Source organism: Hyaena hyaena, unplaced genomic scaffold, assembly GCF_003009895.1.
Source record: "Hyaena hyaena isolate Hyena2069 unplaced genomic scaffold, ASM300989v1 scaffold_43, whole genome shotgun sequence".
Lineage (NCBI taxonomy): Eukaryota > Metazoa > Chordata > Mammalia > Carnivora > Hyaenidae > Hyaena > Hyaena hyaena.
This window is the reverse complement of record NW_024080675.1, coordinates 1568096-1639602: the sequence shown is the minus strand read 5'-3', so window position 1 is coordinate 1639602 and position 71507 is coordinate 1568096. Positions and strand designations below refer to the sequence as shown.

General features: G+C 43.5%; 2 protein-coding genes across 10 annotated transcripts in view; both read left to right on the top strand.

Annotated features, from left to right (window-relative positions):
• Nucleotides 1–3966, top strand: part of RCOR3 (REST corepressor 3) — a 57293-nt gene extending 53327 nt beyond the window's left edge. For 3 of the 4 annotated variants that reach the window (XM_039230082.1, XM_039230081.1, XM_039230085.1), the window contains 2 exons: nt 646–887; nt 1351–3966. In XM_039230082.1, coding sequence (XP_039086013.1) covers nt 646–887; nt 1351–1695 — 587 coding nt within the window. In that variant the 3' untranslated portion in view covers nt 1696–3966. The remainder of the gene's footprint in view (nt 1–645; nt 888–1350) is intronic. The other variant, XM_039230083.1, reaches the window with a different exon arrangement.
• Nucleotides 3967–15624: 11658 nt separating this feature from the next.
• TRAF5 (TNF receptor associated factor 5) lies at nt 15625–64980 on the top strand. 6 transcript variants are annotated; one of them, XM_039230151.1, is made up of 13 exons: nt 15625–15738; nt 32242–32368; nt 32514–32663; nt 44313–44531; nt 46092–46149; nt 48932–49033; nt 51555–51719; nt 52431–52508; nt 52821–52895; nt 56375–56467; nt 60278–60418; nt 63035–63203; nt 63862–64980. In XM_039230151.1, the coding sequence occupies exons 4-13, from the start codon at nt 44314–44316 to the stop codon at nt 64437–64439; spliced, it is 1677 nt and encodes a 558-aa protein (XP_039086082.1). In that variant the 5' UTR covers nt 15625–15738; nt 32242–32368; nt 32514–32663; nt 44313; the 3' UTR covers nt 64440–64980. The 6 variants fall into 6 exon arrangements, with proteins under 6 accessions (XP_039086082.1, XP_039086083.1, XP_039086081.1 ...); XM_039230153.1 differs by lacking the exon at nt 15625–15738 and adding an exon at nt 24810–24918; XM_039230152.1 differs by lacking the exon at nt 32514–32663.
• The last annotated feature ends 6527 nt before the right edge of the window (nt 64981–71507 follow it).

Below are 71507 nucleotides of genomic sequence, written 5' to 3'. Positions count from 1 at the left end.
ACAGGAGTTTGAAATCCAGCTACCTCCCCAAAATAGCTTCCCTTGTTTTTGTCTGTCACATTGTGATGATTCCCTTTTTTATGTTTAAATTCTTATTTCTGTGCATTGGTACCCTGGTGAGATTAGGCAAGTAATCATACTGAAGCTGCTATTAAGGCCAGATTATAACGCTTTTCTTAATGGGGGAACTCTAAGACTACTCACTCAGTCCATTGAGGGGATAAAAGAGATGGTTCATTCCCATCCAGTTTTGTTTACAAACGGTGTTGCTCAAATTTAGGTGACTGGCTACTAGGGAAATAAATGAATGTGGAATTGAGGATGGAACAAAGAATTCAATGCTTTACAATAAATGGACTGTATTTGAGAGTTCAAGAGAGGATTGGAGAAAATAACTGAGTATGTAAAAAATGGTAAGTTTCTGATTGTTCAGTTGAAGGCAAGTGGCTGGCTCGATGAAATGACATAATTGATAGTTTTCATCTGTGACCCTGATATCTTAGTCTCTATCTCAGAATTGAGAAATGAGCAGAGTTTATGAGAAAGGATTTTCATTGCTGGTATCTTTTGTGTGTGCATGATGTGTAGTACACACAGCTCTCCTTGTTGATCCTTCACAGGTGTATTATTTACTTTGCCTTCCAGGTGTCCGCAAATATGGTAAAGATTTTCAAGCTATTGCAGATGTAATTGGCAACAAGACTGTTGGCCAAGTGAAGAACTTCTTTGTAAACTACAGGCGTCGGTTTAACTTAGAGGAGGTATTGCAGGAGTGGGAAGCAGAACAAGGAACCCAGGCTTCTAATGGTGATGCTTCTGCTTTAGGGGAGGAGACAAAAAGTGCTTCTAATGTGCCATCAGGGAAGAGCACTGATGAAGAAGAGGAGGTGTGTTTGTGTATGGAATTTGAGCTCATATGAGTTGAGGAATCATTTTGTGTGGTGTTCTGTAAGGTTAATTTGTCAGAGGACGAGCTAAATGAGCATGAAAGGTTGACAATACACTTAATCAATGGTGCCTCTCGTGACTTTTAAGTCCTAATGACATGCTAAGTTCTGATCCCAGAAGAATGGAGAGTGTATTGTTCTTTCATAGTCTTATTTTATTTCCAGTGTTAAGTTGTTTACTAATAAAGATGCCTGTTTGGTACCTTCGTTGCTTTTTCGGTTTTTGGTTTTTGTTTTGTTTTGTTTAAAATAAAAGAAGCTTGTGCTTCCAAAAAAACACTGGCGTTATGTTTTTGTTTTGTTTTGATTTGTTTTGTTTTTCCTGTGACAGCCCAAACTATATTGTACTAAGTTCATTAGGAACTATCATCTCATACATGTATTTTTGTTTCCTCACCTCTAGGCACAGACCCCACAGGCTCCTCGGACTCTGGGTCCATCACCTCCTGCCCCATCATCCACTCCAACACCAACAGCCCCCATTGCCACTCTGAACCAGCCTCCACCACTTCTTCGTCCAACATTGCCTGCTGCCCCCGCTCTTCACCGGCAGCCTCCTCCACTCCAGCAGCAGGCTCGGTTCATCCAGCCCCGGCCAACTTTAAATCAGCCTCCACCACCTCTCATTCGCCCTGCTAATTCTATGCCACCCCGTCTAAACCCAAGACCAGTGTTGTCCACGGTTGGTGGTCAACAGCCACCGTCACTTATCGGAATTCAGACAGATTCACAGTCCTCACTGCACTAAAATTAAATTGGACAGAGCTACAGTAACTTTTCACCCCATCATTATACCAGTGCTCATCAGACTGATGCAAAAGAGGAGAGAATAATCCTTCCTAGATACTGAGGCTGCGAACTAGTTCTGTGGCAATGGGCTAGCATAAGTGGATGTCTAAGAAATTTTTTGGTTCATGCAACTGAACTAAATGTTATACAACAAAAAGCCTATGGTTAGCCTCCTATGTAGAGTATACATTCAGTGACATGATCTCATTAAAGGAAAAAACAAAAGATTAAGTATTCTATATACCAAGGTTTTCTTGTTTTATTTTTACTGTATTTATTTTATTGAGATTCTTTATATTTCTGCCTCTTCATAGTCCAGGCTCTTAGTACAGGAATATTGACTTAGGAATTGTGAAATCTCCTTAAGTTTCTTAAGGATGTTTGACTTTTTTTCTTTCTTCCTTAATTTAATTTTTAACAACATTTTCCTATGTTAGGAGTGCAAGAATAAATAGCCTGCATTTCAGATTTTGACATATGTTCATTTAATGCATATTTAAGAAATTATAGTGCATATCCCCTTTTTCAAAAAATCTTGCTTTTTTTTCCAAAGGAATTTTACTATATTCCTTTAAAAGAAAGCAATTTAATCAATTGCAAAGCAATTATATGAAACCACAAAGAATGTACTGAACCTACTAACACTTTAACATACACTTTAGGGTCCTAGTGCAAAGTCCTTACTTAAAGGTCATTGACCCATCATCTATCAGTAATAAGAGGATCGGAATAATAATTTTACATACAAATGAGGACTTAATTTGTTGAAGTACAGTGTCTATAAGTTCCTTGAAAATGGAGTTAATTTTGATTTTTTTTTTTAATGTTTCTAAATGCTATCTGCTTTTAACTAGTTGCCTATATTTGGGGACTTTAGAAGAGATATTTTGTCAGTTACGTGGAGATAATGGTTATGGATGCATTTATTTACAGTACCCTTTTTGTGTTTAGGTTCTGATTTAAAATTGCCCTCATACATACTAATATGGTCTACATTTAATATAAAGGATGTTTTCTTGATAAATCTCTATTGTACTATTTGGATACATTTGTGTATTCCTTGCAGCCGACCTGTGCTTGTGGGTTTGGTTAGGGTTAAATCATCAACATTATTTCATAAAATAAATTTAAGAATTTGTTCTGTGTTATCTAAAGATGTATCAGTATATTGTCACAATTGTGCTGTTAACTTAAAATGCTGAGACCCCTTTTTATAAAGAAGCAAAAACATTTCAAGTCTTAATTGAACACATAAATCATTAAGTACCTACAAAGAATATTTTGCAAGTAATAGTATTTCAACAATGTGTTGCTAATATTTTTGATACAGTGATTTCATATTGGAATCATGATTTGTGCAACGGGACAGATCGCTTAGATTACTATCCTAGTGGAACTTAAGGCTAAATGTTTGCACATTTACATTCTCATATTTAGGACTACTTCACAACATGTGTAAGGCCCTAATTTATGTTTTGAGAAGTCATATTCCCAATACTGGAAAAACAATCCTTACCATTGGCTCTAAAGCCTTAAAGAGCTATAGATTTAAATTCATTGCTTGGTTTCATCTTTGAAATTTTAGACCACTGTTTCAGAAGGACCTTCACTTCTGGCACAGACTTTTTCCAGGGTGTGTCTTTTCTTTCTCATTGGCTCATCTTAAATAGTTCTGTCCCTGGATCGTAACTAGATGAAAATCTGATTTAAAATCCTTAATATTCAAGAATTTATACTTATTTTTACTTTAAAAGCCACGAGGGGAGGGGGGGCAGTTATATATCTTAAAAGAAAATATCTAAAGCATTTTTCTAAAGATTGTCTTGCATATGTGCATATTGTACAGCTCTTATTGTCTTGTCTTTTGTCAGTAGACCTTCAGTATACAGTGTGTGGGATATGTCAGTCACGTTGGTCAGCACCAGCATCTGTCCGGCTGTTAAGTATATTATGATTCATTTAAAAATCTGTTCTATCCCACTCATGGGCCAAGATGCTGTATCTGAGGGATGTGCTGTGATTTTATTTACGTACACTAGAGCACACAGTAGAAAAATCGGAGCTTCATTAGTAATATGACACATGTATATAGTGAGATGTCTTATTGTGTGCTTTGCATATTTTGTAAATATTTTGCACGCCATTAATTTTCTTTTTTTGTTTAAGCAGTGTTTGGCCTGAAAGAGTGATATGCTTGCTGCTTAATCAAAGGATTAAAGAGTTAAAGGTGTCTATGTCTTCTATTTTTATATAATTTCATGCTGTATGAGGAATTTAGGACCTCTTCACTGTGAAATTTTAAATATTGATTTTTATAAAAAAGCAAAATCTAGAATATTTTAATGACCATTTCATAATGTCAAGGTTATTTTTGAAAAATCTACACCCAAGTATTTTTTTCATTACATAACTAAAAATAAATCACACTATTGATATGCCTGGTAATATTAATGAAAAAATATTTTTCTATATTCTTTAATTTCAGTGTAATATGGATGGAGGTAAAGGTAAGTTTTGATAACTTTTCCTTAGTAATTTTATAATTAAGTGAGTAAAAATATATTGTAGAATAAAGATGAAAGGATATAAAATTCTGTATTAATATAGGCCAACATTCTTTTTTAGGAATAAATGTAGGGAATAAGCAAAAAGTGACAGTCAGTCATGATTAAAAAAATAATATTGCAAGTTTTTTGGTTTAATTACCAAGTTTAGTTAGTAAATATGTTGTATCGTTTTTTAATGTTTCTTCCAGCTATCAAAGGAATATTACTCAGACATGTTAATAATAGCTGATCACTTAACACTAGAGTATCAAGGTCTCCTCAAAGTTATTAATAATCTGATTTAAAACTCAGAGCAAGATCTATCTTTCTCCTTGTGCTTCTCCAAAATAAATGATGAATACATCTGGACTAGGAAACATAAGAAAATGAAAGTATCATGTGTTAGTTTTTTAACTTAAGCATTCATTACAGATATTCATAAGAAGATAACAGAATAAGTAAATTCAGAAGGAATCCAATAATTAAGTCTGAGAAACCACGTGATAGAAAATGTAAGAAACCGCTTCATTTTCTGACAGCATTACTGGGGGTACATAAATTGCCTTCTCTTAGGACAAAATAGGTCACATATAATGACTCCTAACTTCAATCTGAATCATAACTTTACCTCAGTGAAGGAATATTCTGCAGCAATAAATTTTAATACTAATGGAGTTGGAAAGTAAAATACTGAATTGCTCCTAGATGTGTGAGTTTGTATCTAAAAGGCCATGTGGCTTTATTTGACACCCCCCCCCCTTTTTTTTTTTTTTTTGCTGTCAAAAATCCAGTACAACTATGGGAGAATGAGGAAGACCAGGAATTAGTGTTGGGTTGAGATGTTTACCAGATTCAAAGCAGGCTATTTTTTACTGATAAGGGAATGGATGTTTACAATGTGGTTAACTTAAACTTTAGAATCCTAAGGTTGGAATGTGAGTGAGTGAGTCTCTACGGAAAAGATGCTGGGAATGCGAACTGGAAAGATCTAGAAGCAGTCTTCACAATGTAAATGGCATAAAGGCTAACCTCCCGGAATGTTTCATATGATGTCTTTTTTCTCTGGATGGTATTGTATGATTTAATCTTAAATATATAGGGTACAGTCACCATAACTAAGGAGGTCCTGAATTAACACCACAACAAAAGCTACTTCTTGAGGTGGATATTTATGTATTTTACTGCCCAGAACAGCTTTCATGATTGGCAGGATTTGGCTTCAAGAGGCCTTTATTCCCAGGACCACTTTCGTTCACATGCTGTAGCTTTTCCAAAAGAGTTTGAAAACAGTCGATTGTTGAGGGACTTCTTGCTTGACATATATTTAAAAAAAAAAAAAAAGTCTTCCCTCTACTATGATGACTCTTTTCCAACTCTATTGAACAAGTTACTTCACCTCTACAATCCTCAGTTTATTTTTCTTCTCTTCCAAAATCTTACTGACCTGACGAGATATAACAAAAATCGAAATAACCCTTAGTGCTGGAAAACCAGGGGAGGTGCAAGCAGCACAGAGAGACAGATTTGCGACAAAACTTCATAGAATTAAGGAACCTCCAACTCCATGAAGGCAAAAGTACAGGAAAACATTCTCAGAAGTATCCCATAATAACCTCAGATTAGAGGCAGAGATCTGGAGCAGCCCTCAAAGATTTCCTTCCTGGTATTCATGCCCTTGTGCATGAGCTGGCTGTAGTGCCTTGCTTCTGACCAATAGGAAATGGCAAAGGTGATGATTTCACTTCTATGATTAAACTAAAAGATTGTGATTTATGTCTTGTTGATAGACTGTTGCATTCTCTGGTTGCATTGCCTCTTATGAGAGACTGTGAAGCAGAGAATTCAGCCAAGCTGTGCCCTAATTTCTTACTACAGAAACTGAATTTGTACTGTTTGGAGCTGCTAGGTTTGAGGTTAATACTTGTTATGCAGCAATAGAAAATGAATAAAATGGATGAAATATATACCATCTTAACAAGAAAATTTGACTACATTAATGTAAAGATTTCAAAGGATATTATCAAAGATAAAGATGGTCATTTAATAATGATAAAGGTGACCATCAGAGGATCCATGTTAGAGTTGCAAGAAGAAATAGGCAAATCCTCCATTAAAGTCCATGATTTCAATACCCATCTCTCAAAATTTGACAGAACATGAAAACCAAAAATGAGTAGGAATATAGAAGACTTGAACACTAACAACATCTTTAATTGAAATTCATAGATCATTCTACCCAGCAACAGAGTAAACAGGAAATATTCCCAGGATAGACCATGCTCTGTGCCATAAACAACTGTTAATAAGTGGATAAGGATTCAAATCCAGAGAATGCCCTCTGAGTACAATGGAATTATAAATAAGCAATGGAGGGACACCTGGGTGGCTCAGTCCGTTAAGCCTCCGACTCTTGGTTTCAATTCAGGTCATGATCTCAAGGTTTGTGAGTTCAAGCGCTGCATTGGGCTCTGTGCTGACAGAGCAGAGCCTGCTTGGGATTCGCCCTCTGTCTCTGCTGCTACCTCATTCCTACACTCTCTCAAAATAAATAAATAAACTTTTAAAATTTTTAGGGAAAAAGGGACAAATCTCTGAAATTCCAAACACTTATTAATCCACTTATTAACAGTTGTTTAGTTTGGAAACTAAACACATTTCTAAATAAGCTATGGGTCAGAAAATAAACTACAAGAGAAATTAGAAAATATCTTGAACTGAAAATAAGTAAAAACAGTGGCTAAAAATCTGTTGGATACAACAAAGCTGTGCCTAGAAGGACATTTATAGCTTTAAATATTTATTTTAGATAGGAAGAGAGATAAATCATCTAAGCTTTCTTCCTTAAAAGCTAGGGGGAGGTGGGGGGGGGGGAGCAGTAAACTCAACTGAAATAGAAAAGAGGAAATAAAGATAGTTGAAATAAATGAATTCAATAATAGTAGAGAAAAAAACTCTGAAACCAGTAGTTACTTCTCAGATCAACAAAATACATTAGATCAAGAATAAAAAGTGCATAAATTAACCTAGACTGGGAGAAGGGTCATCGTTGTGTATAATCTACAGAAGTTGAAAGAACTAGTAAAGGAATATTATGATCACTTTATACCAACAAATTTGGCGAGGTTAATGAAATGGACAAATTCTTACCAGAACTGTCTCAGAAAGATAAAGAAAATCTGAATAAAGTAAAGAAACTGAATTTATAACTTAAAAATCTTCACACACAGAGAAGTCTTGTCCCAGATGGCTTTACTGATGAATTCTATAAAATCCGTAAAGAAATAATGCCAAGTCTACACAAACTCACAAAATACAGGAGGAAAGAACACTTTCCTACTCATTCTATAAGAGCGTTATTATTCTGATTCAAAGCCAAATGAAGAAAACTTCAGACTAATATCTCTAGTGAACAGAGATGCAAAATTCCTTAGGAATATAGTAAATAAAATCACCAGTATCCAAAAAGAATTGCATGACATAACCCAGTGGTGTTTATCCCAGAAATGCAAATCTCATTTAACAGTCAGAAATCAGTTGATGTAATACACTGGGAATTTTCAACTTCAGTGCTATTGACATTTTGGGCTAGATAATTCTTTGTTAGGCACTATAGGACATATAGCAGAATTCTCAGCCTCTGTCCAGCAGGTGCCAGTAGCAACCCCCTCCACTCCAGTTCAACAATCATAAATGCCTCCAACCATTACCAAATGTCCCCCAGAGAGCAAAATCACCCTCTGCTGAGAATCATTGCAATATATCATTAATAAAATAAAAGGAAAAAAACGTCGGATCATGTCAGTAGACACAAAAAAATCATTTGACAAAATCCTACACTCATTCATGATAAAAACTCTCAGAAAACTAGAAATATAAGGCAAGTTTCTCAACCCGATAAAGGGTACCCATCCACAGGAAGCCTATAGTAACGTCACACTTAATGCATTTCCTTGGATTGAAACCAAGGGGAGGATGTCTGTTCTCACCACTTCTACTCAACATTTTACTGGAGGTTTTAGCAATGCACAAAGGTGAGAAAAATAAAGGCATATAGATTGGAAGAGCAAAAGGAAGAACAAAAATTTATTTTTTAAAAAATTGTCTTTATTTGTGGATGACATGATCTTGCATGTAAAAAAATACTAATAAACCTCCAAAAACCTACTTGAATAATAAATGAGTTTAAGAAGGTCACAGGAGGGGCGCCTGGGTGGCTCAGTCGGTTGGGTGTCTGACTTCGGCTCAGGTCATCATCTCACGGTTCGTGAGTTCGAGCCCCGCGTCGGGTTCTGTGCTGACAGCTAGCTCAGAGCCTGGAGCCTGTTTCAGATTCTGTGTCTCCCTCTCTCTCTCTGAGCCTCCCCTGCTCACGCTGTCTCTCTCTCTCAGAAATAAATAATTAAAAAAAAAAAGGTCACAGGATACAAGTTTGATATAAAATCAATTGTATATATAATAGCAATGAATTATCTGAAAATGGAATTAAGAAAACAATTTTATTCACAACAGTATCAAAAAGAATAAAATAGGAATAAACTTAATAAAAATGTGAAGACCTATTCATTGGAATCTTTAAAATATTGCTGAGGCATACTAAAGAAGACCTAAATTGTGGGATAAACCATGTTCATGGATTGGAAGTCTTAATATTGTTAAGATGGTAATTCTCCTCAAATTCATAGATTCAACCCAATGTCTATCAAAATCTTAGGGTTGTTTTGTACAAATTGACAGGTTATTTCCAAAATTTACATGGTAATGTAAAGAACCTAGACCAGGGGTCAGCAAACTTTTTCTATAAATGGCCAGACAGTAAATATTTTAGGCTTTGCAGTCCATACCTGTTGTGTGCAACTACTCATCTCTACCTATGTAGTTCAAAACCAGCTTAGAAAATATATAAATCAACAGACATGGCTATATGCCAACAAAACTTTATTCATACAAACAAATGCCAACCTGAAACTTAGATAAACCGAAACAATTTTGAGAAAGATGAACAAAACTGGGGATGTACACTAACTGATTACCTGTTGTAAAGCTGCAGTAATAGAAACAGTGTGATATTGGTGTAAAGATGGACTATAGATCAATGGAACAGAATAGAGTCCAGAAGTACACTCACACATATATGGTTAAGTGATTTTCAGTGAAGGTGCTAGAGTAATTCAATAGCAGAAAGGATAAGATGTCTGTATGCCAAAAAGAACCCTGCCTCCAAAACAAAAAACCTTCATCCTTATTTCACACTGTGCACAAAAAAATTAACTTGAAATGGATCATAGGCCTAGATGTAAGAACTGAAACCATAAACTCCTGGAATAAAATACATCATCAAAAGAATGATCCATAACAGAAAAAAATGATAAATTGGATTTCTTCAAAATTTAAAAACATCTTTTCAAAAGATACAACTAAGAGAATTAAAAGGCAGGGATAAAATATTTACTAAACATATAAAAGATTTGTATCCAGAACATATAATGAACTCTTAAGAACCCAATAATAAGAACTCTTACAAGTCAAAACCAAACAAACAAAACAACTCTTACAAGTCAATAATAAGAGGACAACAACAAAAATCAATTCGAATGGGCAGAAAATTTGGACAGATGTTTGGATAGAGAAGTTATGCAAATTACAAATGAGTGCATGGAAAGATATCACATCATTAGTCATAAAGGAAATCCAAAGTAAAGCCACAATGAGGTACCTAAAATAGCCACTAAAATGGCTAATGTTAGAAAGACTGACAATACATACCAACCATTGCCAAGTTTGTGGAGAAGCTGAAAACTTCTCATATGGCTGTTAGAAATGCAATATAACGCGGTGATAAAGCTCCTTTGGAAAGCTGGCAATTTCTTTTTTTTCTTTTTTTTTAAATGTTTATCATTTGTTTATTTGTTTGTTTATTTCATAGTTTATTGTCAGGTTGGTTTCCATATAACACCCAGTGCTCATCCCAACAAGTGCCCTCCTCCATGCCCATCACCTCCTTCCCCTCTCCCCCACCCCGATCAGCCCTCAGTTTTCAGTATTCAAGAGTCTCTCATGGTTTGCCCCCTTCCTTTCCCCAGCTATTTTTCTCCCCTTCTCCTCCCCCATGGTCCTCTGTTAAGTTTCTCCTGTTCCACTTGTAAGTGAATACATATGGTATCTGTCTTTCTCTGCCTGACTTATTTCGCTCAGCATAACACCCTCGAGTTCCATCTACATTGCTACAAATGGCCAGAAGAAAGCTGGCAATTTCTAACAGATTAAATGTACATGTACAATGCAACCCAGTAATTTTACCCCTTAGTATCTACCTAAAGAGAAATGAAAATGTATGTGCATACAAAAACTTGTGCTTAAGTACTCATGGCAGCGCTATTCATAATATCCCAGTACCGAACATAATCCAAATGCCTATCAGCTGGTGAAGAGATAAACAAAGTGTGGTGTATGCATACAATGGTATACTAATCAGCAACAGAAAGGGAAAAACAATTGATATATGCAACAAACTAGATGAACCTCATTTATTCCAATTGACACAAAATACTGTGTCGTTATTTATATATATTTCCCCGAAACTGCAAAACTATAGAAACAGAAAGCAGATCCAGGGCTGGGAGTAGTGATGGACTGCAAAAGGACTCACAGAGTGATGGGTTGGTTCTAAGATTTTATTGTGGTTATGGTTGCATAACTGTATGCATTTACTAAACTTCACTGGGCGGATTTTGTGGTATTGAAAGTATGACAGTAAATTTGTTTAAAAAAGGAAAAGAAAAGTAACCAAAGTGTATACAGTGGATGCAGCAGCCCCAGAATGGTGTAGCAGAATGAGAGGCCCTCATTGTGATGCTGAGGACTGTATGGGGCTTCTCAGGATAGAGGGACAATGTCATGGACTATGGAGGTGTTGTCAAAGTCAAAGGCATTTGAAATTTGTCAGTTTTTCCCATGTTAGCTCTATAAGCCCTTTCTGAGCATATGCGTTACATTCATTGATGCTTCTGTCCTGTTTGTGAAACAGCATGTGGATAGCCAGGTTTCTAAGAGCATTGCTTAAAAAAAAAGAAAGAAAGAAAGGAAAGGAAAGGAAAGGAAAGAAAAGAAAAGAAAAGAAAAAAGAAAAGGAAAGAAAAAGAAATACCAAATAATGAATAGTCTTCCTTGTTACCGACCTATTACAAGGTCTAACAAAACCAGACAGATCGTGCCAATCAAACCCATGATCTTACTTCATGGTTCCTAAGGCTAAATAATAACCTTAAAAAACATTTTTTTTTAATGCGCTACAGTGACTATGCAGAGTTAACATGTTAAAATGTTTTTCCAAGCACTGATAGGAATTGCATGTGTGAATCTTCTTAAAGGAACTGTCAAAATGGACAGAATCCACATCTGGCCAAACATACAGTGAAGACAGCAGGCCTAATTTTAAAACAATAAAAATCTGGGGCGCCTGGGTGGCTTAGTCGGTTAAGTGCCCGACTTTCGCTTGGGTCATGATCTCATGGTTCGTGGGTTCGAGCCCCAGCTCAGAGCCTCTGTGCTGACTGCCAGCTCAGAGCCTGGAGCCTGTTTCAGAGTCTGTGACTCCCTCTCTCTCTGACCCTCCCCTGTTCACGCTGTCTCTCTCTCTCTCCTAGAAATAAATAAAACATTAAAAATTTTTTAAAAAAACAATAAAAATCTAATTGCTGCAACAAAAGAGCTGACAATCACACAATCAAACCATGAACAGAGAAGGGAAGGGAGGAATGTATATATTGAGAGAGGGATCCTCTGGAACAAAAACAGACTATATGGAGATGTATACCTCACCAAAATCTGCATATAAATTTATAGTAGCTTTATTCATAATTGCCAATTAATTCCACTTCGTAATGGGAAACAACCATGATGACCTTAACTACGTGAATGGATAAGTAAACTCTGGTACTTCCAGATAATGGATGTAGGATAATGGAAAACCAGTCTTTAGAAAACAAGTCTTATTTTTCTTTTTTTAATAATTACATCCATCCTGGGAAAAGCTCCGTGTTCCCAGCACTCCCTGCCTCTCTTCTTGTGGTGCTTGCTTGGCACACTGATAGGCAGAACTGGAGTAAAGGTTGTTTGATGAAAGCAAAGGGACCACATATCATTGGGTCAAGAATTTAAATATAGAAAACCCACATATTTATTACCTCGATGCATGACCTGCTTAGTGAGCAAGTGGGCATTCTATATGCTCAGCACTCTGAGGTTTTGCTTTTTGCCTAAGAGTGGTTTGCTGCTATATCACATTTTCCATGTGTGGTTCCATTAAGAGCAAAGAATTTCCATTGTAAGTTACAATGGAAGTTAAAGGTGCAATCTAAGAGTCAAGAAAAATATTTTTCCTTTTAGTCTCATCTCACTGATCTCTAGGTGGTGGAAGATATGACCTTTTACTCTGCTCTAACTGCCTGTATTGATCAGTCTTGTCACAGAAGGGCAGCGTGAGGAAGGTAATGCATCCATCTATTGTTCCAGTAGGTGGCGCCCTCCCCTCTCTATCAACACAATCTTTCCATTGACTACAATTGCCTACCCTATTAATTATAATAATAATTTATAATTATTAATTTATAATTTATTTATATTTATTTATTTATAACCTGAAAGTCATGTCTTTTGAAGTTTGGGGGTAAATTTAGGGTGTTTAAAAGAGATAAAAAGTTTAGCCCTTTTATTCTGTGTCAAAACTTGGTATATAGTCCAATCTTGTCCTTATTTTTATTAGATGGATTTAGTTTGAAGACTGGATTCTCTTTGTAACATTGCAGATATTTTCAGAACACTAAAACTGCTAACATTTGTCTCCTTCTTAAAGTTGTTCTGTTTGAATTTACACACAGATAGTGGTTAAGAGCACTAGAACCAGACTTCCAAGGTTAAAATCCTACCTTTCCCAAACTAAGAATTTTGCAATTGGGCAAATTATTCATGAGATGCATTTTCTTATCTATAAAATAGGGTTGATGATTAATCGTTTGATATGAACAAAGCACTGAGCACAGTACCTGGTATATAATAAGAAAATAAATGTTAACTATCACCTGCAAGTATTTAATACTGGTTTTCTATGTGCATTTACATTCTGTCCTTCCCATCCATCTTCAAGATCCTTGAAGAAAGAGATCATGTCTCTTCCATCAGACTGGTCTATTCCAAGGGTCCATCTTCTATTCTCCCAGACACCTTGCCCAGGATTCTGTGATCAATATGGGGAGCTGGGAACATGACCTTCAGTTCTGACTAACACTAACACCTATTGAAAATTCCTCTATCTCCCAACTTCCTAGCCCTGAAATCATGCAGCCCCCACTTCCCACAGCTAAAGATTCACTATCTGTCCAAGCATCTGATTTCATTGTAGTTACAACTCAGATATGATTCTAGGGACAAATTGGCTGCTTTATTCAGTTGATTGGAAGAGGAGCGGGGAGAAACCATGGAATCACAGTCAGTGACAGTACCAAGAGCCCAGCGCATATCTGCAAATGTTTCTAGCCAGTGAAAGGAGATGTACCTTCACAAAACATATCAACAAGGACTTATAGATGCTGGTCAGGGTGTGTGTAGAGGTGGGGGTGGGGGTGGGGAATGAGTCAGGAAGTAGGAATGATAAGAGAAGATGTATGAGGGAACAAGGAGAGAGAGTGAGGTTCACAGAGCGCCTACTCTGTTTCAGGAATGCAGAAATGCTATCTTCTTTATTTCACACACGATTGTGAGGTGGATCTAGAGTCCCAAAGCAATGCCCACTGGAGTGGTTAATCTGGCTCACCAATCAAAAAGTTGGAATCTGGATTTCTGGCTCTTGTTGAAAAATAGAGACCACAGGAGGACAGACTGGCACAGAGTCTGAGCCTGCCTGCTCCTCCAGATCCTGCCCAAGCTCTTTAGTGCACCAGTGTCCCTCCCCCTCCGCCATGATTGCAACCTCAGCCTCCTTCCTGTCTGTTTCTGCCTGGCTCCTATGCATATCTGGGTGGTGCATTTTACTAATTCTCCCCCTTTTACTGATGAGTAATTGAAGCTCACTCAGTACAATCAACTTGCCCACGGTTGCCTAACTGAAAGTGAGGAAGCTAGAATTGGAGTTCTGATCTATTTCATTCCAAAGTCCTCACTCTTCATGCTCCATGGACCTCCACAGAGGAAATTTATATAGCCTACCCATATCATTCAGAACATATGCTCATGACTCTCAACAATAGCTAAAACATGGAAAGAGCCTAAGTGTCCATCAACGGACGAATGGATCAAGAAGATGTGGTTTATCTATACCATGGAATACTACACGGCAATGAGAAACAATGAAATCTGGCCACGTGTAGCAACATGGATGGACCTTGAGGGTGTTATGCTGAGCGAAATAAGTCAGGCGGAGAAGGACAAATATCACATGTTTGCACATATAGGAGGATTAGGAGGAACTTAACTGAGGAACAAGGGGGAGAAGAAGGGGGGAAATGGTGGGGGAAAGGGAGAGAGGCAAACCATGAGAGACTCTTGAATGCTGACAAAAACTGAGGACTGATGGATGTGGGGGGGAGGGAGGGATGGGCATGGAGGAGGGCACTTGTGGGGATGAGCACTGGGTGTTATGTGGAAACTAATTTGACAATAAACTATTTGTAAAAACAAACAAACAAACATATGCTCATGGAGAGAAGTATTGTAAGAAAGAGTCCTGTGTTTAGGAGTCTGGAAGGCTGGATTTCAGTTGTAGCTACAAGCACTTGCTGAGTGTCCACCTTCGGGCACTTCACTTCAGGTCACTTCTCTGGACCTCAGATAGCTCATCGGTAAACTGAGAAGGACCAAGCCTACTTCACAAGGTTGTTTTGAAGATCCAAAGAGATACTTGGGACGCCCTTGGTCGAAGGTCAAGGTCAACCTCAACAACTCTAAGGGATTGCTAGACCAGCAGCAAGGCAGGCGAATTTGTGCTACTGCTAAGGAAGATGGGGAAGGACTGGTTCAAACCAGACCCGAGACCTTGAGCTAAGGGAGTCAAAACAGGTAAGGACTGGCCGAGCTTTGTTGTCCCAGGTTGAAGGGTAAGATGTGTACAGTTCCAAGGCACTTGAGGAAAATCTGAGATGCTTTTTGTTTGTAGGTACTTGTGATTCCAGTGAGGTTCGGTTAGATTTCTAACTGCTCAGTAACTCTCGACGTCCTACCCGACACCTCCCGACGCGTCCGCCCTTCCCCCGCGGCCTGCGCCCCTCGCCCCGACCGCTCCGGGGCCCCGCCCCAGGCCCCGCCCTTCCCGGGTCCCGGGCCCGCCCTCCTTCCTCCCCAGGCCGGGCTCTGCGAGCAGGGCTGGGGGGGCTGAGAGCCTGGCCCCCGCCTGGTCGCGGGCCGCTTCCTGGAGTAGCCGCGAGCCTGCGGACCAGCACCGGCTGAGCCTCCGCGCCGAGCCACACGTGAGTCCCGGCAGGTCGCCGCCGGGGCGGTGGCCGCGCCGCGCTGATAAGCCCCAAGCCCCGCGGCTGTAGGGTGGAGTGAGGGGACTGAGGAGCGTTCTTCGGCTCGTCCCGTTTGTTTTGAAACCGAAAGCGCCACAGCTGCACGAGCCCCGCAGCCCCCTCCCGGCGCCTGGCGCTCGGCTGCTGGCGTCTCCTGGCGTCCGGAGAGTTCCGGACCACCGCGGGGAGGGCGCGGGGCGGCCGCGGTGGGTGGGTGGGGGCAGCGGGGGAACCCGCTGTGTTGGTGGCGGCTGCTTCGGGCGAGGGGCTGCTGTTGGGGGCTCGGGGACACAGCTGGGCTCCGCGGCTCCGAGCGGGTTTTCTTTGCTGGGAGGGGTTGTGTCGCGGACGGAGACCAGGGGTCTCGGGCTGGGGAGCTGCTGCAGAGCGCGGCTGTGGCCTGGAGGGGCGATTTCCAGGCGCGCCCGGCACGCACGCTCTGCAAAGCCCTGGCTCTCCATCCGTACCCTTCGGCGCACCCTCCACTTCTGCAGGACTTCTCCAACCCGAGCCCTCCGAAATGAAACTTTAACATCGGAATGAATGGAAACCTCCACGAACTGTTCGATTGAGCGTGCTCATTTAGACACAGACACACACACACACACACACACACACACACACACACACACACGCATGCACACCCAAGCTGAGCTCGGAGGGGTATTGGAGGAAACCAAGGTTCCGGGAGGTGAAGTGAGTTGCCCAGGGACACCCAGAGGATTGGTGGAATCTGGGTTTTCCAGACCAGATCGCCTCCTGACTGCCACTCTGCAGCGTTTGGGCAATTTTGAGTCTTTTCAGTGAATACTGGGGCCTCGCTCTTGTCGCTGACTCCACTGGGCCCCTCTGCCGCTTTCTGTCTCGGCTGGTTCTGCCCCCTCCTGCAGAGTTTCCATATTTGGCTATTTCAGATTTACTTTCTCCGAATTCCGTTATCTCGCTGTGGCTGACAGGGCTGCTCTAGGCCAGCGGTGAGGTTGGGAAAAGGCTGTCCCTGCAGCCCCACCCTCCACAGCCCTGGGCTGTGACCCCTGTCCCTGAGGACAGGCATCTAGTAACCAGTTTAATTCAGGAAATATTTATGGGGCACAGGTGCTGCGTGACTAGAGCCAGTGGAATATGGTTTCTTCCTCCAGAGATGTTTGCGGTTTAAAAGGGCTCTGGAAGACAAAATGCAAAGAAATGGACGTACTTCTGGGAATAGAACAGTTCAGTGTGTGAGAGAATTTTAGGCTGGGAAAGGCTGGGCAGGGCCTCTCAAACCCAGGGTGCCGCTGCTGGCTCTGCCCCTGTCACATGGCCGATGAAAGGGACTTAGTACAGTTGATGGCTCGGGTGAAAACTTTATTTGACCACTCCTCCCCGTGGTTCTGCTCCACTTGGCACAGTACAGTCATTGCTGCAGGAAAGATGGATGTGAGATGGAAGCAGAAAATGTCTAGCCCCTGTAGAGGCTTTCTTGTTTTCATTAGTGTTTTGTTTTGAACTCTGGAAGGAGTAGGCCCTCAGATCCCGGACAGAGGCAGGAGAAAGTCACCTGTGCGAGCCAGGCTCTGGACGTCCTGCCCGAGGGGCGGTAATGGAGGAGGTGACTTTCTCAGGTTCTCTGGGCTGAGGTTGGTGGCCATGAGGGTAGTGTGGGCAGCATTTCCATCTGTCAGCAGCATCACCTGAGCACGCATTCGCCACGGGTCTCAGGGCAGTGGAAAGAGTACGGAAAGGAGAGGGAGGCCCCGTCCACCAGAAGTACTAAGTGTGTTAACTGGGATAATTTCAGTGGGGGCGATTTGCAGAGCTAGGGAGCGGGATGCCTCTGAGTCAGTCCCGTTAGGCTAGGCATGGGAAAGGCTCAACAGTCTTTAGACAGACCTGTGATTATCTCAGCTTCGCGGTGGAGGACGCTGAAGAAAAACGAATTCCATGTTTGCAAAGCTCTTTCCTTTTTAAAGCACCTTCTCACTGCTGTTCTCATTTTGTTCTCCCTGATATCCTAGTGAGTCAGGCCAACACAGGATTATTCTCCTCATCTCCCAGATGGTGAGGGGGAAGTCCTGAGTGTAATAACCCTTTAGCTTCCACTGCTGGGCCCGGTCTGCATCTCTAAGGTGCCTGGTTCCTTTGCTCCATCTCCTCTTCAGTCTGGACTCTGATAACACAGGTCTGGTATGTTCCCAACGGCATGGAGCAGGGTCTCCTAGAGGCTCTCTGCCTGGGGCACCGCATGGACAGATGCCTGCTCTGTTAGCTCTTCCCCAATTCACTGAACTTGGGGCAAGACCTGTGTCTATTCTGGTTTGGGTCCTGGAATCTGCATAGAGTAGGCCTAAACAAATGTCTGTGTCGTGTTCATCTGAGATGTGTCTCCCTTGGGACTGATTGCTGGGGAACGTGTGCTCGGTGGGGCTCTGGACAGAGAGGCTGAGCTGCCAGCAGGACTTGCTTAGACCCCAGGGATCACAAGAGCCCTGTGCAAGTTGAAAATAGCCTTTCTGACCTGATGAACTTCTCGCAGGCCCCCTGAGAGAAGAGAAAGACAGGTGCTATTCCTTCCTCTTTCCCCGTTGCAAGCTAGGGCTCAGAAGTGACTGGAAAGATCTCACAGAAGATAGGAACCAGCCAGGACCCCAGCCCAAGTATACCGAATCCAATTCCTATGCTTTTCTCCTGGTATTTTGGCCAGAAGAAGCCAGAAATATGGGCAGGAGGAGCGTGAGGGAACCACAAAGGCATTCATCAAAGACCACCTGACACCCTCGTCACTGATTGGAGGTCTTTAAGGACTAACAGACCAAGGAAAGGGGGGAGCAGTGACTGACCCAGTCTCTGAAGAGCTTTTTCTGCCCAGATGGTGGCTTTTACTGGGGCTCTTCTGGGGCAGGAGTCATCGTCCCAGCAGAGCGAGGTGGGTATCTGCGTGTTTGTTGGGGGTAGAGAGCACCGTGTCACAGGGCAGAAGCGATCCTCAGGGCTAGCGAGTTCCTGCCACTTCCGAGGCCAGGGTTGGGCCCCACTGAGTTTGTTGTTTTGCCCAGAGGAAAGCTTGATTTGGAGGGTCAGACAGTAGTTAACCCACATGGCCCTTGGCAGGCCCTGTCTTGTGAGGAAGTGGGCCAGAGGACTAGAGAGGAAATAAAAGTGAAAATAGTCTCCAGTCCTGACAGAAAAATTCAAAGTCCTTTTGCAGCAACAGTGAGGAGTACATTCTGCGTATTGTTGTCTGGAGGTTGCTGGTGGTGCATGCTTAGATGGCGCTGTGGCCCAGCTGGGTGCCTCTGCCCGTACCTGCAGGGGGTCTGCGGGCCCTGCGTTGAATGACAGAGCCCGGGGAGCACCCCTCCCGGGGTGTGTGAACAGGGAAGGAGGACCCATTCACTTTCAGCAGCTGCCCCCAGCTCATTGCTGGACCTGCGCTCCACCAGCTGCTCTCCTCTCCAGTTCAGAGCATCCCTGGGATGTCCTCCATGGTCTGTTTCCTCTCGGGGAAGAGGTACTCTCCTGACCCACAGGAGGGAGAGCACCTTCTCCACCGACACCCCTGATTCAGCCCTTTTCTCCCTCTCATGGGCTCCCTCCATCGTTTCCTTACCACTGACCTCTTCCTGTGCCCCACTAGCTCATCCCCAGTTAAACAGGAACACCCCATGTTTCTGCAGCTCTTCTTCTCTCCTTTTCACTGAGAAGCTTCTGGAAACAGCAGCCAGCACTTGCACTTATGTATTCCTCACCCTGCTCTGTGCACCTGCCCTGCCTCTCAGATTGCCCGAAGGTTTCTGGGGCCTGGTAATCCTCAGTCGCCAGCCTGCTCTGCAGCTGTTGCCATCTCCTTGGAGGGAGCCCCACTGTCCCCACTGACGTTCCCTTCGTTGAGCTTCTCATCCTCCTCCCACCCTGCAAGTGCCAGCATGAGGCCCAGGCTGTGTCCTTAGGCTGGCCCTCTATCCCCTGAGCTCCTCTCCCTAGAGCCCTCCTCTCCTCCCAGGGCTCAAACCAGCACTCTTCAGGAAAGATTGTCTCTCACCCCGCTCTGTTCCTGGCCAGTTTGATTTGTGACACAGAATCTTTGTCGTGATGTTTCTGGAGCCTCTCAGACACATGTCCCAAGTTGTGCCTCCCTCTGAGTTCTCCCTCGCCAGTGCAGACATCACTGTTCTACAGTCACCTCTGGCCTGTCTCCCCCAGCCGGGTCTGGCCCCCAGCGCTGCACCCTGAGTTCACGTCCATTTGACACATCCATTCGACCTCTCTCCTGTACTACCTTGATTGTGCATTCACTCACTTTCCTGCCCTTCCGTTTCCTCTCCTGCACTGCCGCAGAGGGGCCGCCTAAATGCATAGTGGAAATAGCGTGGACTTCAGAAGCTGGGTTCGAACGAATTTATGACTTGCTGATCTGTAGTTGTATGATCTGGGCAAGTTGCCCAACTTCCATGAGGCTCCGTTTCCGGTGGTAAATAGAGATAGTAATGTCACCCACTTGGGGTTGCTGGAAGGATGAAATGAGCCAATATTTACACAGAGCCTAGTGTCCGGCGGGTACTCAGGAAAGCTGGTTTTCTTCTTCTATGTGTTTGATAGCAATAAGGAGCTGTGGGGTCTCTGGGGAGGTGGAAATTGTGTGTGGAGCCTAAAGGCATTCACATTAAATCAAAAACAGACAAACAAAAGAACTGCCAAGTTCCAGGGTAGACCATCATTTAAACTAGCCCATTGCTGCCACTTTAAAGTCTCTCCACCAAGCAGAGCTCAGCGGCCGGCCAGGGACATGAGCTGGGATGGAACAGGACTTGTGGGATAAGCTGGGACAAGCCCTTGGCAGACAGGAGTCAGAGAGGAGGGCAGGCAGCATCAGATAATGGATCAGGCCCAGGGAGAGAGTTTTGGGGACAGGATTCCAGCCTTTAGAATCAGCACAGCACAGCAGCACAGCAGCTGCCACCTTGGAGGGATAGTAGTGCTGGTAGGAAGGTGACATAGAGACCTGGCAGAAGAAATAAAATGAATTTGGGGAGCCAAATACAGGCACTGGCGTGATCACGAGGAACAGGGAAGTCCTTTAATGGGATCCAGCTATGCAAGCAGAGCAAAATGTGGAGTGAGGTTGGCTGGGTGCAGAATTGCCCTCCAGAGCCGTTTCCACGCTCCCTTACTGAGGAGGGTGGCTGTGTTCTGAGCCTTCCATTTGCATTTGTAGAGGGGCCCTTGAGGCCAGAGGTTGGAGGCAAGTGGGTGGAGTGAAGTTAAACAGTCATGAAAGTCCCTCTTCTGCCTTCACAACATTAAGATTCTGAGGAAGAGGCTGGGCAGATACCTACGCTAAAACCTAGGAAAATTTACCATGCTTCCCTGGGTGAAAGACAAATAATTTAACATCAGGTGAAGGCTTAAGACCTAAGTAGTTGCCGAATAAAAGAAGCGATTCATCAGTTGCGTGGGATTATTCCAGGAAGCCCTCCTGAGAAGTGAGGAGAAGTGGACGAGAGGGATGGGAAGGGATATGGGACTATGGGCAAAGGCAGTTCAAAGGGATAGAGGAAGGAGTGAATAATTGCCCTTAATGGATGGGAAGTAGATTATTCTGGAGCAGATTGATTCCCTCACATTGAAGTGGTTTATTTGACAAGCCAGTAATTTGGGTGGTTGCTTCAACTGCTCAGTGGCACTTCCGGCAGACCTTTCTGAGAAATGTCCGATGCCATGGATATTAGCTATGGACAGGCAGATACGACCTTCTTTCAGTCCTTTCTTGACACTAATTCCATATGTGCGACCTCACGTGGTTCACTTCATTGATGCTGGATCATTGGAACACACGTGACTTCTCTAGCATCCATCTCTTCCCCCTGCAGCCATAACGCTTGATTCACTCAATATCCGCTCTGCTTTGGCTTATTCAACAGCTATAGGGCCTTTTACACCTGACTTACCTGTTCCTAACTTTCTTCAGATCATTTCTTCTGCCTAAAATGCCTCCTGTTTTAATCTACTAATTCATGCTCCTCCCCCCTTTGAAAGAAAACTCAAATTCATCTCTTGTTAGGAAGGCTTCCCCAAGACCATACCCGGGTTCGATGATTTTCCCTGAGGGCTCATAGGATTCAGCATATAGTCCTACAGATATGATTCATTACTGTGAAAGGATCCAAAGCAAAATCGGCAAAAGGAAAAGGCACATGGGGCAAAGTCCAGAGGAAGTCAGGCGCAAGGTCCGAGAGTCTTCTCCACCATTGATGTCACATAGGTCATGTCATTCCTCCAGCACTGAATAGTGACAACATGTGAAATGTTGTCTAGCAGAGAAGTTCATTTGAGACTCAGTGCCCAGGGTTTCTACTGGTCATGTAGGCACCCTTTGCCTAACATATACCAAAATTCCAGACTTCCAGAAGAAAAGCAGGTGCTCAGCAATAACCACATTGTTTGCAAAAGTTTGGGGACCGTGAGCCTCCCTAATCAGTTAGGAGAACTGGCGTCAAACCCACCCTCTAAGATGTTAACCAAGGGCCATCCTTAGAAGCAGAACTTCCTAAGGATGGCAGTCTCAGGCCCGATGTTACCTCTTTTCTGCACAGCTTGCCTGCATAATTCCACCTGGCAGTGCCTAGCTATGGTTATGCTGTAGAGAAAATCACTCTAGATAGGAGTCAGAAGACCTGGGATCCGAAACCCAGCATGGCCACCTACTGCTGGGTGACCCTTGGAAGCCCTCACTCCATTTTCTTCCCTCCTGTGCAAGAGGGGAATAGTGATTCTTCTTTGTAGACCTCAAGGGTGAAGTCTACACCCTTGATAGTGGGTCATTCCATCCATCCTTTTCAGTTGAGCACCTACTGTGTGTGAGGCACTGAGTGAGCACTGTGGGAGTACAGAGGGAAGTGGGGTGTAGTGGCTTTGAGAGACCAGCCAGCACTTACCAGCTGTGTTATATAATCCTTATCGGTAGAACATGAACAGGAAAATAAAGCTGGTGCCCACACTCAATGGGTTGCTGTGCAAAATGGAACAACCCATGTAAAGCTTCTAGCCACAATATCTGGCATATTGTAGGCACCCAAAATGGCAACTATTCGTTCACTCAGATACTTGAGTGCTTGCTCTGTGCCAGCAACTTGAAAAAGACGTGGCCCCAGCCCTGCTTTCCGTTTGTTGGTGCAGGTTAATAGTGAACAGATAATTACATACAAAAATGAATTGTAGTCACATTAAGTGCTATGGAGAAGTACAGCATGATAATTGGAAGAGGATGCTATTTGGAAGAGGGGACCTAACCTGGCCAAGGAGGCATGTGAAGGCCTGGCTGGATATGTGATGCTTAAGCTGGGCCTCTGAGTTTCGCTCAGAAAGAGGTTAGGGGAGGGGGAGGACAGGATGTTTCCAGTGGAGACAGCAGCTTGAGCAAAGGGAGACCAGCCTTAGGGGTGAAGGCTGTAAGGAGGGCAGGTTTGCCACTTGTAAAAAGAATGGCAAACAAGGGCACCTGGGTGGCTCAATTGGTTAAGCATCTGGCTCCTGATTTGAGCTCAGGTCATGATTTCACATTCCATGAGTTTGAGCCCCGGGTCGGGCTCTGTGCTGATTGTGTAGAGCCTGCTTCTCTGTCTTCCTCTCTCTCTGCTCCTCCCTTGCTTATTTATGTTCAATCTCTCTCTCTCTCTCTCTCTCAAAATAAATAAATAAAAACTTAAAAAGAGCAAGGAGAATGGAGAATAAGAGGTAGGGAAGGAGGGGGGCTCCCAGACGACCCTAGAGATTGGGCAGGGCCACTGCAGCATGAGTTAGGGCTTTGGAACATTAAGGGAAATGGGAGGCTGTGAGAAGATTGTGTGAGTGACACAGCTTGGTGTTTTCAGAAGCTCAGTCAGGCTCTGTGTGGAGAATACTTGGAGGAGCAAGTGGGTGAGGGAGACCGGGTGTAGGAGGCTGTTCTGTGGCCCAAGTGAGAGGGATGCTGGCGTGAATCAGGGTGTTGGTCGTGGGGGTGGAGAGAAGGAGGCGGACTGTACCTGTTAGGTACACTCAGGGGGCCTCTGTGACTGATGGGATTTGGGGGAGGAGAGAGAAGGGATCGCCCGGATGATGCCAAGTGTCTGGCAACGGCAGGAAGATAGAAGAGTTGGATCTTTACCAAGAGGTAGCTCTGGGGAGAGCAGCTTAGGAGAGGAGATGTCAGTTCAGTTTGGGATGCGTTGGCTTTGGAGTATCTGCAAGACAATTGGAAGGAGGCACTCAGTAGGCAGCCTTTATGTGGGTCTAGATGCAGAGGATGTATGGAGAGAGAGAGAATTGGAAGTTGTTAGTTCATATATTGTCGCTGTTCTTGGACAGTGTGATTTCAGGGAAGCTAAATGGGAGAGTGTGTGCTTGGGGGAGGGCATGGGGGGTGGGCAACAGTGTCAGATGTTGCTGAGAAGCCAGGTAAAATGAAGACTGAAAATGGACCATTGGCGTTAGTGAGCCAGCGGTCACCGATTTGGGTGGTTTGGTTGGGGTGTGAGCCAGGCCCGAGCCGGCTGAGGACTGGACTGAAGAGAGACCGTGGAGACAGTCCTTCCACTGTGTGAGGGTGAGGATGAGTGAAGAGGTTTGGCTGTGAGAGGAAGGAGAGGTCGAACTTTCAAGAAATACAAGAGTGAAGGTTTTTAGTGTTACCTTGATCTCCAGAGAGACTGGAGAGAGTGACGGAAGGAGCCAGCTGGAAGAGAGAGGTTGGCGATGAAGGAAGTGGGACGGGTGACAGTGGATGTGAAGCCCTCTGAGGAGGTGGGAGTCCAGGACACAGGGAGAAGTTGGCTTCATTCAGAGGTCACCTCTCACACGCCCTGAGAGGGAGAGCGCAGAGCAGGGGCCCCTGTGCAGGGAGACACATAGGTCTGGTGGCAGGAAGTGGAGGTCTTTCTGGTCTGAAGACTTCTATTTTTTTCTGTGCAATAGGAAGTGAAGTTTCTGGGTGAGGCCCGGGGGGTGTGGTCAGGGTTTGCAGAAAAGAGAAAGGTTTGAAATAGATACTGAAAACAAGAGAGTGAGCTGAAAAGGAAAACCTGGCCTCAGACTCTTGTTACCTGTTCGCATGGTGAAGCCCCCAGAAAAGGACCCTGGCAAATGTGATTTCAGCTGTCCAGCACCTTGTGAGGCACCTGGGTGAGGGCCCTCTACATGTTTCTTGAGTTGAATTGTTGGCCTGTCTACCTTTAAAAATCCTCCTCAACGTTTTCCCCTCCTTCCCAGGTACTTGGCCCCTGTGACATCTCGCCAGAGGCTGGTTCATGTTAGTGGCACCAAGGAGCATGGCTCAAACTCAGCTGTTCCAGCCCTGTACGGCTAGACCCTCCCTCCTGACACTCACTACCCCTCCCCAAGTCAGCCATAGTTTTTTAAAAAAATTTTTTTAAATTTATTTATTTTGAGAGAGACAGAGGCAGCGTGAGTAGGGGAGGGGCAGAGAGAGAGGGAGAGAGAGAGAGAGAGAGAGAGAGAATCCCAAGAAGGCTCCGCACTGCCAGCGTGGAGCCCAATGTGGGGCTCAAACCCACGAACTGTGAAATCATGACCTAAACAGAAACCGAGAATCAGTCACTTAACTGACTGAGCCACCCAGGCTTCCCTCAAGTCAGCCATCCTTAGCCAGCTTTGCCCTGTCTAGCTGTAACTGGTGGAATTTCAGGACTAAGAAACAGTTGAGATGAGAAGTTTTAGGTACTGGGAAGCAGGGTAGGTAGGAGAGAAGCTTTCCTGCTTTTTGCAGAATTCCGTTAAGGCAGCCGTTCAGTCTTTCGGTGAGTATTTATGGTGTGCCTGTCATGTTCGCCCTTCTAAGTATCAGCGCCTCAGCAAACAGAGGAAACACCTCTGCCTCCTGGAGCTTGGATTCTGGCTGGGGACGACAGGCAGTAAAGACGTAAACCTCAAATGCCTGATGGTGGTGAGTGCTTTGGAGAAGAATGCATCAGGTGACGGGGCGTGTGGTTAGGGATAGTTGTGTTTCCAAGTGGGGCAGTCGGTGAAGACCTCACTTGAGAGGGAACATTTGCACAGATACCTGAAGTGCAGGAACAAGCCATTCAGATGTTGGGGACAGACAGCAAATAATGACTCTTGTACTAGTCAAGAAAAAGTGAGGCCATGCGGCTAGAGTGTGTGAACAGGTGGAGAGTGCTAGAAAATGAGGACAGGCCAGATCACGTTGGACTCAAAAGACACTGACTTTAACCCTGAGTGACCTGGGGGCCATTGGAGCAGGGGAGTGGCATATCTGACTTGTGTTTTTAACAGGATGGCTCTGGCTGCTGGGTTGTGACTGGGCTGTACAGGGAAGGACAGAGACAAGAGGCCAGCTGAGAGATGAATGCTGTGTCCCATAGGGAGAGGACACTGGCTTAGACTTGGACGCTTGTGCTGAAAGTAGGGAGCAGCAGTTGGTATGTTTGGAAGAAGAGCTGGCAGGATTTGTGTTGTGGGGTGCAGAGTAAGAAGAGCCAAGGGCCAGTGACTCAAAAGTTTTGGTCCAAGCAATATATGGTGATTGTGACAGCATTTTACTGAGGTGGAGGAAGGCCATGGGAGGAGCAGGTTGGGTGGGGTGCCTGGTGAACGGACATGGAGGTATGGACTAGGCACATGGAATGAGGAGAGGTCCCGATTGCAGGTAGAAATCGGAGCACTGTCAGCCTTGGATGGCATCGAAGGGAGGAGCCAAGAAGAGCTCACCAGAGGGTGGGTGTAGATAGAAGGGAGAAGAGGTCCGGCACCAGCCTGGGCCCTCTGAGAGATGGGGACATGAGGAGCAGCCAGTGAGGAGGAAGAGGCGTGGTCTAGAAGCTGGCCCAATGGTCTAGCTCTGTACGTCTCACACGGTAACTGGCTATAGAATCTGGCTACTACTGAGAGATCCCGATTCTGAAATACTTTAATTAGGGTGGCCTAAAAGATTGTAACAAATAGACTTCTGACCCAGAGGTCTGATTCTCTGGGGTAGAGTATCCAAGCCAGCCTCTGTATCATGCTCCAGGGCACACTCTGAGAGCACATTGTTGGTGTACTTTGTATATAAGCATGGTCCCCACCTAGACTTAAAACCTCTTGGGGACAGGAACTGTCTGGTAACTGGGGTTTGACCCCCACTCCACCACCTCCCTCCAAAGAATGAGGCAGAAGCGTATGCACACAGCAGGCACTGAATATGTGCTGACAGGAGTGAAGGATGGATATGCGTGAATATTTAGTGCTTATTTATGTGTCAAGCTCTGTGTGCTAGTAATTTACGTGGATTAACACCTTCAATCTTTTTTAAAAATTTTTTTTAATGTTTTATTTATTTCTGAGAGAGAGACAGCATGAGCAGGGGAGGGCCAGAGAGAGAGGGAGACACAGAATCCAAAACAGGCTCCAGGCTCCGAGCTAATTGTCAGCAGAGCCCGATGCGGGGCTCAAACCCACGAACCGTGAGATCATGACCTGAGCCGAAGTTGGACGCTTAACCGACTGAGCCACCCAGGTGCCCCTTAACACCTTCAATCTTAGCTCCAAGCCTTAGAGGCAGCTACTATTGTCCCATTTCCTAGATGAGGAAAAGCGGACATAAGTAAGTGAATGGCAGAAGGAATGGAACCCAGCGGTCTGGGTCCAGAGCTGGCCTCGTCACTGTCCTGGCTCTCACCGAGACCTCTGTCTTGGTGTTGTTTGGGATGTGGTGCATTTCCCTCTAGCACTGGACGTGGTGTCAGGAGGCCTAGATTCACATTCCTGCACTACCATGTGCCTGCTGTGCGATTTGGGGGAATTTGATTGACAGCTCGGGGCCTCAGGTACTTCATCAGAAATGTGATGATATTGCCACAGGGTTAGTGCAAGGACTGGGTATGATGTTGTATGTAAAAAATAGAAACTACTAAGTACCAGTGTGTGTCAGTGGTGTTATTATTATCATTATCTTGAAAAAGCAAACTGTGGAACCCCTAAGATCGCCCAAAAAAAGTTGCCGGAGGGGGATAGATTGCAGGAAGCCCAACAGGCCTTGCTTCAACCAAAATAGTTCCTCTGTACACTTTTTATTTATTTATTTATTTATTTTATTTTAGAGAGAAAGAGCACAAAAGGGGATTAAGACAGAGGGAGAGAGGAAGAGAGTCTTAAGCAGAGCCCATCGAGGGCCTCTATCCCACAACGCTGGGAAATCATGACCTGAGCCAAAATTAAGAGTTGGACGCTTAACCAGCTGAGCCACCCAGGCGCCCCTGTACACTTTTTTCTTTACTGATATTTCTGCATGAGACTTGGTTTGGTGAGTTTCACTGTTTTTAAAAAGTTGTGACAGCATTGGCCACCTCAGCTCTTAAGCCCTTTCACAATTGACTGGCTCAATTTTGGGGAGGAAAAGCCATTCTTTCAAATTCTTTCTTGGGTCCCCCCCCCCCCCCGGGCTCCCTTCCTTCTCTCCCTCTTCTGCTGTCCTGATCTCAAGATCCCGATGCCCAGTGTTGTATGAGCAGTGTATGCCCAGTGTTGTCTGTAGCGTTCTGTGAGCAGGATTCTAGGACGCCCACCTGTGTGTGGGCAGGGTGTCTGGGGTGCGCCTGGAATAGACTTCAGGAAGCTTCTCCCTTCAAGCTGGGATGAGAGGGCCATCTCTGTCCCATCTGCTTCCTCCCGGGACCGGGGCCAGAGCTGGCCTCACCGCTGATCAAGAGGGATTGCTCTGTCTGCCTCTCACAGAACCTCAGCTCATGTCCCAGCCACAGCCTCACCCAGCCCTGAGGCAGTGGGCAGTGTGTCACACATCTGTGGTCAGCTTTGGAGATGTGAACCCAGCACAGGGGCCGTTGTGCGTGAGCATGTGTGGGAGATGAAGCATGGCCAGAACGATGTTGGCCTTTGGTAGCTAAAAGTCGCTAAAAGATCAGGCCAAGGTGGCTTGGCATGTCTGTTCTGCAGCCTGTCTAGGGTGGTCTCAGGTCTCTCCCCTTTCCTCGGAGCACCCTTGGGCCAAGAAGAGGGATGGGGCAGGCGAAGGCTTCTAAATTCTCAGCCTTATCTAAACCATTGTCTGTTGGTCATGTATCCAAACTGCCGTGTGGCTCTGCCTGCCCGGCCACTGGAATCTCAGTCTCCCTGTCTTCATGAGAAAATAGGATGGTTGGGAAGAGAGAGGGCGAGACAGCAGTGAGGCTGAGCTGACAGCCCAGGATGTGATGAAGTAGGGATCCCCACCCACATTTGGAAATAAGTCCCGTTGGGATGAGGAGGCCTTTCCCATGAGGGGAGGTGAGACTCTGGGAAGAATGAGGGACAGAGGCTGACCCAGTCTCAGGGGAGTCCTGCATGGAGCCTGCAGAAGTGTGGTTGGTTGTAGGGGGAAGGATCAGGGCCAAGGGATCAGGGGGTTTCAAGGAGGAAGTACCAAATGCCACATAAAGGGCAGGAGGGCGATGATTTAGGACAGACTAATCAGCAGGTCTGATTGTGTGATTACAGTTTAGGTCATGGAACTAACACAATATGCGTTTCCAAACTACCTACTCACTCCCCATCCCCCCGCTAACACTCAGATGATTTAGGGCCCCCCCAGCTTGTTCAAGTGCAGGGTACAGATGAACTAGGAGAGCAGGCAAGGCTGCAGGGACGTGCCCGTGGGACCATAGGGGGGACACAGGTCTCCAGGCACTTCTGGAGCCAGAAATGGAAGGGAGGGGAGGGGGCTAAATGGCCCATGCAGGTGCTGCTTGGTGGGGGCGTCGGGTGGGGAGAATCCACCCCACCGTGCTGCATTTCTGTTTCCCTCTCAGTGTCTGCATGCAGTAGGTTCTCAGCAAGGGAATGATTTACACAAAGTGATTGAATGAATGAACGTTTAGTGGGAGACAGTCCAGTGTAAGCATGAATGCAGAATAATGCATTGGGTGAAGGGAGGAGGAAAATGTGTTTGGAGGAGGAAATAGAGAAATGAGAAAAATGACAACAGAAAGGTAGCTCTGGGTGGAGAGAGAGCAGTTAGTTTAGTGAAGGGTCCCTGATGAACAAGAGCAGCACCCTGTGTTCGGGAGGGGGTGGTATCTGGAGAAATCATGGAAATGGGTACAACTTATGCATATAAGTGAAGATGAGTCAGCTAGGTGCTGTGCCCACCTCTAAGGGTATAGTTGTGATTTGAGCCTCAATAGGAGTGCTGACTGTAGGTGACAGCACAGTGGGGGCTTGAGGGGTGAATGGGCTCTCAGGACTCAACTCTGTGATCAGAACTGTCATTTATCACTATCACTTCTGTGCCTGGACAAGGGGACCGGGGTGGGGTAGGAATATAGGGATACAGCAAAAGCAAAGGGCATTTGCAGAAAACCAGTGAGTGAGGGAACACACACAAGCCTGAAAAAATGTAGGAAGAAAATCAACTATTTAGGCAAGTTTCATGGGGCGAGGGGTAGAGGTGTTGGGGAGTGGTTGAGGTCATTTTTTCCTACATGCAGGGATGTCTTCAGGAAAAGGTGTGAGGTTCTATCCCTCTGGTCCCAAATGACTCCTGATATCCCTCCTTTTGCAAACTCTCATTCTTCCCCACCTCCTTGAACAGCGCCACCTCCCCCCAGGTTTTGAGGCCCAAATCCTGGCATCAGCCTCCCTGCCTTCAAGCTTCATATTCAGTCACTTATTTGCTCCATTTCCCTGCCACCACCATAGTTCAGTTCTGTGTCATCTCTCCCTGGTGGCTGCAGTGTCTCCACGTAGAGATCGGCCTCCTGACCACCCTGCCCCTGCCCCCGGCCTCACAGTTCATTCCCCGTGCAGCACCCAGAATCTTTTTAGGCTCCAAAGCAGACACTGCCATTGGCTCCTGAAAGTACTCATGCTGCTTTCCATTGCTCTGTTCTCAGAACATGCCTGACTCCTTCCCGTGGGCGACCTGGCCCATGTGATCTGGCTCCTGCCCTGTCTCCTGCTGCTCTTCCTCTTGTCCCTGACATTAGGCAACACTGGCCTCTCTGTTTCTTGAACATGGCAAGGCCTTTCCCAGAACTGATCTTACCCTTGCTGTCCCCTCTGCCTGCAACTCCTCACATTTGCTCCTTCCCATCCTCCCCTTGCTGTTCAAGTATCCCCTCCTCTGTGGGCCCTTCCCGTTGACAGCTGCTCCTGCTTCTGTATCTCAGCATCCTGTTTATTTTCTTCAAAGGACTTACCACAGTTTGTTACTCCCTTGTCGCTCTCCTCCATGAGGTTGTAAGCCCCACAGGGGCAGGCTTGGATCCTCTCTACCTTGTTCCTCCCCAGCCCCCTAGAGCCTGAAACAGTGCCCCGCATGGCAGGTAGTCAGGTCATCCTCAGGGTGGGGCTGAGGGTGAGGGGGGACTCTGAGGCAAATGCGTCATAATAATAATAATAATAGCCTTCACAGCACTTCCTCTGTCCACCATATAAGCTCTTCATGAGGGGTGGGGGTGGGGGATCAGCAAACTTTTTCTGTAAAGAACCATATAGTAAATGTTTTAGGCTTTGTGTCTGTGGCACAACTGCCTAATTCCACTGTGGTAGCAAAAAAACCCACCAGCCATAGACAATATGCACACAAATGAACATTGCTGTGTTCTGATAAAACTTTATTCACAAAAACAAATAGTGGGCCAGCTGATCCTTAATGTTTGGTATTAACTTATTTAATCTTCAAAGATTCTACAAGGTAATTACAATTATCATGATCACTATTTTATAGATGAAGAAACTGAGAAGCGTAGAGACTACATAACTTGCCTGAGGTCATACAGCTATTCAGGGATAGAATCAGGATTTGTGCCCAGGCAGGTTGCCTCCAGAGTCCGTGGTGGTAGCCAGCATACCACACTGCCTCTTGGCAGACTTTGGAGAAGCAGAGAGGAACCCCAGCTCCTCCTTATCCCCTGAAGGCCTCTACTGCTACCTGTCCATAGGACCTCTCCAAGTTTCTTCATTCAATAAATTGGGGATGCTAATGATGTATGTACATCATAGGGTTGCTCTCAGGATTAAAACAAGACTGTGCATGTAAACTAGCTGGCTCTGAGGCTAGACATAGCCTCACTAAGTGTAACCCTGACCCAGATCCAATTCCAGCCCTTAGGTCCCATTCACATCTCTTCATATTGTCCCCTTGCCCTCTGTCTGTCTCATTCAGATTTGTCCTAGGTTGTCTTCGTGGCCCTCCTTCTAATGGCCCTTTTCTAATAAGGTCTCACATTAATCTTAGATGCCCCTTATTTAGCCGACACTGAGTGCCATGTGCCAGGCATAGGGCTTGCTCTGGGAATCTGGGGATGAATGAGGACCGCTCTCTCCAAGGAGCTCACCGGGAGCTGACCCCAGACAGCAGGGAGGACTTTGAAAGAGTTGGAGCTGAGGCTGGGGGCAGAGAGATGGAGTCAGACCTTCTAAAAGAGGAAGCTTTCATGTGGGAAGATCAGTAGTGTTTTCTCAATTTTTTTTTTTTTCTCTTGGTCTAAGTTTCCGAGAGCAAATCTAAAAGGTCTGCTCCAACATCACTTTGAGCCAGATGGACTCCGAATGGTTCTGAGGTTTCCCTGTGAGTGAGGCTTGTGTTCAGGAAGCAGCTGCCCTGGGGCACATTCAGGTGGGTGCCCCAGGAGGGGCGAGGGGATGCTCTTCAGCCCTTGGACCCCCTTCTCTTCACCAGCAGTGCTTTGCTGCACTCCCAGGAAAACAAGGAACCAAGGCTTTCCTGACAACTTGGAGACAAGTCCCACTTCTCTTCACAGGAATTAAAATCTTACACACATCATTCATCCTGTATCCAAGAAAACCCTCTTCTGGGAGAGCATAAGGCAAAGAAAAGAAAAAGAAAATACGCACTGCTTCTGCTTCTGCAACACCAAAGCTAGCCGTCCCGTGGATCGGCGGTGGGTTTGGTGAGCTGTTGTCGCAAATTGTCTGGGTGTCGTGGCGTCACCTGGTCTCTGCATGGTCTCCCTCCCACGTTACGCCTCATGGAAAATGGCCTCATTACTTCTGTATTTCTCCAAGGCCCTTCCTCTTTGTCTAGTTTACATGGTGAAAGGTTCATGAAAATAAAACCAGTTTTTCCCAGAGGTCACAGTGCAATGAGACTGCTGTTGTGTTAAGTAAGCTGTGGAAACAGTGGAGAGGAAGAGAAGATCAGGGGTTGGAGCTGAGGCTGAGCAGTTGTCTTAAGGGGTTTCGTCTTCCAAGGAGAGATCTTTCTGAGCCATTGAAGGTGCAGGCTTTCGTAACTACTTTGAATCCATCTTACTTCTCCCTCATGCCGTGAGGATAACATACTAGATAAAATGCCTTTATTCTTCCTCCTCTTCTGCTTCCGCTGCCGCCTCCTCCTCCTCTTTTCCTTCTTCTTTTTTTTTTTTTTTTTTTTTTTTTTTTACAAATAGTTTATTGTCAAATTAGTTTCCACTTTTCCTTCTTCTTCTTTCACTTTCCTGGTAGTAGCCACTCTTCTGGGAAGAGCAGAATCTCAGAATTCAAAGGCCTGGTGGCTGAGAGAGGGAACTGCGTATCCTTCTAGCAAGGTGTGTCTGAGCCAGGGCACAGATTCCACAGTCTCCTTCGATCACTGCATCTTGGAATCTGACATTTTAACTTTTCCTCCTTACTAACCACATGTCTTCTCCTTTAACTTTAGCCCAGGACCCTTTGTTGGCTCTCAGGTGGGTTTGGGGAATAACATCCTCGCACCTGCCCCTGTTGCTGCATGTAAGCATCCGTCAGGGAGCCGGCTCTGTATGCTTCTGGCGAAGCCTGAACAGAGCTGAGAAATGGGCAGTTTGCCTGTTAGCAGTCCATCCTGTGATTGGCAGGTTGCATTGGCCAGTGAAGTGTTACCCCTCCATTGCCCGTGGCTCAAGGACCACCCTGAGGCTCCTGCCCAGCCTTTGTGCACCCACCTTGTCACCTGACCCTGTAAGTCCCACCTGTCAGAGAAAGCAGCCTCTTTTGACTCTGCAGCTCTCAGGACCCTCCCTTACAAAGGAGCCTTGGGGAAGGCTGTAGGCCTTTCCCACAACCCTCAAATCCTTCCCAGGCACCTCTATACACTTACCAACAGCCCCTGAGCCCCGGAAGTCCTTAGCAGGAAGAATCTCAGACCTAGTAAGGAGTGGAGGGTCACGTGAGGCTAAACAGGGGTTACTGTGGGGGAAGCAGCCCGGTTAAATCCCAAGCGGGGAGGAACCAAGGTCTGCGCTGCAGCCACAGGTACTAGTGGGAAGGGCAGACTTCAGTACTGGCTCCAAGGAACTTTCCCACTGCTGTCTCTCTGGGAGTCTCCTCTCTCCACATCTTACTTTCCTGACATAGATCAAAACCTATTATGTCAAATGCCATCACTAAAATACAGCTGAATTATTTGTGAAGTAAAAAAAAAAAATTAATGCCTTGGACAATTTAAAAACAATTATAGATACCACAAAGGAAATGTGGCCATTCTTAGGAATCCCATCGTTTGTTCTGGAAGAGATGTTAGATGTCAGCTCATCTGACTCACCTCCACTTCCTTAAGGCTGTCCCTAAGGGACCCCAACCTGGATATGCCCCCAGCCACATCCTTGCTTCTTTGCTTCTCTCCTTCATCCTCTCCCACTGGTGTCATCAGATGAACCCAGGAGTCACCCTCCACTGTCCTCTCCTTTGGCCCTTCCATTTCTAAATCTCTGCATTTTATCTCAGAAATGCCTCACAAACATAGCTTCTCTTTGCCCCTGCTTTGGATCAGACCATTGTCATCCTTCTTCATCTGTCATATCAGCCTTTTTCCGAACTCCTTGTGTGGGCCTGCCCTGTACGTTTAGGATTCCTAAAAAGATCAAAACCTTGGGGTAAAATTTGGAATTCCTGACTGGCATTCATTAAGGGCTTTCACACCATGTTCCTCCTCTCTCTCCCTCTCTCCCCACCCTTATATCTCACAGCAACCTTTTTAGGGGTTTCTGACAGGAATTTAGTTACACAGGAATCCGCTTACACAGAGAAGCTGGGAAGCCAAACAGGAGACTTGGGGTGAGGCAACTTGGAGATGAGTCGTGGCGGGAGGCTGCCCACCCCCTCCACAGTTTAGCGGCTGGGGACCACCCTCTCAGCCTGCCTGATGGGAGCCAGTCCGCAGAGGCAGAGGCCGTCTGGTGGTGATGAAAGCCATGGAGGAGACCCAGTCACTTTGAAATACTGCCCAACACCACGAGATGGGAGAGAAATACTCGGGCTTCTCCCTTCCCCCATGCTTCAGTCTCTCGACAGTGTCTCTTATTGGCCGAACGTAGCCAAAGCCAGGGAGCCCAGGAAACACTGTGGGGGCCAGCCCTCACCCCACCTGGTGATGCAGACTAGGGCAGGAGAGAGGAGAGTGGGCCTGAGAACCAACAGGCAAATAACTGGCATGTTCCCTTAATTCCACTTCAGCTACAGTTAGTTATTAACCATTTCAGAACTCTTATGATATCCTGTGAGGAATTCTGTTGTCTCCTTCATCTAGAAAATGTCTCCTTCCCCCCTTCTTCAAGACCAGCTGAGATGTTTTCTTCTCTGTGAAATCAGCACAGACACCTCAGAAAGCATTAGCTGCCCCTCCCCTGGGCTCAAACAGTTCTATTGCGGACCTTGCCCTTAGGGTGTTATAATGTGTCATTCCTGTGTCTGGTTGCCTCTGCTTGACTTGGAGTCCCTCCAATGGCAGATGTAGAATCACAGATGTCTGTACTCTTGGGATCCAGACCAGGACATGTGCATGCTGAGTCCATGCAGGGATGTATAAATGAGGTTGCTTTGGGTGGCGGTGGGGGGGGGGGGGGGGCGTGCCTTGCTTTGCTGGGTTGCATAGCTGGCGNGGGGGGGGGGGGGGGGGTGCGTGCCTTGCTTTGCTGGGTTGCATAGCTGGCGAGTGGCAGAGGAGGGATGGAGCCTAGGTCTCTGGGCCTGTGCCCTTTTCACTCTGGAATTTCATCCGTGGTAACTAGTAACTCCCAAGAATCAGATTGTGAAAACTCTGGGCTTATATCTTACAAAGTATAAACTGATTTATAAAAACATTTCCTGAATTTTCCAAACTTTCATTAATCTAAACAAGATGTCTGGGGTCCTGTGGAAGTAGTGTGGACAGACAGACAAGGACCTACTTTTCTTTTTTAAACCTGAGACTGAATTCTGCTAGATGTGTGTCCTTTCTATTGTAACTAAAACCTAAACTCCTGTTGTTTCCAAATGTTAGACTGTTCATTATGTGTTCCCCAAAAATGAATCAGAAGAAATTTGTAAGTAAAGAACTTAAATCTTGACATCTACGGCTTTCCTTTGGAATACCTAGAAAATTCTCAAGGAAAAGATAAAGTAATTTATGAAGATAAAAAATGACGTTTATCAGAAACTCAGTAAGAGTCCTTAGGGAACATATTGTGTGTATTTTTCTGTTGTGTTTTTAGGTTTGAGTCAATAACTTTTCAGCAGGAGGCCCACACTGTGAGTTCTGTCAATGACAGGAATAAGGCACTGTTTGGCTTTTTTAAAATATTTAAATTTTAGCTAGTTAACATATAATGCAATATTGGTTTCAGGAGTAGAATTCAATGATTCATCACTTCCATACAACACCCAGTGCTCATCATAACAAGCCCTCTTTGATACCTATCACCCATCTAGCCCATCCCCCACCCACCTCCCTACATCAACCCTCAGTTTGTTCTCTATTGTTAAGAGTCTCTTGTGGTTTATGTCCCTCTCTTTCCATCACCTTCCCGTATGTTCATCTGTTTTATTTCTCAAATTCCACATATGAGTGAAGTCATATGGTATTTGTCTTTCTCTGACTGACTTATTTTGCTTAGCATAATACATTCTAGCTCTATCCATGTCATTGCAATGATTTCATTCTTTTTGATGGTTGAGTAATATTCCATTGTAGATATGTATTTATATACATATATATGTATGTGTATACATCTTCTTTATCCATTCATCAGTTGGTGGACATTTGGGCTCTCTCCACACTTTGACTGTTGTGGTGCATGTACCCCTTTGAATCTGTATTTTTGCATCATTTGGGTAAATACCTAATATTACCATTGCTGGATCATAGGGTGGTTCTATTTTTAGTTTTTTGAGGAACCTCCAGTCTATTCTCCAGAGAGAGAACACCCCACCAACAGTGCAGGAGGGTTCCCCTTTCTTCACATCTTCACCAACATCTGTTCTTATGTTGTTAATTTTAGCTATTTTGACCGGTGTGTGGTGGTGTCTCATTGTGGTATCTCATTTTGATTTGTATTTCCCTGATGATGATTGATGTTGAGCATCTTTTCATGTGTCTGTTAGCCATCTGGGTGTCTTCTTTGGAAAAGTGTCTATTCATGTCTTCTGCCCATTTCTTCACTGTGTTATTTGGTTTTGAGGTGTTGAGTTTGACACTAACCCTTTATCAGATATGCCATTTGCAAATATCTTCTCCCAAGGAATAAGGCACTACTCACTGCAGTAGGGAGGTATACAAGCCCTTAGAGTGATTTTGATGACTTTCTTTTCTTATTCGCAAGAACTGAACTCTTTTCACTGTTCCAGTTACATAAGCTGTTATACCCAAAGGGGAAAGATTTTAATAAAATGTAACTCTTATTTATTTCCACTAAATAGCTGCCTGGGAATGACAGAGTACTCGCTAGACATGCTCAATTAATTGGAGAAATATGATTGTTAGACAAAGAAACAGCAGCCTTTATAGTTCTCTTGTTGTGACTGTCTCATGTCAGTGAACAAACACAGTGAATTGATTCTGTTTTGGGGCTGGTCGTGGGCCCAAAAAAGCTTCAGAGGAAGGAGACAGACCCTGCCCTGGGAGGGTATATAAACAGTTTATATACAAGAAGGCTGTCCTAAAACATCTAGTGCATATGGTGTAGCAGAACATAAGTGGTTATTTTTTTTAAACATCTAATGAGATAAAAATTCAGTTTCCTAAGAGCAAATACTGGGCAAGATAACAGATTAGAGAGTGCACAGGGTCAGTAGATGACCTCTGTGTGCTGACTGCAGCTGAGCAAGACACAAAGGTAGGGAGAGGGAGGGTGGGGCATCAGGTCCTCGGGGGCAAGGAGACTGTCTGTGAGGGTCACTGTGCTGGGCCGCCCAGCACAAAGACTGACAAGACACGGGCCTACCCAGCAGCCTGATGGAGCAGGGGCCCCGGGGGTGCTGGAGCAGCTCTTGCCAGGAAAGCAGCTAATGGGCTCTTCCTGAGTTCAGGTATGTTCTGGCACAGAAATTGGCAAATTGTACAAACTGGCCTCCCTGAGATCCTTTCAGGGGCTCTGCATGGGCAAAACTATTTTCATAATACTACTAAGCTATCGTCTGCCATCTCCACTCTCCTTTCCTGAGTTTACCGTGGTGTTTTGCAAAAGCTTCATGATGTGTGGTACTGTAACACACTGCATACAGGAGTATTGGATATAGAGCCCAGCTAGCTTCTGTTAAGCCCAAATAGAGATGTGCAAAAATGTAAAACAATGCCAGTCTTCTCACTCATTGTTTTGTTTTGTAAGATGGCTAGTCTTCAGAAAAAATGTCTTGTGTTAACATATAATTGCCTCATTATCTTAAAGTGAATTAATAAAGAATTCACTTAAAAAATTTTTTTAATGTTTATTTTTGAGAGAGAGCATGAGCAGGGGAGGGTCAGAGAGAGGGAGTCACAGAATCTGAAGTAGGCTCCAGGCTCTGAGCTGTCAGGAGAGCCAGAGGCAGGGCTTGAACCATGAACTACAAGATCATGACCTGAGCTGAAGTTTGATGCTTAATCAGCTGAGCCACCCAGGCACCCCAAGAAATATACATTTTTAATATTTATTTTGTATTTTTAAAGTTATGTTATTTTATTTTTTATTTAGATAGAGAGAAAGAGAGAGGGAATCTTAAACAAGCCTTACACTTAGCACAAAGCCCGATGCAGGGCTCAATCCCAGGACCCTGGAATCATGACCTGAGCCAAAATGAAGAGTCAGATACCACCCAGATCCCTTAAGAAATATATTTTCTGAAAGTCTTTAGTTTTAATCGCAAATTGGTAAATATCAATAGAGAGAACGCACATAAAAACTTGGAGTCCTCAATTTTTTTAAGAGACTTTATTTTTTAGAGCAGTTTTAGATTCACAGCAAAATTGAGCAGGAAGTACAGAGATTTCCTACAGATCCCCAGCCCCCACACATGCACAGCCTCCCATTATCAATATCCCCCACCAGAGAGGTGCATTTGTCACAGCTGATGAAGCTACATTGTGTAGGGGAGGAAAAATAATGTTCCCTCTGCTCGTCTGAGTTCTTTTTTTTTCTCTAACGTTTTATTTATTTTTGAGAGAGAGAAAGAGACAGCATGAGCAGGGGAGGGTCAGAGAGAGAGGGAGACACAGAATCCAAAGACAGACTCCAGGCTCTGAGCATAGAGCCCAACACGGGACTTCAACCCACGAACCATGAGATCATGACCTGAGCCGAAGTCAGACGCTTAACCTACTGAGCCACCCAGGTGCCCCTGCTCTTCTGAGTTCTTAGCTGGGACCCCTGTGGAAGAAGATAGATTAGCAAGAGGAAAACAAACAGAAGTTTATTAACATATATAACTCATGGATGCATGGGAGATACCCAGGGGAAAATGAGTAGCTCTTTGAGGTGGCTTGGGATTCAGGATTCATCCTAAGAGGGAAGGAGGAGGGGAAAGGAGGCCCCTTAGCGGGGAATGAGTGATTTTTAGGAAAGACGAAGGGGCCCTTAGAGGATTATGTTGGAGAATCTGTGATAGTTTGACCAAGTTTGCCTGGGTATCACTTTCTAGTTTCTTCTCTTGTTATGAGTTACTCTTTCCTGATTGATGAACCTCCTGGAGAGGTGATGTATAATGGGATTCTCTTGGAGGACTAGGCAGATAAGGTGGTGTTTTAGGACCAATGTATAATAACATGTAGCTACCATTATGGTATACCGAGTGTTTTCACTGCCCTAAAAATCCTCTGTGCTCCACTTACTCATCTCTCCCTGCCTCCATTCTAACCCCTGGCAAGCACTGATCTTTTTACTGCCTCCATAATTTTGCGTTTTCCAGAATGTCATATAGTTGGAAACCATACAGTATGTAGGCTCTTCAGATTGGCTTCTTTCACTAAATAATATGTATTTGGGATTCCTCCACATCTTTTCATGGCTCGATAGCTCATTTCTTGTTGGTGTTGGAGAATATTCCATTGTCTGAGTGGATCACTGTTTATTCGCCTACTGTAGGATATCTCAATTGCTTCTAAGGTTTGGCAGTTATGAATAAAGCTCCTATAAAGATCCGTGTGCAGGGTTTTATGTGGACACAAGTTTCCAACTCCTGTGGGTGAATACCAAGGGGGGATTCCTGGACGGTAAGAGATGTTTTGTAAGAATCTGCCAGGCTGTCTTCCCAAGTGTTGCATTCCCACCAGCAGTGAGAGTCCCTGTTGCTCTACAGCCTCACCAGTATTTGGGATCATCAGTGTTGGGGTTTGGGGGCTATTCTAGTAGTGGTATCTCATTGTTTTTCTTTTTTAATGTTTATTTATTTACTTTGGGAGAGAGGGAGAGAGAGAGGCCAGTGGATGAGAGGTAGAGAGAGAATCCCAAGCAGGCTCCACGCTGTCAGTTCAGAGCCTGATGCAGGGCTCCATCCCTCGAACCATGACATCATGACCCAAGCCGAAATCAAGAGTCCACTGCTTAACTGTCTTAGCGGACTGAGCCACCCAGGTGCTCCTCTCATTATTGTTTTGATTTGCATTTTCCTGGTGACGTATGAGGCGGAGCACGTTTTCATGTGCTTCTTGGCTATCTTCCTGGGGTGAGGTGAATTTTGGAAAACAGTCCTTTATCAGATGTGTCTTTCGAAAATATTTTCTCCCAGTCTGTGGCTTGTCTTCTCCTTCTCTTGACAGTGTCTTTCACAGAGTAGAAAATTTTAATCTTAATCAAATCCAGTTTGTGAATTCTTTCTTTCATGGTTTGTGTCTTTGATGTTGTCTCTAAAAAGTCACTGCCATACCCAAGGTCATCTATGTTTTCTCCCTTGTTGTCTTCTGGGAGTTTAAAAGGTTTGCATTTTACATTTAAGCCTATAATCCATTTTGAGTTATTTTTTGTGAGGGCGTAAAGTCTGTGTCTGGATTCATATACATATATATATATATATATTTTTTTTTTTTTGCATGTGGATGTCCAGCTGTTCACCATTTGTGAAAAAAACTGTCTTTGCTCCATTGTATTGCCTTTGCTTCTTTGTCAAAGATCAGTCGGCTATATTTATGTGGGTCTATTTTTGGACTCTCTGTTCTCTTGCATTTATCTCTTTGCCTGTTCTTTCACTACTACTACACTGTCCTTACTATTATAGCTTTATAGTAAGTCTTGAAATAGGGTTCTGTCAATCCTCCAGTTTTGTTCTATTCCTTCAATATTGTGTTGGCTATTCTGGGTCTTTGGGTCCTCAGTTTTTAAGAGTCTAAAGCTGGGGGTAGGGGGGTGGGGGTGAAGGGAGGGTCCTGAGACCAAAAGCTTGAGAACTGCTATTATAGAGAAAGATGGACACACAGATGAGTGTATTAAATTCTTTTGTTAAGAAAGAATGTAGTGGAAGGGAACTCAGACTGAACTCATACTACATCTTACTGCCCTATTTTGGGAGCTGAGCAAGCTTGTTGCTTTAGGGTACATCTCTGAGAGTCCAAATTTAGATTCTTTGTGACACAGACATGAGCCTGGTCTTAGGAGAGAATTCTAGAGGGGCCTGGGGCTTGAGTTGTTGTCTTCCCTTGGGACCAACCAGAGAACTCAGGGCAGATTAGGGAGGTTTGGAATTGGTTTTTCCATTTCTCTGAGAGAAAGGTGAATCTTGAGGATTAGGGTTGTGCATGTATATCAAGTGCTATGCCTTTCATCTTCATAATTAAGACTTGTGAAATCTCAAGAGTAATCCCTGGTAAAAGGGGAACAATCGCATCTTGTGCTGTTTACCTACCTGCTACCCTTGACTTCTGCAAGAAGCACACGCAGAGAGGAAAAGGTGGGGCTTTGGTCTCAAACCCCAGGATTAAAAAAAAAGTCCCCTGTTCTGCTGGGCTGGGCTCCTCCAAAGAGAAAGCTTTATTTGCTGAAAGACGCCAGTTGCTTACTCTGCTCCATTCATGCAGGCCACACCCCTAGCAGACCACTCCAGCAGTGGGAGAGGCCAGCAGCTGACCCGAGCAGAGCTGGGTGTTGGATGGCACCCATCTCCCGCCTGCACAATCAGGCCACGCAGCTGCTCTCAAGGCCCAGTCGACCTCCTCAGCTACAGGAGAATCTTCAGGGATCTCAGGAGCAGGCCAAAGCAAGCAAGCCTAAAGGCCAGGCCTTCCTGTTTCCTAGTCATGTGGAAGGATGTCACCTCCAGGGACCACCCTTGATTACCTCCCATCCTTTAGCTGCTCTCCTGACACTCTGGAAGCACCACTCCTGGCACTGTGCCTAAAGGGACAGCATTCTTACTTGAGGGGGCAAGGCTGTTGTTAACCTGGGGACCACTGGTGGGTTCAGAGGGTCCTTAAAGGTCCAGAGACCAGGTATGTGTGCTCTTTTATGAGAGGGAAGGTCTAGAGTTTTCATCAGATTTCAAAAGTAGAGAAAGTCCTTCCTTATAAAAAGTTAAAAGGATCACTGTGTTAGAGAGCAACATTAGTTACAGCTGTCCTGCTGAAGATTTTCAGAGTCCTCCCAATAATAATAATGCAACAAATAGTTGAGTTCTCCATGCCTGGCTCAGCACTAAGGGCTGGAGACACAACAATGAGTAAGACCAGATGTGACCCGTATGTCATTGAAGGGCACAGATATAAATGAAATACTCACACAAGTGCATCTAATTCATTAGTTTATTTACTTATTTATTATTTTTTAAAAGTTTCTGTATTTTGAGAAAGAGAGAATGCAAACGGGAGGGGCAGAGAGAGAGGGAGAGAGAAAGAATCCCAAGCAGGGTCCACACTGTCATCACAGAGCCCCATATGGGGCTTACAAACACAAACCATGAGATCATGACCTGAGCCAAAATCAAGAGACACTCAACCAACTGAGTCACCCAGGTGACTTGCATGTTTAATTTAAAAATCAAATGCTGTTCTGAATTTCAGAACCTGGTTTTATGACTGATATAACAGTGGAGGTTTAGTTTTTGTTTATTTGTTTGTTTATTTATTTTTAAAATGTTTTATTTATTTCCGAGAGAGAGAGAGAGACAGTGTGAGCAGGGGAGGGTCAGAGAGAGGGAGACACAGAATCTGAAGCAGCCTCCAGGCTCTGAGCTGTCAGCACAGAGCCAGACATGGGGCTCAAACCCACGAACCGTAAGATTATGACCTGAGCTGAAGTCGGACTCTTAACTGACTGAGCCACCCAGGTGCCCCTGTATATTTATTTTTGAATAGATAATATATTCATGTTCAAAACTTAAAAAAAATTATACAATGAAACACACTCATCCCTGGCCACCCAACTACCATTATTCCCTAGCTGCCCCCAGGAGGCCATGCATGTTTTATAGACTGATGAGTGGGTGTTCTACTATTAGATGGAGGGAGGGAAGAGGAGGGGAGAGAAGAGAAAACTTACCTGAGGATATGATGCTTCAAGTTTGAAGCATGAATGTGAAGTGAAGAAGACTGCAAAGGGTTAGGGGAAGCATTTAGATAGAAGCAATAGCTTATGCAAAGGCCCCATGGCAGGAGACAGCTTGACGTATTAGAAAGATGAAAAGAAAAAAAAAAAAAAGAAAGATGAAAAGAAAGCCCATGTGGCCGGAGTGCAGAAAGCAAGGGGAGAAGTCCGGGATGCTGCTGGGTGGGGAGCATGTGGTCTTGTAACTGTCATAGCATCGTAGACTTTCCCCCTAAAAGCCGAGAGGATATAACCTTCAATCACATTTGGATTTTGAAAATGTTATCCTGGCTGTACTATGGAGAATGGATCGGAGGGGAGAGCAGTTAATGTGTTTATTTAGTTCCGGTAAGAAATGATGTGGCTTGGTGGTGGTGCTATATCTACATATATTGCAAGAAACGTATTGGTATAAAAGGTTCCTGCTTCTGAAAAATGTTAACAAAATACTTGTTTCAATTCTCTCAACTGAGGGGAAGAAAATTACATAATAAGAGTTTGCCTAGAACGTAGTTAACACCTGGCTGTATTTGGTCCAAGCATGTGGCCAAACTGACAGGATAATTTAACATCCTGTAAAAGGTTGATGGACAAGGGGCTGAAGTCTCATAAAATCTTGCTAGAAGCCTTCTGGTCCAGCCTCCTGCCTGACCACCCTCTGAAGACATCTCCCCTGTGCGGGAGCCCTCCAGTGGTTGGAGATTGTTACTGTTGTTACCAAGTCATAACAGAATGACCAGGTGGGTGACGTGCACTAGTTAGGAAACAAATCACTACAACACCTGATGGCTGTACTTGTTTGGTATTTGCACACTTAACTTTCCTTCTGTTAATCCCCTGCAGAATGGCTTATTCTGAGGCGCATGGAGGGGTCCCCTGTGGTTTCATCCGCCAGAATTCCGGCAACTCCATTTCCCTGGACTTCGAGCCGGACACAGAGTACCGGTTTGTGGAGCAACTGGAAGAACGTTACAAATGTGCCTTCTGCCACTCGGTGCTTCACAACCCGCACCAGACGGGGTGCGGGCACCGCTTCTGCCAGCACTGCATCCTGTCCCTGAGGTGAGTGGGCAGGACCCACGGCCGTGGCCAGAACAGACGGGGCTGTTCCTGGGATGTAAGTGTCAGACGTGGCCGCTTGACTGTAATTGTGGTTTTTGGAATTGCTGTGGCTGGCCACAGAACCACGAACACGAGGAGGGGCTCTCCCAGGGCCCTTCTCTAGTAGCCTGAGGAATAACCTTTTTTTTTTCCAGTCACTTATTGATAGTCACCTTTTTTTCCTCTTTAAAAAAATTTTAAAAAATTCAATTCCTAGTAAGTTCTCTTGAATCCATTTTTAATATCTAATATTGTACAGGTTGGAGAGCTCTATCTAGAATGTAGACATTTATAAAATCAATTTCAAATGCATCATTTTTCTATATTTAAGACCAAAGCACATAAATGGTACCATAGAGCTTAGAGAGGAAATATATTTCTCCTGTATACTTGAGAAAATGTGAAGTCCTTTTCAAGAAAATCTAAGAGACAGAACAGTCCTACCAATTAGGAAAGAGGGCCTCGTTCACTCTTTCATGCAGTGATTTACTGGTCACTTAGTGATTTCCAAATTGGATGGCTGTAGTAACTTATTTATGCTGGTACCTCTGAAAGTGAGCCCTGGGATCCATATTTGTTTTATGTTCGGCTTGCATCAGCGAGAATAATAAGTTTGATGGTGTGAAAAAATAATAAAAAAATAAATGATGAGTAAAAAATAAAATTCAAGTATAATTAACATACAGTGTTCTGCTAGTTTCGGGTGTACAGTGTAATGATTCAACAATCCTCTCCATTACTCAGGGCTCATGAGAGTCACCTTTTCTTGGCATTTAGAGCACATGCGAGGCAAAGCTTGATGCACAGTCTGTGTTGGGAAGGACTTGCATCTCACAGGGGTCTGTGTAGTCGTCGCTCCGACTTTTCCTTGCCTTCAGGCAGAGGTGGTGTCACATCCAGAATGGACCTCCATGCAATGGATGCTGTCCACTTCGGGCAGCGGGAAAACCTGGATCATGCCATTTGAGGGAGACCAGGAGAGCTATGGAAGCAGGCTGGGGGTGGGGAGGTTAGGGCAGTAAGTAAGTTGTTTCCTCCCAAGCTTAGAAAGGGGGTTATTACAGCACATTCTCATTCATTCATGGGTTTGTCCATTCAGCACCTGTGTGTTCCAGGCACCTTGCTAAACTAAGCTTTGGTGTATGGAGAGGAAGAGCCGGAGGTCATTGTGGAATAGGACCCACTCTCTGCCCTCCAGAACACTCCAGTCTAGTGAAAGAGAGACGTTGTGGCACAATGTGATAAGCAAAAGACTGCCGTGGGAGCACTGGCAGGGGACATTTAACTCTGTCTGGAGGACTGTTTGACTTTCGGCAGACTGGGGAGGTGCTGAAAGTGCAATGGGGGATGGGGGAGAGACACACCCTTCTTGGGGGAGGGAGCAGCAGGAGGGAAGACAGAACCCGGTATGTTGAAGGGGGAGCTGGAAGGGGCCATGCCTGGCTGGAGTGCTGGGCTGCTCTTGGGAGAGCTTTTGAGGTCAACTCTTAATTCCAGCTCTACTTTTATTTTTCTCTCCAGAGAATTAAATGCAGTCCCGCTCTGCCCTGTAGATAAGGAGGTTATCAAATCTCAGGAGGTAAGAAAATCACTGCTTTGGTTTAGCAGCTCTCTGGGTGATGGAGACGCCAGTGTCCTCAGTGTCCTAGGTTGAATTGGACATAGAGGTTGGAGCAGTAAGAGCGGGAGAGGGGGGCCTTTCTTGGAGTCCACATTCCTCTGCTGTGGGGCCAGGTCAAACCCCCTCCTACCACTGTTTCAGAGGCTTGTTTGTATCTTTATTGACGTCTCCCTCCCCCACGCCTGACCAAATTTCTACTCTGCCCTCTCCTTACCCTCTTCCAACACAAGCTCCAGGTACATTAAGTTGCTTGGAGAAATTAAACATCTGTTTCTTGGAATTCACTTTCTCCTCTGCTTAATTTCTAGAACTTCCTTTTATTATTATGTCTAACAATAGCTTTATTGAAGTATAATTCATATGCCAAAAATTTATCTTTAAAGTATACGTGTTTCATGGAAAATAGTAACATAAAATAAAGTGTACATGTTTCTTGGATATATACTTTGGAGTAGAATTCCTGGGTCATATGGTAATTCTGTTTAGGGCCATAATGGTAACTTTATGTGTAACATTCTGAAGAAGTCTTCAGATGATTTTCCAAAGCAACTGCACCATTTTACCTTCCTACCAGCAGGGTGTGAGAGTTCTAACATCTCTAGATCCTTGCCAAAAGTTGTTAATGGCCATTGTTTTGATTACAGTCTTTCTAGTGGGTACCTGTTTTGCTTTGCATTTCTCTAATAATTAATGATATTAAGCATCTTTTTGTGTTTTTGTTCATTTGTATATCGTCTGGGAGAAATACCTACTCAATTTCTTTTCCCATTTTTTAGTGGATTATTGGTCTTTTACTGTTGAGTTCTAAGAGCTCTTTATATATTCTGGATATAAGACTCTTATAAAATGTATGATTTGCAAGTATTTTTCTCCCATTCTGTGAGCTCTCTTTTCACTGTTTTGGTGGTATCCTCTGAAGCATGAAAGCTTTTCATTTTGATGAGATCTGACTTGTCTTTTGTTTATTTTGGTCGCTTGTTCGTTTAGTGTTGCATCTAAGAAACCATTACCTAACCTCTGATCATGAAGATTTTCTCCCTTAAAACTTCCTTTTAGGGACTCCTGGGTGGCTCAGTCAGTTAAACATCTGACTTTGGCCCAGGTCATGATCTGGCAGTCTGTGAGTTTGAGCCCCGCGTTGTGCTCTGTGCAGTCAGCTCAGAGCCTGGAACCTGCTTCAGATTCTGTGTCTCCCTCTCTCTCTGCTCCCACTTGCCCTCGTTCTCTCTCACTCTCTCTCAAAAATAAATAAACATTTTTAAAAAGTTAAAAAAAAAACCCACCTTCTTTTAAGCTCAGTTTTCTTCCTCCATAATTCTGTTACAGGACATTCAAGCATCACCTCCTCCAGGAAGCTCCCTGAGCACCTGGTCCGACGTACATGCTCCTTCTCTGTGTTCTTATGTTGTGTTTTCCAAATGCCTAGCAGAGGACAGTGCCGTGTTTGTGTTTGCCTCTCCCACTAGACCAGGCGTTGGCGTACTGCAACATGAGATATGTTGGGACAAATCCAGCCTGCCACTGTTATTGTATGGCCCATGAGCTGAGAATGGTTTTCACATAATCAATGAAAAAAATCCAAAGAAGTGTACACAGGAACTCTGTACTATTTTTGCATACCTCATGAGTCGGTAAACTATTTCAAAACAAAAACTTTATTTTATTAAATTTTAAAAAACGTTTATCTATTTTTGAGAGAGAGAGAGAGAAAGACAGAGTTTGAGTGGGTGGGGGGCAGAGAGAGGGAGACACAGACTCTGAACCAGGATCCAGGTTCCACTGATGTGGGGCTTGAACTCATGAACCGTGAGATCATGACCTGAGCTGAAGTCAGACGCTTAACCGACTGAGCCACCCAGGCACTCCAACAAAAAATTTATTTTAAAAGTCAAAAGAATAACATTTTGTGACACGTGTAAATGATATGAAATTTATATTTCAGTGTCCATAAATAATGTTTTATTGGAACACAGCCAAGCATATCCATTTAAGTATTGCGTGCAGCAGAGCTGAGTAGTTACAAAAGAAAACATCGCGTTGTGGCCTGCAAAGCTGAAAATACTCACTCTCTGATCCTTTATGGAGAAAGTTTGCCAACCCCTGGTGTGTGCTGAAATAGCATGTCCGCACAGCCTCAGTGACACTGCCTGATGACTAATACACAGTTTTATACTGTGACAGGAAGCTGAAAGCGTCACCCTCATCCACAGCCCACCTTCTGACCTTTGAGCATATGAGGTCAGGTGCACCATGAGATTCTCCTGCAGCCTATTGTGCTGAGCATTGAATTTCCTGGCTTGTATGTTCAGTGGCCTGTCGGAAATACGTATCTGAGAAAGCCTGTTCTTTTATGGTGGCGAATCTGATATTTCCATTCCAACCACTGTCTGGAAGTTTCCACCTGACTTTTTTTTTTTTTTTAACTTTTTTAAAATGTTTATTTATTTTTGAGAGACAAAGAGACAGAGTGTGAACTGGGGAGGGGCAGAGAGAAGAGGGAGACACAGACTCTGAAGCAAGCTCCAGGCCCCTAGCTGTCATCACAGAGCCTGACATGGGGCTCGAACCCATGAGCCATGAGATCATAACCTGAGCCGAAGTCGGATGCTTAACCGACTGAGCCACCCAGGTGTCCCTCCACCTGATTTTGAGATGTATTTGAAGATTAAATTAATAACAGTTTCATTCACATTGTTCTGAAGGTTTGGATTGTATGAGACCTGTTATATTTCTCTTTTAGGTGTTTAAAGACAATTGCTGCAAGAGAGAAGTCCTCAACTTATATGTGTATTGCAAAAATGCTCCTTTATGTAATGCCAAGAGTATTCTGGGACGATACCAGGTGGGTATTACTCATGACCAATATTTGTTTTTGCCATCTTGCCAGTGGCATGTACTGAACACCTTTATATGACAGTTACTGGGCTAAGCATGATAGAGAGTTCACTGGGTTGCCCTCAGAGAATTCCTGTTTAGCAATATGGTTGGCTACAGTGCAGCACTACAAGAGCTAAGTGTGGGTGAAGGGGTCGGTCTCATATGGGACGCATGGAGGGCATACTGTATGTGACTAGACCTACATTGTTGGTTAGGGGTCCTTGACCGAAAAGAGAAGATGTGGGACATGCTGACCAAAAGGACCTGTCATTCTGGGGAACTGTAAGGATTTGGGGTCCCCAGGGTGGGAGCCAGAGCAGCCTGCAGAAAGAGACGATTGCAACGGTCCCTGTCCAAAAGCATTGTCAGGTGCTGGGTGGGTGTTTCCCAGCAGCTGTGGGCCCCAGCTCTCTGGTTTATGATCCGAGGCATCTAATGTAGAACAGAGCAGAACTAGGATGTGATTTAAAGGTGAAGCGTTGGTATGAGCCACAAACACACAAGGTGTAGGGGAAGCGAGGGGGAGTTTCTCCCACATGAAACTGCCCTGCCTGGTTCTTCCATCCAGCTGGGGAAACTCAATAAATGGGAAGCTGGAAGTGAGGCTCTGTCACGGCAGGCCCGTATCAGGTTTGATCACACTGTGAAGGAGTAAGAAGTGGGCATCTTTCGCTTCCAGAGAATTGCTTGGGAGCTGCTGAAATTTTCCTCTCCCACCCACACCTTTTGTAACATATTTCAGGTGATTCAGCCTTTTCTCCACCTTACCTCTGAACCCCCCCCCAGGCACTGAGCTTGTAAATGAGTAAATGATTTCCTTGTTAACCCCAGGATTTCTCTGGGGGTTCACCGACCTCTCTTGAGTTGATAAGCCCCGGAACAAGGCCTCTTTCCAGCTTCGTTGTCACGAAGCCTGAAAAGGAAATGAGGCTCAAACGGACCATCCGTCCATCAGCTTTTGTGACCAGATCTTCACCTTCTAGAGAATAGTGGCTGGTTTCTTTGCACCTGTTTCTTTTGTATTTCCCCTCATTCCTGTCCCCCTTCCCCCACCCCGGCTTGCAAAGGTGACGTGAAGGTTCTCCCAGTAGGAGAATCCTGATGAATGTTCACTATTTTGGTGAGAGCAGAGGGGTAGCAGCAGTGAATTTTCTAGAAGATATGGATTTCAGTGGTCATTATTTGTTGATCCTAAAAGTAAAAGAGAGTAGCTGTAATATTTATTTACCTCCTGCAGAAAGACTGGTTGTGTTTTCTCTCCTTCAGGAAGGGGTCAGCAAGGTGTTTCTGTCAAAAGCCAGTGAGTAGATTTTTTAGGCTTTGTAGGCCATACGATCTGTGTATCAGCCACTCAGCTGTTCCATTTCAGATGGGAAGCGGCTGCTAGCTGTATGTGAACAAATAGGTGTGGCTGTTCTCCAGAAAAACTTTATTTACAAAAGCAAGTACAGGCCAGATTTGGCCCAAGAGCCGGACCTTGCCAACATTGTCTTAAGGGATCTTGCTGGGAACAAACTCACTAGGGGTTTTGAGAACTTGTTAGCATCACAATAACTTGCAGGGATCCAAAGGTTTTATTGATATACCTCCTGCTTGGGGCACCTGGGTGGCTAAATCCATGAAGCGTCCAACTTTGGCTCAGGTCATGATCTCACGGTTCCTGAGTTTGAGCCCTGCATCGGCATTAGCTCAGATCCCACTTCAGAACCTCTGTTCTCCTCTCTGCCTGCCCCTCTCCCACTAGCTCTCTTTTCCTCTCTTGCTCTCAAAATATAAATAAACATTCAAAAAGAAAAAAAGATACACCTCCTGCTTTTCCAAATGGATACCATGAAGAATATTGGAACGAATACTGCCCATGTTATCGTTGTCTCACATTCTGGTTAAGAACATTTCCTGACTAACAAGCCTGACCACTCCCAGCTTCTCTTAGGCCTGTGATTCTTTTTTTTTTTTTTTCCCTTTATCTGCTTTTCTTGACCACTTCTGGAACAGCTCTCTCTCCTTCCCCTTTCTTCCTTTTATAATCCTTTCCTTTCCTTCATATAGTTGGGATATGCCCCATTCTTCTTTGCTCTTTCCCTCCATCCCAACTTTTAAGTCTGCCATGCAGAGATTAGTACTTGGTGCTCGGGGTGGGGATGGAGGGTGCACAGAAGAAATTAAAAATGCCCTTGAAGGACTGGTAAATTACTCCACAAGCCTAAGGAAAGTATTCAGGGACTACCCTGCGAATGTGGGCATGTTACTAGATTATCTAAAATAGACTCAGCTTGCTTCCTTCTTCAGTCATCTTCCCTGTCCTCCTAACTCCTACCAAACAAGGCTGGCCGTCACAGCCTCCATCTGGGCAGCCCCATCCGTGCCCTCTCCTCTGCAGCCCTGTCTGCCCAGCTGCCCCCAGTATCCACCCCCAGGCTTCCAGCAGACTCCCCTTCTCACCACCTTGGTCAGCGGGGCCCACTGGCCTGTGTTATCTGTTGCAGGACCACCTCCAGCAATGCCCGTTTCAAGCCGTGCAGTGTTCTAATGAGAACTGTCAGAAGCCAGTCCTTCGGAAAGATCTGAAAGAACATTTGAGCGAATATTGCCAGTTTCGAGAGGAAAAATGCCTTTATTGCAAAAAAGATGTGGTAGTGATCAATCTACAGGTAAAAAAAAGGAAGGAAGGAAGGAAGGAAGGAAAGAAAGAAAGAAAGAAAGAAAGAAAGAAAGAAAGAAAGAAAGAAAGAAAGAAAGAGAGAGAGGGAGAGAAAAGAAAAAAGAAATGAAAAGAAATGAAAAGAAAAGAAAAAAATTGTCTTTATGGGACTGAATTCTACCTGAGTGGTCACAGTGAATTTATTTTTGTACAGAAATAGGTCCAAAGAATTATCTGAGAGTTCCATAAAAAGGCGAAAACCTTCTTGTTGGTAGGACCCTTCTCATTTATCATTGGCAAAAGCATTGTTTGAGCACTTACTGAGTGTGAGTGTGCAAAGAGCCATGCTAGTTATTGGGTCAAGAGGAGGTGACGATACTGTGTCCTCAGGGTGCTTCAGTCCATCTGGAGTGGCAGGACATAGGCAGAAAAAGAGAGCATGCTTTTCACATGTACCATACTGATGACTTGCAAAGTCTACCCTCTATGAGTCCTACGCCCTCTGACTTTCTTTTGGAATAATTGGAAAATGGAATTGATTTATGTGAAGAAAGCGGCCATCTTTATTTAGTCCTTTTTGGAAGTTGGCTGTATCTTCCTGTAGAGGGCAAGCCACATAACATAGATCCCTAGAGATCTATGCATAAACAGTCTGAGGCCATAGTAGGGAACCCTTGGAAGCACGATTTGGCTCTGTTTCATCACACTTTCTCTGTTTCAGAATCATGAGGAAAACTTGTGTCCTGAATACCCGGTATCTTGTCCTAACAAGTGTTTGCAGATGATTCCAAGAGCTGAGGTAACTGTAAATGATTCACTTAGTAGATTTTATATAAGATAAAGTTTTAGTAACCAATGTGTGTGTGTTTGATAAAATCCCACAGGCAGAAGCCCAAGGTTTAAATAACCCCCATGACAGCCATGTTTCTGTGTTCCCTTCCCTTTTCCCCGAGAATTCCTCTCAATTTTTACCATAGCTCTCCCTCCGCCAGGCCTCAGCATGGCTTTTCCCCTTCTGTTCCCTCCCTTCTTCCCAAGATACCCTTGGTTCCCTGCATGCTGCGGTTCTATCAGGCAGTTAGAGAATTGGTGATGAATTTCTGTTTCGTAGGTGGATGAACACCTTGCTGTGTGTCCTGAAGCGGAACAAGACTGTCCTTTTAAGCACTATGGCTGTACTGTAAAGGTATGGAATGCCTTTTTGTTTCTGCCTCTGCATTCTACTGTTTCATTTATTCAGCAGGCTTATTTTACTCTCTGACTCCATTTAGGATGTAGAAGGACTTTCACTTTGGAGAACTTTAAGACTGGTGATTTTAGTCAGGGTTCTTTAGAAAAACAGAATCAATGGGAGATACATACCTACATATACATATAGAGACTTATTTTAAGAAATTAGCTTATGTGATCGTGGGGACTGGCGAATCTGATTATTTGCAGGGCAGACCAGCAGTTTGGAAATTCTGGCTGGAGTTTCTAGGTTGTAGTCTTGAGAAGTGATCCTTCTTCAGGAAACTTTATTCTTTGCTCTTAAAAGGTGGTTGGACGAGGCCCTCCCACATGCCATAGAGTAATCGGCTTTACTTAAAGTCAACTGATTTGTAAATGTTAATCACAGATACAAAAGGTCTTCACAGTAACATCTAGATTAGTGTTGACCAAACAACTGGGCACCATAGTCTAGCCAAGCTGACACATAAAATTAACCATCATGGTAATTATTTCTAAATCAGATTCCACTGTCTCTACCAGATTTTGAGACTTTCTGGAGTCATAATTCTGATGGTTATAAATCTTGGTTTTATGGTATGCCATCTACCACCACGGATTTTGAAACAGAATTGATTTGAAATCATGTTTTAAAATGTATTTTATTACCTATTAAACACGTTTAAGGATGTTATTTTAAAAATTGTATAAAATATGAAAAGAAAAGAAAGCTTGCTTCCTACCTCATTTTAACAGATTCTAGATGGATCAAACTTTTAGGTATTAAAAGTTATTAAAAATATCATACACTGTATTATTTCATACTTTGTATCATCTAAAATTACTCCAAACACAAAGTTTATTGTAGGGGCACCAGGGTTGAGTGCCCAACTCTTGGTTTCAGCTCAGGTCATGGTCTCATGATCTTTTGGGTTCAAGCCTTGCATTGGGCTTGCGCTGACAGCATGGAGTCTGCTTGGGTTTCTCTCTCTCTCTCTCTCTCTCTCTCTCACTCTCTCTGTCTGTCTCTCTCAAAATAAATAAACTTTAAAATTTTATTTTACAAATCATAAAAAATGACTTGTAAAGAAAAAGTGAGTGAATTTTTTTATTCTTTTTTTTTTTTAATTAAAAATTTTTATTGTTTATATTTGAGAGAGAGACAGAGTGCGAGCAGGGGAGGGGCAGAGAGAGAGGAAGACACAGAATTCAAAGCAGGCTCCAGGCTCTGAGCGTCAGCACAGAGCCCGATGCGGGGCTCAGACTCACAAACTGCGAGATCATGACCTGAGCTAAAGTTGGATGCCTAATAGACTAAGCCACCGAGGTGCTCCTGAATGTTTTTATTCGTGATATAAAAGTCTTTCTTAGATGACTAACACAAAACCAGGAGATATAATTTTGATGTTTGACCATAAATATTTAAAACTTTTATATGATTTTTTTAAATGACATAAATAAAATCAAATGGCAAACCACAAACTGGAGGTACAAAGCTTCAACATATGACAAGACAAAAAAGGATATTTTCCTAAATAGACAAAGAATCCTTACACTAGGCAAAGGAATATATGAGTAAGTTTCAGAAAAAAAATTCATTTGGCTAACAGATGTAAGAAAAGACACTTAATCTCACACCTAAATGTAAATTATAATAAGAAATATAACTTTCACCATCAAATTCACAAAGATTAAAACAATTTATAATATCCCAACTTTTTTTGAGGACAATTTAGTTATATCTATGAAAAGTGAGGGACACCTGGCCACCTTAGTTGGTAGAGCATGTGACACTTGAGCTCAAGGTTGTGAGTTCAAGCCCCACATTAGCATAGAACTTACTTATTTTTTTCTTTTTTCTTCTTTTTTTTGAGAGAGGGTGCAAGTGAGCAAAAGGCAGAGAGAGAGAGAGAATCCTATGAGGGGCAGAGAGAGAGAAGCAGGACTCACCTGAATTGGGGCTCTTGCTCACCCCATTCAGGGCACAAGCTCACCTCATGTGGCACTAGAAGTCATGAACCATGAGATAATGAACTGAGCCAAAGTCAGATGCTTAACAACTGAACCGTCCAGGTGCCCAGAGCTTATTTTTAAAAAATAATTTTTTTATTAAAAAAAAGAAAAGGTAAACCCATACATTGGCCTTGTAATTCTATTGTTAGCAATTTATCTCACATTAATTCTTTGATAAGTATGCAGTGATTACACAAATATACAAATACACTCACACAAAGCTGTTTATATAGCAAAAGACAACAAAATACTAAAATCCTGTAAGTCCATCAGTAAATTACTATGTAATTTTTATTATATATTATAATATATTATTTATGTTTTGGAATACCACGCATCTGATAAAAAGAATGGGATATGTATTTTTTAAAATGAAATATGCTTATGATCTCATTTAGTTAACAAATGTGTATATATCTTCGCTGACTGGTGAGTGAGAGACAGAAAATTGGATGTGGTGCTGCAAAAAAGAGGAATTTTGCTTTTCATTCTGTATCTTGCTGTATTGTTTGACATAAGCACATCTTTCTCTTATTTTAAGAGCCTATTTGAAAAAAATGCATATTGTGGGAAGCCTTTAAAAAAAATCAGTGAAGAGTCCACAAATTTTCACGTATCTAACCAGTGACTGCCTTGGTTACAAAAAGGATAGAGTTTACCTTTTTAGTGCATGAAATATGGAACTGCTTTCTAGCTCTGAAAGGAATCTTCCTCATAGTTAGGTCTAAACTCCCAGTTGGGCTGTAGTCTAGACCTTCCAGGATGAGGAGAAGGTGGAAGAGGAGAGGTATTTATTCTCTGGAAAAGGGGCCAATCCTGAACTGAAGGAAAATTGTTGATAAATATACACTTTGGTTCACGGATCACCCAAAACATCTACCACTTGCTTTTACTAATGATATAGGCAGTTTGCAATTCAGTATTTTAATGATTAGGGAAGAAATGACCCTTTATTCTTGCAAACCTGTTATTTGATTTTGAGGGCTACAGATTTGCCTGGGCTGATGTAACAGTTTGGTTGCATGCCTGTGACCTTTGATAGAAGGCAGCATGGAAATGTGTGCTTGGTAGGAGAGAGAACTAACCTAGGCTTGAAAATGATCTGAAGCTAACCCGCCAAGGAGATAGGTTTTGTGAGGGAATAGTTGACAGAGGATAACTACACTTGACCCACGGTCATATATTCCCAGCGCAAGGAAGGAAATCTGTGCTGAGAATTTTGACAGTGGCCTGATTCTCTGTTTCTGTAAGTTTAAAATGGTCTCATGGGCACTGTAGAATCCTCTGGCTGGAAAAGGGATTGGGAGGGGCTGTTTCTCCTGCGACTCACCTTCCGACAAGCAAGCAAAATTGTTACAGGTCTGCTTTAGCAGAATATCTCGCCATTACCTTCATGTTTGGAGCCTTTCCACAGCCTGACTTCCTTTCCTCTTCACACTGAAGGATAAACGGGGGAACCTGCTGGAACATGAGCATTCAGCCTTACGGGACCACATGCTTCTGGTTTTAGAAAAGAACTTCCGGTTAGAAGAACAGGTAAATATTCAAGGGTTTGGATGTAAAGGGAGGCAGCACAACCACTGGGGCTGGTAATGGTTGGTATTTTTATAGTCTCATCTGTCTCAGTACATGTTGACCGGAGGTAGATGTTTTTCTACTAAGCGGCCAGGCAGACTCATAGGATTATAGAACATTTGAACTGGAAGGTGCCTTTGAGATCTCTGGGCCCAACCCTCTCATTTAGCAGATGAAGTAACTAAGCTCAAAGACATTTTGATGTGTTTGTAACTTGTAAGCGGCAGTTTGCTTTCAAACCCATGTCCCTTGATTCTTAGTCCAGAAATAGCATGCTACCTCTGTGCAGCCTATCCACACGCTTTTGGCTAATATCTGGCACCTGGTAGGTGACTAGTAGGTACTTGATGTTTTTGAATTAGACCAATCTTACCATGAAGCAATCATTTCTATCTGTTCTAGGCATTATGGGTTTTATATGTTTTCTAGTTAAGTCTTAACTCCTGCCTATGAAAAGCTTTGCAGCCTGATAAATGCATACATAAATATTTATTTCACTGAGTTGTGATTACCAAGTGAAGTTACGTGTGCAAATGCCTGCCACAGTCCCTGGAATACTCATAATGGACCTCAATAAATGCTGATTCTATTGAGTAATTATTATAAAAGTTAATTATTTTGTTAGAACATCTCAGAGGATCAGACTTCTCAAGCCCTTGTCGGGAAGAGAGGGAGCTGAATTCTCTTACTGCCGATTCATTTATGATGTTTAATTTCATATTCAAGTAGGTATGTGAGTTTCAAGGTCAGACCCTGAAGAAAATAGCGAAGACCAATTAGACTGTGACTTTGGTAGAGGGCACACTGCCCGATAACCATTCCCAAGTTCTTTCTGTACCACTTGCCTCATCCACTCATTCAACAAACAGCTGCCATACGTCAGGTATGAGATTCGTTGCTAGGGTCTCTGAGTCAAGGATGACACGGCTTCTGCCCTTGAAGGACTCACGAAAGTGCAAATAGATAAGTTGCTGTGCCATTGGACACGCTGTTGCTCAGTCCGGGGTACAGAGGCTACCGCAGTTTGCTCTGTGGGATTTGGGGAAAGCTCTTCAAGGTAGCACATCTGAGCCTCGTTTTTAAGGAAGAAAAGATTTGTCAACTTAAATGTTGTGGAGAGAGAATGTTCCAGAAAAGGAAAGCTTGTGCCAAGACAGAGAGTTATGAGAGAGGCTGATGGTGCAAGGAACTAGGGTTTTGGGGTGGTAAGCCTCCTGAGTTTCAGACAGAAAGAGCTGGAGACTCTGTGTGCTGGATTCAGATTGCAATGGCCTTCCATGTACATGCAGAAACTGTACATTCAGTTATTTTTTATTCATTCACATCTGCTCTGTTTCAGAAAGGATTTAAGGGCCAAAATTTGAACTAATGTTTGTCAGTAATGGGGAGCCAGTGGAGGTTTCGAGATAGGAAAATACAGGTTTCCCCTACTATGGGAACTAGAGCAATCCTATGAAACCTTTCATAAGCCGATGTGGTGTAAAGCACAGACGCAATTACCATTTCATGAAAGTGAAAATCCTCTTTGATTTCTTTTGATTAGTGAAAACAGGCACTAATGCAGGTCTTTCATGAAAGCAAAGTGGCGTAAAGTGAAGTTTTGGATAATGGGGGCAGGTGAAGACCATTACTTGGCCAGCTAATTGTTTGTTTTCATAAGATAAGGTAGCTGGTGATAGCATAGAAGATGGATAGAGGGAGAGGAGAGCGTGAGGACGGGGGACCAGGCAGAAGGCTGTTGTCATTAACTAGACAGTAGAGCAGTAGAGCCTGGCAATTGAAGAGTGAGGGCTCTGGAGCCAGATTGCCTGGTTTCCAGACCTGGCCCCACACTTGCCCTATGAGTTTGGACAAGCTCTTCTCCAATTGCCTCATTCATAAAATGGGGTTGTTGAAAGGGCTAAATGAACTAATATATTTAAGCTCTTAGCACAGTGCCAACGTAAAAAACGGTTCGGTATTAGGTGAAGGCAAAATACCAGAAGTGATGGTGCTGGTGGAGATGGAGAGGGCATTGAGAGACACTTCAAGGTCACAATGGAAAGCTGTAAGTTTAGAAGGCGGAGAACATGGTAGTTATTAACTGAGATGGACATTCCAGGGCCAGGAGCGGGGTAGAGGTGAGGGTGGGGAGAGGAGACACTGAGGTTTGCTTTTTGTCAAGGAGATATGTCTGCCATGTAGACAGAAGTCAGCTCTCAGGATCTAAATAGAAGATTCTGGGGCCAGAGAGCACATAGTTGTTGCAGCCATTTGTTCATTTATAAAACATGTATCAAATACCCTCTGTGTGCCAGGCACTGTGCAAGGGTTTGGGGATGAAGAAATAAGGGAGATGTAGCCTCAATAATTTAGTGTAGGAAAAAGACCAAAACAACCCCAAAAAGCAGTAAGTAGTAGAGAGTAGTGAAGGTAAGTGAAATGCTAGAATGTAGTCAGAGGGTCTTAGAACTTGAAAGATGACCTAGTAGGTGGTACTAGTGAAGTAATGTTTCTGAGAGAAAGTGCCCTTGAGTGGAGGCTTAAAAAGTGGTAGTTTCTAGATGGAGGAGGAAGTGTGTGAGAGACGAGGGCCCAATTGACAATAGAAATGTGTAGTCTTGCTGGGCAGGGCACAGTTGGGATGGGAATAGGCCAGGGGCAGATCACGTAGGGCCCTGTAGGGTCTGTAAAGAAACCCACTAAGGGAGGAAGGTGACAAGACCAGATTTGTCTCTGGTTACAGCATGGAGGATGAACTGGCGAAAAACAAAACTAAAGAAAGGGAGAGCATCATTCACTCATACTCAACGAATATTTATCAAACACCTGCAGATGCGAGGCACCAGACCAGTTGCCAGGGTTACAGTGGGCTGTGGGATGTGTGTCCCAGTTCCCATAGAGCTTCCCATATGGCGGGAGGGTAAGGGATGGTGTAGGACCGGTTGGGAAGCTGTTGTAGCAGCGCAGGTGAGACATAAGGCTAAAGCAGGTGAGAAATGAAATGAGATGAAATGAGAAGTGGATACAAGAATCGGTTGTTTTGTTGTGTGTCAGGAGTTTAAAGTTGGTCAGTACTGCTGGATGAGTGGATGAGGCGGTAAGAGGAGGGTTTTCTGGGCTCACACTAAAGCTTTTGGTTATTTCCCTGAAATACATTACAGATTCTAAGAGCATATCCTGTCTTGCCTACTGCTTGCTAAGCTAGCTGTACCTTAAACTTTCTACCCCTGTTTCCTTATCTACAAAATGGGACTGATCGTCATACCCAATTCACAGGGTTCTTTGAGAATTAAAAGAGCTCAAGAATACAAGGGTATGACAGACGTTCAGCAAATGTCAGCTATTATTATTGATACTGTGCAGATAGCATCTGTTGTGCTGTGGTGATCAGTACTGTGTGGCTGTTTAATAAGTGTATACTGAATGAATGAAGGAACTAGTTCAGTAAATTTTGTCAAGTGATGTCGCTATCATTAGATGAACCATCATAGTGGGTTAAGTATAGAAAAGGCTGATGAGAAATCTGTGGGTCTGGTTTTTTTGAAGCATCTGCAAATATTGTATAGGAATCTGCCTGTAAATATTTTCCTAGAAATATCTTTTTAAAAATTTATTTATTTATTGAAATTTTATTTAAATCCAAGTTAATAGTAGAATTTAGTGACTTATCACTTACATGTATATATTTTTCTAGAAACTCTATCTGCAATATTTTCCTAGACTTACATTTAAATTATTTTAACTGGTATACATGCACCTTTGTGATCTCATTCCCATTTCTGTTATTAGATTTCTGATTTATATAAGAACCTAGAACAGAAAGAAAGTAAAATCCAGCAGTTAGCAGAAACTGTAAAGAAATTCGAAAAGGAGTTCAAGCAGTTTGCACAGCTACTTGGCAAAAATGGAAGCTTCCTCTCAAACATCCAGGTGAGAAATGGCCTCTCTATTCATAGCCAAGATTTAGTCTGCAATTGGCAATCAGGGTTTTTCTTATAACTTTTTTTTTTTTTTACAAATAGTTTATTGTCAAATTAGTTTCCACATAACACTCAGTGCTCATCCCCACAAGTGTCCTCCTCCATGCCCATTCCCCCTCCCCCCGGTTTTTCTTATAACTTAAGTGGAGATAATTTCAAATGTAAAGAAAACCTACACGAGTAAGATAGTGCTTAACAATACCCATGTATTCTTGGGATGCCTGGGTGGCTCAGTTAAGTGTGAGACGGGCTCAGGTCATGATCTCATAGTTGGTGAGTTCGAGCCCCATGTTAGGCTCTCTGCTGTCAGCACAGAGCCCGCTTCGGATCTTCTGCCCCTCCCCTGCTTGTGCTCTCTCTCTCTCCCTCAAAAAAAACAAGCAAGCAAGCAAACAAACAAACAAACAAAAAACCTGTGCATTTTCTACCCAAATTCCCCCACTGTGAATATTTTGTTGTGTATCTCTCTACATCTGTCTGTTGCTGTATGTGTGTGTATGTTCTTTCTGAACCATTTGTGAGGAAGCTGTATATATTATGGCCTGTACCTGTACACACTTCAGTATGTGTTTCATAAGAGTAAAGATCTTTTGGGGCACCTGGGTGGCTCAGTCGGTTGGGTGTCCGGCTTCGGCTCAGATCATGATCTCATGTCTTGTAAGTTCAAGCCCCGCATCAGGCTCTGTGCTGACAGCTTGGAGCCTGGAGCCTGCTTTCAGATTGTGTGTCTCCCTCTCTCTCAGTCCCTCCCCCACTCACGTTCTGTCTCTCTTTCTCTTCTTCAAAAATAAATAAACATTTAAAAATTAAAGAAAAAAAAGAATAAAGATCTTTTGCATAACCCCAGTAGATATAACAATGTCAGTAAATTAATAATTATGTAGTTATAATATATTTCTGTTATATTTAATTATAATAGAATTAAGGCAATTAATTTAATTGGTATATTTTTATATAATTTATGGCAATTAGGGCTATAATTAATATTATTATAATTAATAATTAATCATAGATTCATTGAGTGTATCCATAGTTGACAAAGTGAAACTCTTAATTCCCTTGGGAATAAAATGCTTTATTAAAAAATTTTTTAAATATTTATTTATTTTTGAGAGGGAGAGACAGAGTGTGAGCAGGGGAAGGGCAGAGAGAGAGGGAGACACAGAATCTGAAGCAGGCTCCAGGCTCTAAGCTGTCAGCACAGTGGGGCTCGAACTCATGAGATGTGAGATCATGACCTGAGCTGATGTCAAATGCTTAACCAAGTGAGTCACCACCTGGTGGCTTTAAACAACACTAAAATATATAAAAAATTTGCGGGGCGCCTGGGTGTCTCAGTCAGTTAAGTGTCCGACTTCGGCTCAGGTCGTGATCTCACGGTTCATGGGTTTGAGCCCTGTGTCAGACTCTGTGCTGACTGCCAGCTCAGAGCCTGGAGCCTCTTTCAGATTCTGTATCTCCCTCTCTCTCTGACCTCCCCTGCTCATGCTGTATCTCTCTCTCTCTCTCAAAAATAAAGAAAACATTTAAAAAATTACTTTGCAAATCATGAATGTTAAGTAACCATAAACAAATTTCTAATGATAATATCTTTATTATAATTATAATATTTATGGTGAAAAGGGCTTTTTAATGTTTATTTTTTAGAGAGACGGAGATATGAGCAGGGCAGGAGCAGAGAGAAAGGGAGAGAGAGAGAGAGAGAGAGAGAGAGAGAGAGAGAGAGAATCTCAAGCAGGCTCTGCACTGTCAGCAGGGAGACTGACATGGAGCTTGAACCGAAGTTGGACACTAAACCGACTGAGCCACCCAGGCACCCCTATGGTGAAAAAAGATTTTAAGACATGTGGTATGGTAGAAGTTTTGAAATGTGGATTATCCCAGGAGAAGGTAGGCCATGTAACTTCATGCTTTGTCAGCACACTGTGTGTGTGTGTGTATGTGTGTGTAAAAAGGAAATCCTTATTTGTTACTATCTCAATTCTGACCTTTTTCTAACACAAAAACCTGTCAGAGTTAAGGTCCTGAGGGACAAGTGTGGAGAAGTATGGGTCTAGTTTTATTTACTCTCTGCCATCTAGGGAGAACAATCTAACGTTCAGGCCTTACCTCAGGGCACTTCTGAACCACCTGTAGTGCTCAGGCCAGAAGAGGTGGGTCTACTTCCTGCTTATTCTCTGCCTTGTAGCGAAGCAGGTGTGGAGTGGATCTGGAGAATAGCCTCTGAGAAGGAAGTGATTAAGGCAAGAGAAGAGACAACAGGAGAACAGAGATACAAAGATAGTTTAGAGCACCGAAGGGAGAGAAGCTGAGGGAGAAGTAAAGTCAGATGAAGAGAAGTTCAAAAATTTGGAACTGTAACTGCTATCAGGAGGAGGAGGAAGATACTAGGTGGTTCATCTCTCTGCAAACCTCACTGAATTTTCTCTCCCAGACTGTGCATTTTAATTGCTTTAATTGATTAATTAAATGTGAAATGTTTGAGTTGAAAAAATTTAATCTCAATGAATTACTGAGATACTAACTTTTTTTTTTTTTTTAAACGCTACAATTCATGTACTGAAAGGCCCTTGCCAGTCACATTGACAAGTCTGCTTGGCTAGAAGCTCAAGTGCGTCAGCTATTACAGATGGCTAATCAGCAACAAAATAAGTTTGACATGAGGACTTTGGTGGAAGCTATTGACACAGTGAAACAGAAAATTACTCTGCTAGAAACCAATGATCAAAGACTAGGTATGGCTCATATTTTACTTCTCTCTGGATGACTGTATTGTCTGCATGTGTTTCTGGAACAAGCAAACACCTGGCCAGATGGAGAGTTGCAGCTGTCCAGGATAAACAGTGGTGGGGTCTGGTATTTGTGAAACAGAGCAGCATGAGATTCTGGCCACTTGGGGGGAAAACGATGGACAGCGATGAGTGGGGGCTGGAACAGGCAAAGGGTAGAAATGGGCCAGGATATTCCAAAAACAGGGAGTAGTGGTTTTTAAGAACAGTGGAAAATAATGAGAAAACTAAGGGAGCGATGTGGTCGAAGTGTTGTTTAAAGTATAGGAAAATATGGAAGAGTTTGGCTGTTTAAAAGCATTCCAGTACTAAATAATGGGCCTCACCATCCTAACGAACACGAGTCAAATGCTGTGTGTCTTCTATACACTTTGATGAGCTTCAGTTCAAGAGCATGCATTTGGGTTTTCTTGGTGCTACTTTTGCCAAGATGTGAGATTCACTGGGTTAATTATTCATACAAATGATCCATTGGTGGACATTGAGTCCAGTTCATCTTTAGGATGTCAGAATTTTATTGTTCTCTTCCGATAACACAATTCCATTTTGGGAAAATTCTAAAGACAATTTTAAGGCCTATGGAATCTTTTTTTTTACTTTGCAGTTGTTTTGGAAGGGGAGACTAACAAACATGATGCCCACATTAATATTCATAAGGCACAACTGAATAAAAATGAAGAGCGGTTTAAACTGCTAGAAGGTGCCTGCTATAACGGAAAGCTCATCTGGAAGGTGACAGACTATAAGATGAAGAAGAGGGAGGCCCTGGACGGGCACACGGTGTCCATCTTCAGCCAGCCCTTCTACACCAGCCGGTGCGGGTACCGGCTCTGTGCGAGAGCATACCTGAACGGGGACGGGTCCGGGAAGGGGACACACCTGTCGCTATACTTTGTGGTGATGCGAGGGGAGTTTGACTCACTGTTGCAGTGGCCATTCAGGCAGAGGGTGACCCTGATGCTTTTGGACCAGAGTGGCAAAAAGAACCACATCATGGAGACCTTCAAGGCTGACCCCAATAGCAGTAGTTTTAAAAGACCTGATGGAGAGATGAACATTGCGTCTGGCTGCCCCCGCTTCGTGGCTCATTCCACTTTGGAGAGTGCCAAGAATACCTACATTAAAGATGACACCGTGTTCCTGAAAGTGGCCGTGGATTTAACTGACCTGGAGGATCTCTAGTCCCTGTTCCTGGAGTGATGAAGGGCTTGTTGGGTCCAGAACCACGGAGGAGGACACCCGTGATTATCATGCGGACTGACATTGAACTTAGTGCACATTTGTATTTGGCTTTTTGCCCCTTGGTGTTTGAAGTCAGTTGTAAACTTCTCAAGTGCTATCCTCTTTTTACATTTTACTCTGTTCCAGTTTGACACTTAAAACCTTAGAATATTCTCTCATTATTTATATTTTTATATTTCTTGAAAGATGTTAAGTTTCTTGAAACGAGGTCTGGGGCATATCTCTTTTACTGGTGCTTAGCATAGCGTCTCATGGTAGGCACTATGTGAAATGTTACTGAGGACACAGAGAAAGAATTGAAAATGCTTTGGTATTTTATTCTTTGGCCTGCTGATTTTAGACCTGACCATAAACCTTGTATGGCAAAAGCCATCTTCCAGGATAGACTTCCAGTTAAGTAGTTGGGTGGTGTACTTTGAAAGACAATATGCCCAGTTTGGACCAGACTTTTATTAGGTCAAATAAAAATTTGTAGAAATTACTACACCTCTAAATATTTTCACTAAAAATTGCCAGTAGTCAGTAAGTACAGTTTTGCAAGGCTGTGTTAGAAGTGGTGAATAGAGGAAGCATTTTATTCTCCCCGTTGAAGTAAACACAAAGTACTGCACTGTGTGTTGTGTGTGTGTGTATGTGTGTGTGTGTGTGTGTGTGTGTGTGTGTAGAGAGAGAGAGAGAGAGAAGGAGAGATAGTTTATACATATATATGGAGATATAGCCCTCCAACCAAAATTCATATTTTATTAAGGACAGCCATATGAAAAAAAAAAACCTGTTTTTATAGGTCAGAAAAGGTCAAGTATTAGCAGTTTCATAAGGTTCAATTTAGTACATATGTATGTACATGAATTTGTATACACCTAGTTTAGAGGTATGTTGGTAATAATAGTAAGTTACTGTGAGGATGGGCAGAATTTAGTATATGATGGAGAAGAAGGTCATAAATGGATAAGAGGAATTTAAAACCTAGGGAGAAAATCATTATTAGTCCTATGGTATCAGAAGTATTCCCATCCCAAACTGATTGCTAAAAGCAGTATCTCCTGTTCTTTTTGAGAGAACTTTTGAATTCACAAATTGGTATGAAAATGGGCATTTCTATAAACTTGTGACATTTCTTGTTGAAGTTATGAGTACTTGTAAGGAACAGAAATGATTATATTCTTACGTGTCTGTCTGTGTGGGTCTATCTACCGGGATGTATATACAAGTCAAAGTGAATCCCTCTGACTCTTGATAGGCCTGAACTTAACAAAAAAGAACTCAATTTTCCTGAGCCCTGCCTCATTGTTATGCAGCTCGGTGTTTACTGACACTCCATCTGACTGACCCCCTTGAGTGTGTGGGGATAAAGTGCCATTGGCTAAGGGCCACTTAATGCAGCCTAGCCGGTTGATGATCATGCACCTTACAGCTTTTGAGCAGTTGATCTGATAGACGAAACATGATTTTTATACCAGTGGCTTCTGGAATAATTGGAACTTTCTTAATCTCTTCTGTGAAAATTTTCAAGATGCTAAAGACTCATTTGCAGATATCATCCCAAAGACCTAAATTCAAAGAAATATGTTCACAATGGAAACTGGATGTTCCTAATCCAGTCCAAGTCCTTGAGAGTAGAAGATCATATTGTACTTAGTTTTAAGTCGTTGGTATGAAAAGCATTTTAAAGTGAATTTACCAAAATACTGGTTTTGTGTTCTAACCAACTTCTCTGCATAAAGAGCTTCAAACATGGCATGGTTTGCTTATGAGTTCAGAGTCCCTTTGTTATTGAAACAGTCATCGTGTAACAAGGTATTCCAGAGTAAAAAGCACTTCTTTCTCAAAAAGAAGAGTTGTGATTTTTGTTTTACAGAAGTGGATCCATGTAAACTGTTTTTCCTCTTTTATGATCTGAGCAGTTATTTTTATTCTATATCAGAAATATTTAAAGAGTTTATTTTTTAAGTAATCTCTACCCTCAACGTAGGGCTCGAATTCACAACCCCAAGATCAGGAGTCCCATGCTCTATTGACAGAGCCAGTGGGGTGCCCCTGTATCAGAAATATTTAAATTTATTCTATTTTGGTGGGGTTTCAATTCCTGATGAAAAGAAAACAATACTTTGGCATAAGAGGAAGTTAAGAGCCTTGAGAAAGGTATGTACAGGATTAAAGTAGGGTGGTGAGGTGCGGTACATATGAATGCGAATTAACAGAACTGAACTCTGACCCCTGATATCCAAATTTGATTTTTCAGAGAAACAAGAGATAGTCACATCCAGTTTCAATTCACAGTGCCAGTTTTGAATACAGAACGGAGAGCACAAACCCTTTGTGGTCCCTTAGACTACAGTCCACACTGCCAACCAACTCTTTTCTCTTAGAAAGTGGTTGGAGACACGGGTCTTAATTGTACCTAAGAATTCTGGACTGGAGATAAAGCTTTGATGGATGCACAGCAGGGGACCCAGCTGGTGCAGTCACCAAGAATACCACATTTTAGGGGAGGAGGAAGAGGAGATGAAGACAAGTACCAAGGGAGGTAGGAAGACGAAGAATGTCAGCACGGCCAAATGCCACGCTGCCAACAGCAGTCCCTCCCAGCATACCCCACAGCCAACTCTTAAAGCTCACTGTGTGTCCCCTCCATGCCACTTGTCCTCAGGAGCATTTCTGTATTTCTGCCCCTGGTCTTTGCCTCAAGCTGCAGGCACAAATATCCAAGTACCTGCTGCACACCTAATCTTTCAAGTCCCATGTGTACTTTAAAGTACACTTCACCATAATTGAACTGGAGATCTTCCCACTCTTCCCACCACTGTCCACCTATGATGCTTCCTGTTTATTCTACCCCAGCTAATGACCTCATCATCCAAGCCAGAAGTTTGGATGCTGTTCTTTCTAGATTCCTCCCCCACCTTCCCCATCCAGTCACCCACCCAGTACTGCCAATTTGACCTCCTAGTAATTTCTTTAGGGAAATAAAAGGTGAAGAAAGAGATGTGCCACTCTGGCTACCCAGTGGTGAGGATGGCGAGTGTACCAGAGGGAGAGCTTCTGGTTCTCTAGTCTTTGTTTTCATAGCCTGTGTTTGTAGAAGTTGTGATTTTGGTGTCAAGTGGTGGCAGCAGCAGCGGATTTTCACTAGAGCCTCTAGTGTGTTTGGGTATTGGACCTGGCTGTGCTGCACCTGCATCTGGCTTCTGGTCTTCCCGGAGACTCTGTGCGCTACAAAATACTAATACAGTCCCAATCTTTGCCAGATTGGATTCTGCCGTCTGTAACTAAGAACCTGACTGAATCAAGCCAAGACCTGAAAGATGAGTCAGCCATGTGAGTCAGAGCAGGTGGGGTGAAAATTCTGGGCAGAGGGCACTGAGGAATAAGAGAGTTGATTTAAGGAACTGAGAAGAGGCCTGTGTGGCAGGGGTCACCAGAAGGGAGGAGAGTGGGACCTGATGAAATTAGAAAGGCAGGCAGGGCCCAGAGTCTAGTGTTAAAGTCATAGTGAGGAGACTGTGGTTTATGTAAAGTGTAACGAAAGTGGACAAGATTTTGGCAGGGAAATACATCATCTGATTAATGTGCTCTAAAACTGCTCTGTGTGGAATGTAGATAAGAAGGGGACAAGAGAGGATATGGAAACAGTATGAAGGTTATGTCCTTCTGCACCTGTGTTTCTAGGTCTGTGTCCTTACTAGATCATGAACTCCTTGAAGCTAAAAATCATGCTAATTCAAGTGCATAGAAGGTGCTCATTATATTAAACTGAATAGTATATATGCAATAATGCATTATTTTTTATAACAAATTAGGTATTATGCCCATTTTATCTTTTTATTTTATTTATTTTTTTAACTTTTTTTAATGTTTTATTTATTCCTGAGAGAGAGAGAGAGAGAGAGATAGCATGAGCAGGGGAGGGTCAGAGAGAGAGGGAGACACAGAATCCAAAACAGGCTCCAGGCTCTGAGCTGGCTGTTAGCACAGAGCCTGATGCGGGGCTCGAACCCACAAACCGCAAGACCATGACCTGAGCTGAAGTCAGTGCTCAACCGACTGAGCCACCCAGGCGCCCCTATTTTATTTTATTTTTAAACTAAAAAAATTTTTTAATGTTTATTTATTTTTGAGAGCTGGAGAGAGAGCGTGACAGGGGGAGGGACAGAGAGAGAGGGAGACACAGAATCTGAAGCAGGCTTCAGGCTCTGAGCTGTCAGCACAGAGCCTGATGTGGGGCTCGAACCCACGAACCGTGAGATCATGACCTGAGCTGAAGTCAGATGCTTAACTGACTGAGCCACCCTGGTGCCCCTATTATGCCCATTTTATAAATGAAAAAACTAGTGATTAGAGAGATCTGTGTGCTCCATGCTAGGCACTGTCGTAAGAATTTTACATACTAAGTATACACTAGCACACTAATCCTCACAATAATCTTATCAGATATATGCTGTTTTATCCCCATTTTACAAACGAGGCAATTGAAGCACAGAGAGGTTATGTAATAAGCTCTAGGTTACACAGCTAATAAGTGGAAAAACCAGGATTTGAATCTAGGCATTCTGGCTTCAGAGTCTCTACTCTTAACCACTGTATAAGATTGCCTCATAAAAATGCTGATAAACCCCACATGATTATATAAAAATACAAATTTAAATTTTTAAAAATGTTTTATTTATTTCCGAGAGAGAGAGAGAGAGAGAGAGAGAGACAGTGTGAGCAGGGGAAGCTCAGAGAGAGAGGGAGACACAGAATCCAAAGACAGACTCTAGGCTCTAAGCTAGCTGTCAGCACAGAGCCCGATGCGGGGCTCGAACCCATGAACCATGAGATCATGACCTGAGCCGTAGTCGGTCGCCTAACCGACTGAGCCACCCAGACGCCCCTAAAAATACAAATTTAAATAAGCTAAAATACAGTAAGAGTTACCACTAGAGAAAAACTGAACATAAAATTTTCATATTACTAAAGAAAAAAAATCTGGAAAAAGGAACTTTATCAAACCAAAGACAGAAAAGGGAAGAAAACAATAGGAAGCAAAATATATAGAAAAAACAAGTTGGAATTAACTCTAAGCACACAAATATGAATGGGTTAAATTTTACTGTTAAAAGAGGAAATACTTCCAATATGGGGGCACATGTATATGCTTTTTATTTTTATTTATTTTTTATTTTTTTATTTTTTTTACAAATAGTTTATTGTCAAATTAGTTTCCACATAACACCCAGTTCTCATCCCCACAAGTGCCCTCCTCCATGCCCATATGTATATGCTTTTTAAACACATATCTAATGCAGCCCCTCCCAAACAGTGTGGAGGTTCCTCAAAAAATTAACAACAGAACTCCCCTATGACCCAGCAATAGCACTGCTAGGAATTTACCCAAGAGATACAGGAGTGCTGATACATAGGGGCACATGTACCCCAACGTTCATAGCAGCACTCTCAACAACAGCCAAAACATGGAAAGAGCCTAAATGTCCATCAACTGAAGAATGGATCAAGAAGATGTGGTTTATCTATACAATTGAATACTACATGGCAATGAGAAATAATGAAATCTGGCCATGTGTAGCAACATGGATGGACCTTGAGGGTGTTATGCTGAGCGAAATAAGGCAGGCAGAGAAGGACAGCTACCATATGTTGGCACGTATAGGCAGATGAGGAGGAACTTAATGGAGGACCGTGGGGGAGAAGAAGGGGGAAATGGGGGGGAGAGGGAGGGAGGCAAACCATGAGAGACTCTTGAATGCTGAGAACAAACTGAGGACTGATGGGGGTGGAGGGGAGGGGGGAGATGGGCGTGGAGGAGGGCGCTTGTGGGGATGAGCACTGGGTGTTATATGGAAACCAACTTGACAATAAACTATTAAAAAATAAATAAACACATATCAAAAACAAAACACAGCCAACAACTCCACTGCTAGTTACATATCACAGATACTTTTGTGCATGTGTACAAGGAGACACATACAAAGATGTTTACTACCAGCATTGTTCACAACAGCAAAACAAAACAAAACAAAAACTGGGGAAAAAACCATTAAGGGATGGCATGGATGTGAAGCAACAGAAACTCCTACACTGTTGGGGGGAGGGTAAACTGGTACAAACACTGGGAAGAATCTGGCATTTAAAATAAAATTGGATTATACAAACCTATTCCACTTCTAGACATATACTGGAAAATTCTTGCCATGTGCCTAATAAGATGTATTACGGAATGTCCATTAACTGTGTTGTAACTCCAAATGCCAGGAGTCATTAAATTACCAGCAACAGGAAAATGGATAAATTGCTTTCTAGTCATACAATGGAATGTATGTTAAGATAAGCAGTTAAGATAAAAAAGAAGTACATGAATCAACATGGATAGCTTTCACAAATCTAACTTTGAGTGACAAAAACAAGTTAGACAATGGTAGCATTAATATTAGGTTTAAAAACCTTACAAAACAATACCATAGGTACTTATATAGCTATATATACTATATATATATACTATATACATATATATATTTATGTATGTATGAAAGCTTTCATGGGAATGACAACACAGCCAGGGAGGAGTTCATTTTAGGGAAGAAAAGAGGGAGAAAGATTGCAGAAGTGTTCACAAGAGGCTGTAACTGAATAAGAGTAAATTTTGAGGAAAATTTGGAAAAATGTTAAAATGTGATAAAGTGAGGTGGTTGGTATACAGGTGTTCATATTATTTTCCAATTTTATGTTTGTAATATTTCTTATTAAATATTTTAATTTTTTTTAGTGTTCATTTATTTTTGAGAGAGGGTGTGAGTGCAGAGGGGCAGAGAGAGAGAGGGAGACACAGAATCCGAAGCAGGTTCCGGGCTCTGAGCGGTCTGCAGAGCCCCATGCGGGGCTTGAAATGAAGAACCACTAGATCATGACCTGAGCTGAAGTCAGATGCTTAACCAACTGAGCCACCCAGGCGCCCCTTTCCTATTAAATATTTTAAAGAAAATAAGCTTTCAACTCAAAATCCTAAAAGAA

Excerpts from the sequence above, each read along its gene's own strand:
- TRAF5 (XM_039230149.1), top strand. Across the intron at positions 44,532-46,091 it reads CACTGCATCCTGTCCCTGAG|AGAATTAAATGCAGTCCCGC; the intron begins GTGAGTGGGCAG and ends TTTTCTCTCCAG. Across the intron at positions 56,468-60,277 it reads ACTTCCGGTTAGAAGAACAG|ATTTCTGATTTATATAAGAA; the intron begins GTAAATATTCAA and ends TTCTGTTATTAG.